This window comes from Taudactylus pleione, unplaced genomic scaffold, assembly GCF_031769625.1.
Source record: "Taudactylus pleione unplaced genomic scaffold, aTauple2 ptg000015l, whole genome shotgun sequence".
Classification (NCBI taxonomy): Eukaryota; Metazoa; Chordata; class Amphibia; order Anura; family Myobatrachidae; genus Taudactylus; species Taudactylus pleione.
The window spans coordinates 22,661,745-22,715,648 of NW_028284417.1; the positions used below are offsets into that span (position 1 = coordinate 22,661,745).

At 42.9% G+C, this 53,904-nt stretch overlaps 1 protein-coding gene and 1 pseudogene across 4 annotated transcripts; both read right to left on the reverse strand.

The window, feature by feature from the left end:
* Positions 1 to 1,005: 1,005 nt before the first annotated feature.
* Positions 1,006 to 29,199, reverse strand: LOC148542168 (uncharacterized; annotated as a pseudogene).
* A 4,199-nt stretch (positions 29,200 to 33,398) lies between these two features.
* SMIM8 (small integral membrane protein 8) lies at positions 33,399 to 51,144 on the reverse strand. 4 transcript variants are annotated; one of them, XM_088471962.1, is made up of 3 exons: positions 51,117 to 51,144; positions 39,579 to 39,781; positions 33,399 to 38,507 (listed from the first exon to the last, which is right to left on the reverse strand). In XM_088471962.1, exons 2-3 carry the CDS (start codon positions 39,717 to 39,719, stop codon positions 38,349 to 38,351), a joined length of 300 nt encoding a protein of 99 aa, XP_088328088.1. In that variant the 5' UTR covers positions 39,720 to 39,781; positions 51,117 to 51,144; the 3' UTR covers positions 33,399 to 38,348. The 4 variants fall into 4 exon arrangements, with proteins under 4 accessions (XP_088328088.1, XP_088328097.1, XP_088328075.1 ...); XM_088471971.1 differs by lacking the exon at positions 51,117 to 51,144 and adding an exon at positions 45,341 to 45,358; XM_088471949.1 differs by lacking the exon at positions 51,117 to 51,144 and adding an exon at positions 44,970 to 45,076.
* Between the last annotated feature and the right edge of the window lie 2,760 nt (positions 51,145 to 53,904).

Below are 53,904 nucleotides of genomic sequence, written 5' to 3' on the forward strand. Positions count from 1 at the left end.
AGTCCGGAAACCGTTTTGTGTATATCAAGTTAGAGTACATATACACTGCTTTAGGATTGTGGATATTGCTACTTGCGTTGCCCCTTGAACTCCGTGCTTTGATTTGGAGGTCCGGTAACAAAAATAAGGACAGATTTAGCAATGTTTTGTTTATTTGCACCTGCCTGAGACTGCAGAAATAAAATGCTATTGTTGTACAGGTGCTGTTGCTGACAGTTTATTATACTCCTACACACCTTCCATTTACACCTGACTGCATCATCAGTCATCACTGGTCCTCAATGGTATGTAAAGTAAATGAATTACTAAACATGTGGCACTTTGCTCATCACTCCCCATCTACATTCATCCAATTTCTTTTGCTATCTATACTTTATTGGGACATGTCCCCTGGACTGCCCAGCTTCTTGGACAATGAGACCTATGCCCCTCATTAAAGCATTGTTTAGAGTAGGGAAATATTGTGTATGGTTAGTCAGTAAGTGGCAAATGTGCAACTTCCTTTGTATGTGTACTTTCTATAGATTCAGACTTTGGGTCGGATATACTAAGGTTGCGGTGACCATTCCGCCAGTCACCGCAACCTTACTCATCGCATATGTACTAACATATGCGATTAGTATCGCAAAGGACAGCTCTTGCGATAAGAGCTGCCCTTTGCGAAATAGTCGACGCCGGGTGACGGGGTCTCCATAGGACCCCATCCCCTCCAAGCCCCGGGAGCTTCCTGCTGGTCACATGGAAGAAGATTAGGAGGAGGAGGTGGATGACCCAGGAGGAGTGCAGGTGAGTGGGGACCAGCGCCAGGTGATATCGGGGCGGCGGTGAACCGTCGGGAGCGGGGTGCGGGAAGAAGCCCATAGGCTTCTATAGGGTAATGCCAGATTTTTCTGGCGTTACCCTCCGTGCCGAAAAAAGGGTAGCCAGGGCTTAGTACATATGGAAATGTGGTAAAACCCCCGAAAACTGAGTTTTTACTGCATTGTTCCTTTAGTACATCCCGCCCTATGCCTCTTTAAAATGTCGACACTGGTACTCTGCAAGCAACTTTACATTTTCTTTCACCACATCTTGGCAATATTTTTTTCATCTTAATAATGTCTATCTTTTTTCTTAAATGTTTCTGCTTCTTTTCCTCCTCCCTGGCTAAGCTATTCTTCAAGTTGTCAACATGGATTCTCTCTCTCTCAAGTGAAGTCAGAAACAGAAGTTTCTCCTTGCATTGGTTAAATAGAGACTCCTGTTCTTCAATGGCCGCAGTCTGCACCAATTCGCGGAATTCCTTAATCTTCTTACTTTCTTCAAAAATACACTCTTCAATTGCATACATTTCTTCTAATTCTCTAAATAAATGAATTGAGAGAGAACATTTGTTTTCTCATTCGCAACTTTGTAAATTTTGTGTACAATAATCTGATGCAGGTGAATCCAATTTCTTGCATCTCTTTTTCTCTCTGATATCATTATTCTCATATCTCACAGAAGCATCCTAAATAAGATAAAAAAGTATGTAAATGATCATTAAAGTTATATATCAATCCCAAAATAAGCAGCAGTGCAAATGTAATACATTTCTAAATTACCAGAATGTCTCAGCATGTAGTAGAGCATGTGTACCCTAAGGGCTACATCACACAGATTCAAGGGGTGCTTCTCCCTGGTTATTTAGTTCAAAATGACAGATTAATATACTGGTAAAAAAAAGTTCTATACCAAACAAGTAAGAAGGTATTTTAAAACATTAAAAGAAATATGGAGTTTGTTTGATCAAACTTTAAGGGAGTATATTTTCCCACTGTAAGGTCAACTTTCTTTCGGTGATCTCAATTATGGAACAATTTGTGAAGATGCGGCAATAACAAAAAATTTCTATCGCCATTTAGCACAGTGATAGAAAAGCAGTTATTTTAATTTACTAAAAAAGAATATTTGCTGGCAGCAGTAAGACGCGCTTGACACTTCGCTGGACACACGCGTAGTGAACTGGAAGCTCAAACTTGGACTTCAAGTACCGATTTTGTCTATAAGAAATAAAAAAATGCATTGAAAGCATTATACTTTGGTGAATATACCCCCTTAGGAAACAGCAAGATGTTTTTTTCCTCCAAAATGTGTCTGGTAACCGAAAACCATAATTTTCACTACATAGCGCATTTAATTACAGCAGTACAGAGAGTATACAAGTGTGAATGCTATTAGTAGCTCTCTTACGGACTGCAGCTTGTAGTTTACATATCTAGAAGTCCTTGAAGAATTCCACACAAAAGTAATAAACTGGGAGTGAGTAAGTAATATGGCATAGTAAGGAGTACAGTATGTATGATATCTGTAGCATGGTTAGGTTAATGGAGTATTGCAGAATGATTAGGTGTATTTTTCAGTAATACAGGCTCTAGTTCACATTTCAAAACTATGAAGTCTGTAGAATAAAACTTAACACAGCTATATAGAAGAATATGTTATAAATAAGAACATTTACAACCAGTCTGATAGGAGCATATTCTTGTCCCTTTTCAATGTGGTCATCAGATGGCTTCTGTTCATCTTGCAGCAAGTTCACAGATGTCTGCTCTTCTCTTTGTGCATTTTCCTCCTCCTTTATAACATAAGAGCATGTTCATTGAATTTTTAACTTGTGTATTAACCCGTTCACAAACTAAAACAACTCAGAGTGCAACTCTGTAGTGCTCGGTTTTCAATTTTGCCTTGTGCTAGTGTAGGGACCTGCAGAAAAATGGAGTCCCTTGATGCTGGACTGCAGGCTTAAATGCTTTGATCAAATCATGACAAAATCCCCTTGGTTTTATTTGCTACACATATAGATTTGCAGTATATTATTGTTGGCGCCGATAGCAAAAGTTTTTCTGTTTTGTATACATTTATGGCAATAATATTGCCACGCTGCTGGTACCATGTATGATATGGGTAAAACCGAGCACGGGCATATTCACTTTATGTTTTGTTTCAAAATTTTGCCTTGTGCTATCATAGCAGCTTTCAATTAAGGCTATAAAAAGCCTAGTTAGGTGTGGCTAACAGCCAGCCCCTGTATAGATGTGTCCCTCTGTATCTAGGAGGTGAGAACATTTTAACTGCAATGTAATGGTGTGCTGGGCATATATGCTAGTATTAGGGACCTGCAGAAAAACAAGGGGTCGCTTGATGCTGGGCTGCAGGCTTAAATGCTTTGATCAAATCATGACAAAATCCCCTTGGTTTTATTCGCTACACATATAGATTTGCAGTATATTATTGTTGGCGCCGATAGCAAAAGTTTTTCTGTTTTGTATACCAGAATATTCTAAAGGAAAATGTCAGGACATCTGTCCATGAGCTGCATCTCAAGAGAACGGGGGTCATGCATCAAGACAACGACCCAAAGCACACACGACATTTGACCAAAGAATAGTTAAAGAAGTATCAATTTAAAGTTTTGGACTGGCCAAGTCAAAGTCTTGACCTTAATCCAATCGAAAAATTGTGGATGGACCTAAAGCGAGCAGTTCATGGGAGAAAACCCACCACCATAACAGAGTTGAAGCTGTTTTGTAAGGAAGAATGGTGTATAATTCCTCCAAGCCGATGTTCAGGCCTAATCAACAATAACCGGAAATGTTTAGAAGCAGTTATTGGTGCACAAGGGGTTCATACCAGATACTGAAAGCAAAGGTTCACATACTTTTGCCACTCACAGATATGTGATATTGGATCATGAGCACATCTAATTTTTTGGTCTAATTTGTTTGATTTGGTTCTCTTTTTAGAGTACTATTTCATTAGAAAAGTATGTCATTCTCTAACATTGCTTTTTTGTGGTGGTGCTAAGGGGGGGCTAATGAAGTATCAGCAATTTTTTGGAATTAATTTTTAATTATTTTAACTTGTTCCACGAACAGGAGGAAATCAGTGAAATCATTTCAGAAATGAATAAAATAAGTATCTGCACACTTTTCCAACACGTGGAAGCTACTATAAACCTTGTATCAACGTTTTTCTGAGTACTGGCACATTTTATTCAGAAAATAAGGACTGCTCCGATTATATTATTAATCATGCTGCTATAGCTTATAACAATTTACATTTTACACATTCCATTATGAAGTTTAAAAAACAAGATATCCTGTTGCAGCATCTGGTGCTCATTGCCTGGGTCCATCTTGCTGAGTTTGCATAATCTTAATGGTGGCTTGGACCCAGCTGGGTGTACTTTTCTTTACTAGATCATATTCATTTACTTTGTATTATGTGTAATAATTTTTAGCTCAGTCAGCAATATTCTGCAGTATTTACTTTAGGATAAACGTAGCTTCAATACTCAAACATAAGTGAAACAGAGACATAGGGACTGATTGTGAGTCAGACGGATATCTGTACACAGACGTTAATGGTGAGTTTGTGCATACAGCATATACACATATGAAATGACACATTTTTACATATCTCTGTCCTATTCTGAGTCATACGGAACTCAGTCAGATCGTTATTTCTGTGAAATTGGGCCTTTCAGGGTGGCAACCACGTGAAAGCACAGGTCCGCATGTCAGTGTGGGAGTGTCACGGGTGTCCATGCAATTCGCAGTTGTGCATACAGAGACCCTGATTCAGAGCCGGATGCTCTGACAGAGCGCTCACTCTGAATCAGGGCTGTCCTTCTTAATTTTTAGAGCGGCCTCCTGGCCGCTCGTATAGCTGTGAGTGACCATCGCGACCATCGGGCTTGCGATGAGACCCTTGTGGTAGGGTCTCGTTGCCGCAAGCCCTGGAGTGCTTTCGGCTCTATCAGAGCCAAGAGCACTCCCACTGACATCACTTGTGATGTCAGTGGGGCCGGCCCCAGACGGTAGGCATTCCCATGGGAACACCTGCGTCTGGGCAGCCACGCCCCTGACACGCCCACCAAAGGGGGCGTGCTATCACTCACCATCGACAGCATGCCCCCTTTGGTGCGAGACACGGAGCGATGGCTTGCCCGTCACTATCCAAGTCTCGCGCGTGCGCACGGCGGAGCCGGCTCCGTCGTGCGCATGCACACTGGGCCAACATCGACCCGCTTGCGAGCGCTCGCGAGCGGTTCTGAATCAGGCCCAGAGAACGGAAGCCTGTTGCTGACAGATCTCTTACACCTGGCATGGGGCTGGTGCAAATGCTGATACTAAATGATGATGGGTGCGGAGGCTGGTGTAAAATCAATGGGCGGTACAGGCTACTGCTTGCAGATGCACCAACCTCTGTTTTAGCCCTATGGATTCTTGCATTAGCATTAGGCAGTATATCATGGGTCCACTGCTGCTTGCATCTACAGCCACTTTGTGTGCAACTGAGAATCAGTACATCTAGTAAGTGACTTCATAAATATAGATCACAGGCATTACTAAGGTGGCAATTTAATATGCAAAGTAGTGAAGGCAATTATCATCAAGTATTGACCTAAATTAGGATTCTAGGTTACAATAGATTGATTGTTGATTTAGTTATTTAACAAGGTGGTGTCCCAATAGAACGGAATGTGGGTATTCCTTTGAAGAGAGTGATGTATGCATATAGATCAAAGAGTATACACACAGGTTATGTCACTTTGAAACATGCCATGAGAAGATGCCAGTTAATGGATAAGTTAGGTGTATAAATATTAGGTATGGTGAGTGTAGGTCAGCTCAGTCAGTCTGGAGAAAGGACAGTGCAGTCCTGAGGGAGAGAATATGGATCCGATAACATCAAGGAGGAAGGCGAAATGAATAATGATCTTTTAGGGTAACTATGTACTTGCAAGTATACAATTCATGTTATTAATTGTTTAAGTTTCTTAAATTGTTTGTTAAGTTTCATGTCTTAGGAAGCATAAATATATCTACTAAATACAAGTTGAGTCTCCCATATCCAAAATATTTGGGACCAGGGGTATTTTGGATAACGTAATTTTCCGTATTTTGGAATATTTGCATATCATAATGAAATATCTAGGGAGTGGGGACCCCAATATACACACATAATGCATTTATGTGTTATATACACCTTATACACACAGCCTGCAGGTCATTTTATACAATATTTTCAATAATTTTGTGGCTCAAGCAAAGTTTGTGTACAGAAATGAAATTAATTTATGTTTCATATACACATTATGCACACAGCCTGAAGGTAATTTTATACAATATTTTTAATAATTTGTGCCTTAGACAAAGTTTGTGTACATTGAACCATCAAAAATCAAATGTTTCATTATCTCAGTCATGCCAAAATAATTCCGTATTTCGGAATATTTGGATATGGGAGACTCAACCTGTATGTCACTACTGTGTATATCTCATTCTGTACAATTTGATTTGCCTGTAAGTAAATATCAGAAATCAGAGCTTGAATTTCACGTCTGAACTCACCGGAATCATAATTTCATAATTCATTCGTATGAGAACTGCAAATGTTTGCAAATATATATATGATAAAATGTATATTAATTGAACTTTATCTATATTTGTAATATATATAAATATAGTAAACAAATATTATTATTGGAGACTCCATCTTCAATATTTGGCATCCCAGGTATAACTATAAAATATAGAAAAGATTCCTCTACAGTTGGAACCCCAGATGAGACGTGAAGATTCCGATATCTGTTTGTCTGGTTGTAATATTTTTTAATAAGTAGCAAATGCTGTAAGCTTGCTACCAAATTTGCAGAATCACAGTGGGGATATATTTAAGCATAATAATTATAAGACTTATTATTATTGTGTTTATCTTATCTTGTATTTTGTATACCTGGAATAGATGCATTGGTGAAATAAAGCTGGTTATAAAAATATATGATTCCTTATCAATATTTGGCACCAGACATGGAAATATTCTATAGTCTGTCTAAATACAATATTTATTAGTAGCGGTGAAAGAGCTGTAAGCTTGCTGGCAAAAACAAGATCACTTTCGAATAGGTTGCAAATGACTAGGAAATAATTTAGAAAGGCCTAAGATAAAAATAAATGAATAATGATTAGCGGATATTAGAGTTTAACTCATCAGGCTAGCGAACAGATGAGGGAGGATATCACACTAATAAAAATATTGAAATTATATATTCCCAAATAAATTAATGTAGTTACCATATATTAGAGTGACCATTAAGACACCGGTAATCTTATGGGGAGGATATAGGAAGCATAAATATACCTATTATATACAGTATGTCACTACTGTGTCATTTGATTTGCCTGTAAATAAATATCAGAAATCAGAGCTTGAATTTCACGTCTGAACTCACTGGAATCATAATTTCATACGTATGAGAACTGTATATGTTTGCAAATATATATATATGATAAAACATATGTTAATTGAACTATATCTATATTTATAATACATATAAATATAGTAAACAAATATTATTATTGGAGACTCCATCTTCAATAATTGGCACCCCTGGTATAAACATAAACATATAGAAAAGATTCCTCTACACCACAGGTTCTCAAACTCGGTCCTCAGGACCCCAAAACAGTGCATGGTTTCCAGGTCTCCTCACAGAATCGCAAGTGAAATAATTAGCTCCACCTGTGGATCTTTTAAAATGTGTCAGTGAGTAATGACTACACCTGTGCATCTGCTGGGTGACCTGGAAAATGTGACCTGTGTGGGGTCCTGAGGACCGAGTTTGAGAACCTCTGCTCTACACCAATTAGAGCAGTGAGAGGCCTCCACACTCTTACTAGTGAATGGCTGGAGAAATGCACCAATCAGAGAGTAGGAGGGGGCGGTTGTCCAGTATATTATGCCCAACCACTGAAAAAAGGTCTAGCTCCACCACTGTATTATAAATAATAATAATAATAATAATAATAATAATAGTAAACTATCAACAGTATTGTGCATGCAGTTCAAAATTATGTCTGGTGCTGAACATGAGCTATGTATCTAGTATTTAAGTCATCCAATGAGTGCTTTATTAGTCCATCTATGTGCATACTGTATTATAGTTTTCCTTTTGTTTATTTAAAATACTTATTTATTAATAGATCATACGTTAGGTCACAGGTTGTTTATTATTCATTTTTAGATCATTCATCTGTTAGTGCTATTTATTAATTTTAATTTGAGTTATCCACAATGCAACTCAGAAAATATATTTCAATCCCAATCAACTACAAATTACTTTTGTCTGGTACGCGTTATATAAGATGTAGTATGGCACACTGTTTGGCAATCTGATGTGCTTAATTCTTCTTGGACAAAGTTTCAGTCCACGCAGTCATCACTCCCACCATCCCGCATAGATGCTGCCGCTGACTGTATCTAATTTAGGGATGTGCAAAAGTCCAGGAATGATGATGTTCGTCCATGCAAGATGACGTTTTGCCTCTTTCTGAGTTCCGTTTTTTTGGAGGGAAAAATCCAAACTCAATGTGCAAACTCGAACCTATCCGAGCCTGCACATCCCTAATCTAATTAGATCCAGAGCAGCAGACGCAGGCTCCTCTCATTGTGGGAGACGTGGGTGACGTCATGACATCACCCATGCGCTGCATCAGTGGGAACGCTGGCCTCTGAAGCGATCAGAGGCTTCTTTAGTCTTTTATCGCTTCAGAGACCAGCGTTGCCAGTTTTAAATAACGTAAACACTGCCTGATCGGAGCTGAGCTCTCCAATCGTGGCAGGGGTGTGGGACGCATATTATATATATTTGGGCCCACGCTGTCGGGCCGCATAAAATGTTTATTCGGGCCGCATGTTTGACATGCCTGTCCAAAGAGTGGAGAAGTCTGCCTATCATTTTATAGAATGTACTTGAAAAATGCTAGGTAGAACCTGTTGGTTGCTATGGGCAACATCTCCACTTGCCCACTCTTTAGGAGGTTTAATACAGTTACTCCAAAGCCACTAAAGACCTGCCATCAAATGTGAATTCAATATACACATTGTTTGCTGTTTTATGTTTATATTTGTTTGAATTACACAAAACTTGAATTAACTATAACTGTATATAACAGCATCTATGCCATAACGTGTATTAGGAATATCTTGTCCCAAATAATAAAATCTTGCAGAACCAGGATTATTACTGTGGTTATTTTACACTTAACATGAATGCCCTTAATCTGTCCATGCACTTCTTTCTTTTTCCATCTTAAAGCGCTAATATTTTCGCAAGCCCATGCTTGTCCCAATACATTCTGACACACATGCTCAAAAATAGGTGCTCAACTTTTTAAAAGAAAAATGACATTAGTTATATACAGGGCCACCACTAGGAGGTACTGCCGGGACTGGAGTCCCGGGCCCAGGCTCCTGGCAGAAAGGTGGGACCCGCTCCTAATCTGAGGTTTCTGGCCCTATTTTTTTTTTCTGTCTCTGTCAGATTGGATTGAGCCGGCGGGCACTAGTACCCAATGCGGCTCTAACAGTCCCGGTCCGTCCAGCTCCGGCAACACGTACAGGCGTGTCAATGCCCGGGACTCAGCAGAGGAGACAGCACAGTAGCCGGTAAGTTTAATCGTGCTGTGCTGTACGAGGCCTACTGTGCTGTGCCTGTGAAAGAGGGGGAGATGGGGGGGCCTGGCTGGACACACACAGAAGGGGGGCTGGTTGGACTCATAAGGGGGTCTGGCTGGACACACAAAGAAGGGGGGCTGATTGGATTTATAAGGGGGCCTGGCTGGACACACAAAGAAGGGGGGCTGGTTGGACACACACAGAAGGTCGCTGGTTGGACACATAAGGGGGCCTGGCTGGACACAGAAGGGGGTATGGCTGGACACAGAAGGGGGTATGGCTGGATGCACATAAGGGGGGATGGCTGACCTTTATGACCCTTATGTGCAATAAGGGGGGATGGCTGAACGCACATAAGGGGGGATGGCTGGAAGCACATAAGGGGGGCCTGGCTGAACGCACATAAGGGGGGGGCCTGGCTGGATGCACATAAGGGGGCCTGGCTAGATGCACATAAGGGGGGCGTGGCTGGATGCACATAATGGGGGCCTGGCTGGATGCACAGAAAGGGGGGCTGGCTGGATACACAAAAGGTGGGGATGGCTGAACGCACAACAGGTGGGGATGGCTGAACGCACAACAGGTGGGGCTGGCTGAACACACAAAAAGTGGGGCTGGCTGAACACACATAAGGTGGGGCTGGCTGAACGCACAAAAGGTGGGGCTGGCTGAATGCACCAAAGGTGGGGCTGGCTGAACACACAACAGGTGTGGCTGGCTGAACACACAAAAGGTGGGGCTGCATGGACGCACATAAGGTGGGGCTGGCTGGACGCACATAAGGTGGGGCTGGCTGGATGCCAGTGCCGGCTCTAGGGTTGTTCGACCTGTGCGGTCGCACAGTGGCGCCACCCATAGAGGGCACACCCCTCCCCAACATCCCGATTTCAGTACTGTCCCGCTGTTCCACCCGTGGGCTGAAGTGGCCCGCTGGTGGTCAAATCGGGAGGTTGAGGACCCCCACTGCCGCAGCTGTGTGGCGGTGCTGGACCCCGGAGACTGTGAATGGATGCTGCGCGCATACATGCAACATCCATTCAGTGACAGGAGAGGGGCTGGGGGAAGCCCAGTGAGTGAGGCTCCCCCAGCCTGACGTTATTTGGAGGTGGGCACACCTCCTAATAATGTCACGTAGGGGCATGGTCTACGGTAATTAGGCCACATCCCCATTTTTGAAGATAGGGCGCACTGGAGAGGGCCGGCACAGGGTGCTCCGAACCTTGAAGCCAGCCCTGCTGGACGCACATAAGGGGGGCTGGCTGGGACGCACAGAGAGGGGGGCTAGCTGGATGCACATAAGAGGGCAGGTTTGATATTTTTGGCCATATTTGTTTTTTTTAGGAACAAGGTAGCGGGGGAAGGAGGGATTTTGTCAGTCCTGGGCAATTACTGTACATGTTTGTAAATTACTGTTAGTGAGTGCACAGATAATAACACATAGACAGCAGGGGTTGAGAATGCCAAACCTTGAGTATGGCTTTCGTTCTTAACACATGGTCCTCAATAGTGCAGAGTATTTCCTGTTCATTCAAGTCCCAGTCAGTCTTCCTATTGCAATATAAATAATAGTAAAACATTTCTGTGCTTTAATCAGCATTAATGAGTTCCATGACCACATAAATCATTAAACACCTTATTTGTTTTTTTGTGGTCTTGGAGGCTATTAGTAAATTCCAATATTCATTTAAGTGGCATAACAAAGGTGTCTATATATATAGCTGACACATTTTCGGACGAGCACGGGCGGTGTTAAACCTCTTCTGAGAGTGCATTTGAGTAGTGTTTTTTGTATATATTCAGAAAAATTAAGTGGGGGGAATTCAATTAGCTGTGGTACTTTACCGCCGGCTAATTGATCCCCCGAAGTCGGTACTTATTGGGTACCATGGCCTAATCGTTGGAGGCGTAGCCACACCCTGCTTAATAAAGAAAAAGCTGTGATGCGCGCTGAGGAGGGGGGGGGGGGAACTGTGAGTCCCTCAGCCAGGGACAAATCTAGGGGACCCGGATCAGTGTGATTGCAACCCCAGACCCCTACAGAGGAGAGGAGAAGTCCCCCTGTTCCCACTGCAGACCAACACACATCAGTGTGTGCTGGCCTGCTGACAGGAAGCTGGTACTTATCGGGCATTTTTTTTCACCTGCCTGAAAAAATAAGCCAGATAACCAGCCCCGTAATCACGGCTTGGGACGCAAAAACACATAGGATCTGCGTTAACACACAAACCTATGTGTTTTAGCCACCCAAAAAATATTTTTTCTGGTGGAAAAAAGGAAACAACTGAATTGGGCGTTAAAAAAACCTGCAAAGAATACCCGTTTTTTGCACCCAACAATTGTAAGTGGTTCCTGACCCACTGGAATTGTAGCAAACCACTTCTTATGTTTCTATATTGCAACATTAGTTGCCTGCATCCACGTATATCTCTATATTCTGACACAATGCTGCTTGAGAGAGAGAAAATCACTGTTCATTCAACGAGTCATATTCAACGAGTCAACAGTGTAGCGGTGAATGATGGAATGAAGTCCTGGTCGACTTCACACTACATGAACTGAGAATCATACGTCTCTTTAAAGTAATAATATACAGCGGTACATGTTGGAAACGCTTATGCGCATTTCGCCTGGGGGCTGCTTTGTCAAGGCAGATCAACCAGAGCACTCGTATCAGTCTTCATTTATCCCCTCAGCCTTATCCTCATTGGTCCATTCAATTACTCTAAATGACCATCGCTCTTTCAATTGGTCCTGTTGACAAATTAGTTATCATACACATTTACATATGTACCTATGAGGGTTACTAGGCGATTGATCACTTAATTTCATATTATTAGAAACATGTGTATGAAATATTATGTCAGTATAGATATCTTTATACTCACAAGTATAGATTTAAGCAAAGTGTACATAATAACCTCTTTAATCATATCAATCATGCTAATAATACTATATTTGTCTAATAACCCCAAAATATATTTAATATCACATAAATTCCAGTTTTATTTTCATATATTTTTACCGTTCCATCCCTATTTTATATATATATATATATATATATATATATATATATATATATATACATACATACATACATACATACAGTCAGGTGCATAAATATTGGGACATTGACAGAATTTTCATATTTTGTCCTCTATTCACCACCACAATGGCTTTGAAATGAAACAAACAAGATGTGCTTTAACTGCAGACTTTCAGATTTAATTTGAGGGTAATTACATCCAAATCAGGTGAACGGCGTAGGAATTACAACGGTTTCTAAATGTGCCTCCCACTTGTTAAGGGGCCAAAAGTAATGGGACAAACTAAACAATCCTAAATCTAACTTTCACTTTTTAATACTTTGTTGCAAATCCTTTGCAGGCAATTACAGCCTGAAGTCTGGAATACATAGACATCACCAGACGCTGGGTTTCATCCCTGGTGATGCTCTGCCAGGCCTCTTCTGCAAATGTCTTCAGTTCCTGCTTGTTCTTGGGGCATTTTTCCTTCAGTTTTGTCTTTATCAAGTGAAATGCATGTTCAATCGGATTCAGGTCAGGGGATTGACTTGGCCATTGCATAACATTCCACTTTTTAGCCTTAAAAAACTCTTTGGTTGCTTTTTCAGTATGCTTCGGGTCATTGTCCATCTACACTGTGAAGCACCGTCCAATGAGTTCTGAAGCATTTGACTGAATATGAGCATATAATATTGCCCGAAACACTTCAGGATGCATTCTGCTGCTTTTGTCAGCAGTCACATCATCAATAAATACAAGGGAACCAGTTCCATTGGCAGCCATACATGCCCACGCCATGACACTACCACCACCATGCTTCACTGATGAGGTGGTATGTTTTGGATCATGAGCAGTTCCTTTCCTTCTCCATACTCTTCTCTTCCCATCACTCTGGTACAAGTTGATATTTGTCTCATCTGTCCATAGGATGTTGTTCCAGAACTGTAATGGTTTTTTTAGATGTTGTTTGGCAAACTCTAATCTGGTCTTCCTGTTTTTGAGGCTCACCAATGGTTTACATCTTGTGGTGAACCCTCTATATTCACTCTTGTGAAGTCTTCTCTTGATTGTTGACTTTGACACATATACACCTACCTCCTGGAGAGTGTTCTTGATTTGGCCAACTGTTGTGAAGGGGTTTTTCTTCACCAGGGAAATAATTCTTCTGTCATCCACCACAGTTGTTTTCCGTGGTCTTCAGGGTCTTTTGGTGTTGCTGAGCTCTCCGATGCGTTCTTTCTTTTTAAGAATGTTCCAAACAGTTGATTTGGCCACACCTAATGTTTTTGCTATCTTTCTGATGGGTTTGTTTAGATTTTTCAGCCTAATGATGGCTTGCTTCACTCATAGTGACAGCTCTGGATCTCATATTAAGAGTCAACAGCAACTGATTCCAAATGCAAATGTCACACCTAGAATCAACTCCAGACCTTTTACCTGCTTAATTGATAATGAAATAATGAGGGAATAGCCCACACCTGTCCATGAAATAGCTTTTGAGTTGATAGTCCCATTACTTTTGGCCCCTTAAAAAGTGGGAGGCACATATAGAAACTGTTGTAATTCCTACACCGTTCACCTGATTTTTTATATAATTACCCTCAAATTAAATCTGAAAGTCTGCAGTTAAAGCACATCTTGTTTGTTTAATTTCAAAGCCATTGTGGTGGTGAATAGAGGCCAAAATATGAAAATTCTGTCAATGTCCCAATATTTATGCACCCGACTGTGTGTATATATATATATATATATATATATATATATATACACATATATAGAGAGAGATTAATAAATGTAATTAATTAATAGCCCTGAAGGAGATAGAGTGTTGGGAGGACATAGAGATCACACCCTCTGATAAAGGAGGGAATATTGTCCTTTGGAAAAAAGAAGACTATACTCAAGAGGTATTAAGATAACTCCAGAGCACAGAGTGTTATAAACGATTAATATTCAATCCCACTGCTAATTTTTTTGGAGAATATAAAAAGATTTCAATTATAGATATATATATATATACATACTAAAGGCTACAGTACCTGCCTGTCAACTCTCTGCACCACTGAGCTGCACCACGAGGGAAGCCTGCGGACCTGAGTCTACTCTATGTTGCAGCCTTGGTTCTGACTGTTACTGCGGCCACTGAGGAGCTTCCTATAGTCAGAGTCTCGTGAGATTATGTCAAATCTCGCAAGACTCTGACTGTAGGAAGCTCCTCAGCGGCTGCTGTTAGGGAATAGCTGAGCCGCCGACAAGAACCATAGTGGCACTGGAGACAGCTAAATGCTGCAGTTTTAGGTTGGTAGAAGCGGCGAGTCTGGGGACAGTGTGTGGGGGCCCTGGGACGACCGCCCCTGTCATCCTGCCTATAATCTGGCCCTGGACACAGGTCATACACCATGGCAAGACGACACAAGGTAGTTAGTTATACCGCACCAGCAAGGTCTCTCCCAGGCAAAGATTTCAAAGCAGACTGGGGTTTCAGGAAGCTCTTTTGAAGAAGCACAAAGAAACGGGCAACGTGCCTAAACCTTTTGCACAGTATTGTATATCCCAAATGTGTATCTACTGCACATTTTACTATTTTTTTTAAAATGCCTGTTAAACCTTAGTTTTTTACATTATAATTTGTAACCCTTAATAAATAGAGAAATATTATTTTTATTAGTTGTTTACTATTATATATAGTATTAATAAACAAATAATAGAGTACAAAGGAGGAAAGTAATGATAAGAAGATTGTTATATATTGGAATCTGGCTCTGCCAGATGCAGTACCATGTCTCACCTCTGTGTTATATCACTGTATTGGTTTACAGGTCCTGCAAAATGTGTTGCTTTATGTTTTGTCCTCAGTAAAGGTGTTGAAAGCATTCTGACCACAGCTCCTGATCTCCATGTATGTTTGTATGAATGAACACATACACAGACACTACAATTGGCGATGAGTGGCTTTTGGACCCAGGCCACATCTCCCAGTCCAGAAGGGAAGTGGAGTGGGAGCACTCTGTTCAGCTGCAAGTTCTGGTAAGGACCAGCTGTCATGGCTATGCACATAGGCAAATTAAATGAGTTTGACATAGAAAAGGATGACTTTGGAACTCTCTCCCTCTCCCCATCAGACTCTCCACCCCTCTACAATCATTCTAATGTCATTAAAGCCGTTTAGCTCTCATCCTAACTTGCTGTTACATGTTCCTTCCTCCCAGTCTACCCCATCTGTGTCACACCTGTTTGTCTGCCCCTCCCTTTTAGACTGTAAGCTCTTACAAGCAGGGCCCTCTACACTCTTGTGCTTCTCCTTACTTTCATCTACTTCTTACTCCCCACTAGGGGACCTAACACTTGGTTGCTTATGCTGTGATACTTATGTGGTGTTATGGTCGCTAATATATCAATGTATATTATCCATGTCATTGTCCTGTAAGTCACTGCTCACTTATTTGTTTATATACTTTGTAAGGCAATGCGGAACACTTGTGGCATCATAAGAATAAATGATAATAACTATAATAATAATGACTGGCTCCTGTATACAGAAAGACTGGAACTGTATTTTGTGGCAAATCATGTTTCTGGGGAGAAACAAGTACCAGTTCTATTAAGTGCTGTGGGAGGAAAAGTCTATGGTCTACTCCGCAGTTTAACAACCCCTGATAAACCTGCTGCAAAGTCTTTTACAGATCTTGTTATTAGATTACAAGAGCATCTGTCCCCTAAGCCTCTCCTTATAGCACAGGGGTGGGGAACCTTTTTTTCTGCCGAGGGCCATTTTGATATATAACATTATTTGTGAGCCCGGTGCAGACCACGCCCCCTGTGTGTGACATCTCACGAGAGCGGGGTCACAATCGCCAGTGATTACTGCAATGCCCAGAGGATCCTGAGGATGCTCCAGGGAGCTGTAAGGGCAGCGGTGTGACCGTCTGAAGCATCCTAAGGACACTCCAGGCAGCACTGCTGCATAGATTCTGTCTGCAGGGTACCATTCTATGCACCCTGCTAGCCAGATGAGACTAGCAGAAAAAAGTTCGGAGGGCCAGACCAAATAATTCTGTGGGCCTTATAAGGCCCCTGGGCCTGCAGTTCCCTATGATAGCATAATGTTTCAGATTCCATAAACGGAACCAGGAGGAGGGGGCGTCAGTGGCTGCATATTTGGCAGAACTAAAAAGACTGTCGGCGCACTGTCAGTTTGGAAATGGCCTGAACGATGCCTTGAGAGATCGTCTGGTCTGTGGGACTTCTAGTGAGAGTGTACAAAAGTACGTAATACATATGCTTTGGAAGCCTACAAGGTGGACTCAGACAGTGACAATGATCTGGGCAGTTTGGAAGTGTTTGCAGTAAAAGGTGGTGACAAACGAGCAATTTGGGTCACTCCATGAGGAAATGGCCAACCTATTAAATTGGTACTGGACACAGGATCAGCAGTCTCTGTAATGTCACAGCAAGAGTAATAACGTCACTTTAAATATATCAAATTAAACAAAACTGATGCTGCTTACAACATATACTGGGGAGAAAGTCATTCCATGCGGGGTGCTGCCTGTATACTCATACAATATAATGGCCAGCTGGAGACTCTGGACTTATACATCGTACACAAGGGCGGCCCAGCACTGTGGGGCCGGGAATGGCTGTGAAAAATTCAGTTAGATTGATCAGCTATCAAAATCCTGAGAGTCACACATGCTCCACCTTTGTCCCTTAAGACAGTACTTAACCAAGCTACAGTTGTTTTTCAATCATGCATTGGAACTCTGCAACACATAAAAGGGAAGCTAGTGCTAACAGATGGAGCTGTTCCCTGGTTCCATAAGGCTCGTCCGGTACCTTACGCTATTCGGTGGAAGGTGGAGCTGGAGTTGGACAGGCCGGAAAGTGAGAAAATCTTATCAAAGGTGGACTAGAGCCATTTGGCAACTCCTGTCATCCCAATAGTAAAGACAAATAGCATGGCACGGCTATGCGGGGATTTTAAGGTCACCATAAATCCAGTACTGTAGACAGATCACTACCTGTTACTAAGAATTGAAGATATCTTTGCAAATCTGGCAGGAGGGCAAAGGTTTAGTAAGATTGATCTAGCTGATGCATACCTACAAATGGAGATAGAGGATGATTCAAAGGTGTTTCTCACCATTAACACACATAAAGGACTTTACAGGTACAATCGTTTGGTGTTCAGCATCGCTTCTGCCCCTGCCCTTTGGCAACGAGTCATGTACCAAGGGTTACAAAGGGCTCCTGGTACCCAATGCTATCTAGATGACATTATCAGGACAGGCTCATCTGACACAGAACACTTTCAAAACCTGAAGCTGGTGTTGCAGCTGCTTGAACAATATGAGCTCAGAGCTAGAAGAGATAAGTGTGAGTTTTTCATTGCCTCTGTTACATTCTGTGGGCACACTATTAATGCCAATGGACTGCACAAATGTCAGTAAAAAGTGGAAGCTTCGCTCCTTCTTGGGGTTCATTAACTATTACCGCAGATTCTTGCCTAACTTAGCAACAGTTCTGCATCCATTACATCAGTTGCTCCAGCAGGTTAAAAAATGCGTATGTTCAAGAGACAGTGAATGTGCTTTTACACAGGCAAAGGACTTGATTACGACAGGCACAGTATAAACCCACTACGACCCCTCACTTCCTGTTTGAGTGGCCTTTGATGCCTCAGCTTATGGCATTGGAGCTATCATGTCACATACTATGGCGGATGGCAAGGAGCACCCAATTGCCTTCGTATCTCGGGGATTATCCAAGGCTGAACAAAACTATGCACAGGTTGACAGGGAAGCCTTAATCCTGGTTTGGAAATGTAGAACGGTTCAATCAGTATTTATATGGCAAGAAATTCAAACTTATATTTGACCACCAACTGCTTTTGTCCATCTTTAAACCTCGGAAGGGTATTCCTGTCACTTCAGCTGTTCTTAGGTGGACATTACTATACTATAGAATTTAAGCGGATTGCACAACATGCTAATGTAGATGGTTTGTCACGATTACCTTTAAAGACCGCCCCATTGACACAGCAAACTGATTAGTCTTGTGATGTTTTCACAATGACGCAAGTGGAATATCTTCCCATAACTGCCAATTTGATCAGACGTGAGACTGCTTGAGACCCCATCCTCGCTCAGGCACACACAGAGACATGAAAGTGGTGGGATACGCCACTGCGCCGATAGCTGGCCCCTTACTTTCATCGGACGCGTGAGTTGACAGTTGATTGTGGCTGCCTCCTCTGGGGGTTGCGGATCATTGTGCCTGTGTTACTGCGAACAAGTCTTGGAGGAACTTAGGTGTAGACAAAATGAAGGCACTGGCCAGGAGTTTTGTATGGTGGACAGGGTTGGATCAGCAATTGGAGAATCTGGCCAGAGAGTGTTCCGGGTGCCAATTTGTCCAAAATATGCCCACATCAGCACCGTTGCAAACTTGGGAGTAGCCATCCACCCCGTGGCAGCGGATTCACGCAGACTTTGCGGGACCATTTCTGGGATCCATGTTTCTGGTGGTAGTGGATCGCAGTACATGTTGGTAACTGCTCAATCACTTCAGCAACATCACTTAGGTGCATGAAATGGAGGGGTTATTCTATACAAGAAACAGCAAAAGGTATCCCCTAGCACTCAGAATGAAATCAGCAATAAAATGTGAAAAACTACATGGTGGTAGATAATTCAGAGATCTCAGTTGCATATATTTGCAAAAATATGGCTAAGCCTCCAGGCCACTTCACGGCGTCTCTGTATTTGGGAAGTCCCTAATACTTAGTCAAAGTCTGGGGCGCGGAACCCCAAAAAAAGGCAAAGGCCAGCCACCCCAGGGCAGCACACTTAGGAGTGAGAGGCTTAGGTGTTAGTGAGTGTTAATAAGAATAAAGCAAAAATGAATACCTTAGCCTCTCACTGGTGTGCTGCCTTCACTGGCTTTTTGGGGTTCCGCGCCCCAAACTTTGACTAAGTATTAGGGACCTCCCATATACAGAGACGCCGTGGAGTGCGCTGGAGGCTTAGCCATATTTTTGCAAATATAGGCAACTGAGATCTCTGAATTATCTACCACCATGTCGTCGTTTTTCAAATCTTATTGCTGATTTCATTCCGAGTGCTGGGGAATACCTTTTGCTGTTTCTTGATGGTGGTGGATGCCTGTTCCAAATGGCTCAAAGGTTTTACAGTCACGTCTACTACAGCTGCACACACAATGGAAGTGTTGAGGAGTCTTTTTGCCAGAACAGGTCTACCTGAGCAGTTGTTCAGTGATAACGGACCTGTTTACCGCTGAAGGGTTTTGAACCTTCATGAAGAAAAATGGAATTCAGCACATTACCTCCGCCCCGTATCACCCGCCTATGAATGAATTGGCTTAACGTTTCATACAAACTTTAAAGCAAGCTTGCTGCACCATGCGCACAGACAAGGTAACATTACAGCACACGCTTTCCAATTTCTTGTTTGCATACAGGAATGCCACAACCAACCAAACCACAGCTATGTTGTTCCTGGGTAGTCAAAAGGAGTGGAGGAACCAGGGAGCAAATTATGTGGCACTAAAAGACTCCTGACCATACTTGCCAACTCTCCTATAATCTCCAGGAGACCCAAACTTGGTGGGGGGGCTCTCCCAGTGCTGCTCACTTCCTGACTGCACTGAATTATCTACCCAGGATGTTGGATGACGTGATTGCCCCCACTGTTATATATTGTATGACCTGGACAACGGGCAGGGAGCAGGACCAAAATGATGAGAATTACACCCACGTCCCTGCCTATTGGATCTTTTTTTTGGAAAGTCAGCAAGTATGCCCCTGACCCCCTCCAGAAGAGCATGCCAATATATGGAGCCAGGCCAAAGCTCAACAGTAGGAATTTTTTTGTAAATGAAATAAAATAAAGCATCATTTGTAAATTGTGTAAAATACCCAGAAAAATACGTAGATGATAACTGGACACCTTTATTCTTTATATTATTTGTAAAAAGACTAGAGAGTCGAGCAAGCTCCATCCACTCTACAGGGTCCTGTGGAGGCATCTGCAACAACAGAAAACACTGTCTTCTCCATAATGTATACCATACCGCTTGTGTTCATTTCCCTGATAGGCAGCTGATCCCACACTGTATCTTCAAATGAAAGCTGATCCAGAACCTCATTGTGCCAATGAGAAGCCTGGAATGGCAAATAATTACAGTTACACCATGACATCATTTGCTATAGGCAAACTTTTAAACCTGAAGATATAGTTCCATAGAAGAAATCTCCATCTGAGAAATTCAGTCTTTCTATTCCAAAGGCAAAAGTTATATAATAAAAATCTGTATTTTCATATGTTCAAATGCAGAATTCCAGCTGTTCCCCAATGTCAAATCACTCAGAAAATAGAGAGGGGCAAATATAGTGTAGTATATTGAGAAAAACATTTATTCCAATAAAATACCTGGCTCTAATCAAAGCCACTACCAACTTAATATTTCAAGTGTTAAAAGCTTATTAATCCATTATTCTTGAGATATGGTTGGAATTGAACCGTACCGTGTGAGGCACCTGGCTCGATGCTTATCGTGAGTGTTATGGGGAGGTTTCTGGATTCCTACCCTCCTCCCTTCAAGCACCTCTGGCTAGTCCTCCACACGTGGCAATGGTTCCAGTAAATGTAGGTATGTCCTTTAAAAAGCCACCAACACAGTTCAGATAAATTTACTCTTCCTCAGGGCTGTATGATACAGCCCTAAGGAAGAGTACATTAACTTGAAATGCTTTGCAAGGTGAGCAAAGGCAAATTCCACAAAGGCCTTTATGGGAAGCAAACCCTGGACCTCAGTACTGTAAGGCAGTAATGCTAACCACTACACCAACCATGCTGCCCAGATAAACTAATGAAAAACTTAAAAAAAATCATTTAAATAGACAGTTAAATTTAACCACTTAACTATAAACACAGAAGAAATATCAGGGCGCTAGTCTAACCGGTGGCAATAATTACTAATCAAATTGCAGCTTTCTATAGGGTATTGCTCCCTTTCAATTAGTACAAATTATTTTTATGAAACTTCATAAAGGAAAGCGCTATTCATTTAATAGGAATAAAAAATATTAATTTTATTAAAAATGAATAAATAATAACACTTCACACATAAAAACAATAATAATTAGCATTTATAGGATTAGTATCTAGATTAAATTCATATATTATCCATAAATCCAGTACTTTCAATGAACATATTCAGGACCTTTCTATAAATTGATAGATCAGTAAGCTTTGTTCCAAAAAGAAGAATTTTTTTATGTAGGCAATAACTTTATAATAGTCATTAAAACAACCTGCAGTTTCCTTTTCACAACTTGTTCATTTCTGGATATTAGTATTTGTAGTAGGCAAACAGTTTAAACAGCATGCTTATTAATAAACAATGGAATGTTGAAAAGGCCTTTTTCCACTTGTACACAGTCACTTAGCAACCATGGGCTAATAGTATCCTTTTCCCAACTAGTTATGTGAATATATTGTTATTTTGTAAACTCTGCACTCCTACAGATACCAAGCCATCTCTGGTAGGCTCCTTATGGTAGCTGCATATAACCGCAGTCCAGATCCCCAGTGAACAAGTTAATTACTTATACCTCCTGCTGCTGGTTGTTATACTGATCATACAGCCAATCTGGAGAGAGTTGTAAACAGTGTATGCTTCTCTTCTGGGTCCAGTCATCTGCTGTCAGCCCAACGGTGCAGCCTCCTGAGAGCAAATGGGGATAAATTATAACGCGTTTCTTCACCTACATTAAGCATCAGCGGCTTCTTCAGATATCTGAGGAAGCCGCCGATGCTACTAATTTAACCACTTGACTAATTTTTTTTCATCAAAACTGCACAGAAATTATCAGTTTTTTTCATTTAAGTTTAGAAAGTATTTTTTAAAATATATTTAAATATTTTATTTAAAAAATATACCTAGGGGATGTTTTGCACCCTCCGAAAACCCCCATGTCTATAAGCCCCTACTATAATTTCACTTCCCACCTCCCATCAAAAAGTGCCCCCCAGTGTAAAAAGTTCCCCAACAATACCAACCCACACCCCCTTAGTGGTAATAGGTTTCCATGGCAGAACCCCACCTTCACGCCCAGGAACAATGGGTCCCCAGTTTAGTCCCCCCTCCCTCCCCACGTGTCACTATATATGTGCGGGGAGCGGGTGTAAGATTAGCGGAGTGTGTGCGGGGAGCAGGTGCAGTGTTAGTGGTGGTAGTGTAGTGTAGGTAGTGTGGGCGGAGAATGGGAGGTAGTGTGTGCAAGTAGGTGGTGCAAGCTTAGGGGTAGTGCCTATTCTGTGCCCAGGCTGGTCCATGGAAGCTGTCAGCACTGCAGAAGGCGAGGAGGCAGTGCAGGATTAGTGGCGGTAGTGTAGTGTAGGTAGTGTGAGTGGAGAACGGGAGCAGGGGTAGGGGTAGTGTAGGAGTGTGTACAGTTAGGTGATGCAGGCATAGGGGTAGTACCTATCCTGTGCCCAGGCCGGTCCATGGAAGCTGTCAGCACTGCAGAAGGCAATTAAGGACTATTTCAGCTAATTGGAAACTTAAAATTGCTTAATTTGTTATTAGGGGATGGGGATTCCAGAGATAGTGGTGAGAAGATTTCCATAAAATATAGATTTTATGAAAAACTGGACATACTCTGGAGGCGCTTAAAAAAAGTTTGAATGCTCAAAAACAAATAAAAAACTTGCACCCTGAATACCAAAAATCTCGCACATGCCTTAAAAACCCTGCAGGTACAAGATTTTTGGTAATCTCGAACCAAATTGTATATGCCCCTATATGAGCAAATAAATAAAAGGGAAAGAAATGCTGAACTTAAATGTATGCACATATTGATGTAGTTTCAGCATAAGAGTTCAGCTTGGATCGAACATTTGATTTGTGTACATTTGACAGAAAGATTGAATTCCAGTAGTTAAAGGATTCCAGATAGACAGTTTTTCTGCATAAGTTATGTAACAATATTCTGAAAAATTACTTTTTTTAATGGAAGAGAGTGTTATGACCTAGGGATCATAGTAACACTTTTAGATGTTGGTAGTCTATTTACTGATCTATTTTGTTGATAAAAGTGATATGTCCAATTCATGTCAGATGAACCAATCGCCTCTTCAATTACAACTAACTGGCCCCTACTTGCTAAATGATGATACAATAGATTCAGGATATTGAGCAATGAAAAGACCTTATGATTTTAGGTTTATCCTACTAAAAGCCAATGAGTTAATAGCTGGGTTGATTTCATTAGCAAACTTATAATAATATATTTCATTGTCATCATATATTTCTTAGGGCGGAATTCAATTACAAGTTATCACCGGTAAAAAAGGGAGGTAGCCTTGGGCCGCTATTTAATCAGTTAACGGCCGTTAACACCCAAAATCCGTGAAAACTTCATGCATTTGGGCGCTAAGTGGCTGTTATCGCCCGATAACAGCACACTTATCAGGGATTTCTTTTTGGGTCTCAGGAGACCCAACAAAAAATCCCTGATAAGCAGGGCTAATTGAATAGGATCTGGGGTTCAATTAGCACCTGTTAACCTAGGGGTCTAATTGAATTTGCCCCATAGTCTTTGCAAGGGACAGGTCACTAACAATGCTGCTGCCTGTGGTAACAACACGTGGTGCCCTTCTCATATCATATATAAAGTAAAATAAACATTTCTGTTCCTGTGAAATAAACTACAGCAGACAGTATAATCATTTCTGCCATTATTAGATCTACAAACCAAATTAAAAAACACTAATTTTGAATTTTGTAGTCAATTAGCATTTTTTAAAACAAATTCCAACAGTTTCACTTGATCAATTTGCCTCATGAAACTGTCCGTATTTAGGATTACCTCTATTTCATTTTTACAGATTATTCAACAGCATATTTCTTATGGTGATCTTCTATTAGAATTCTATGTATCTGCCTTTAATAAACTAGACATAATATGTGCCTTTTCTATTCCTTTAGCAGATAATTAGTGTTGTTAATTTATTTATGTTACTCTGCTTAATTCCTTTCCTATATCGCTGTATGGAGTGTTTTAGTACAGTGTGCCTGATTCATTACGGATCGCAGCTGCGATTTCACACGCAGTCCCACTGAGAAAATATACTAATATTTGCCATCGCAATGCCGTAGCAGCCTAACAGAATGACGCCCACTTCCCCTTACCCAGATCCATAATACTTAGCAAAACCATCAGTAACATCGAGTTCCATCGGAGCCTCACGCACAATTGCACAAGATCAGACCTTTCTCAGAAATTGCTAACCTCATCGCACGTAGTAGAAGCTCAGGCTGTGTATATCATCGCAGTGGCTAATTTATGCACACCCCTGTAACGGTGTTCAAATGCACTGACATGCCTACGTTTCACCGACCAACCACCCCGCCACCACCCCCAAACGGTCACTTCCTGCCAATCACTCTGCGATGGGTCTGCCTAGTGTCAGCGATCGCAGTGAGACGTTTGCGCACGCGTACTACAATGGATACACATGCGGAGAACGCAACAATCGGCAGTCTGCGTGCATAATCGCAGTTGCGATAGGTAATGAACCAGGCCCAGTGATCAATCTCTTTGGGTTATATGCACTAAAGGGCTGTTTTCCTTCGGCACTCCATACCGCTGATTTACTACAGCCAAACCCGCAGAAGCCCCCCCATATAGCAACACTTTAGAACAGATTAGAATATTCAGTGACCATCAATGTTATAGAAACCCAATATTTAGTAAACGGCTGCTTTAGAAACTGACGAAAAACTGCAGACGAACCCACCAAAATAAAGGACTATTCACTTATAGGCGAGGATGGCATATTCAAACACATTCAATTGGTCAGGGCTTAATCATGATGTCAATAAAAAGCGGCGGAACAAGCATGTACAATATTATGGCTGTATGCAATATGCAGGGTCGGTTCTACCCATACGCATGGTATGCAACTGAGTAAGGTGCCACATAATGGAGGGCGCCTCAGCTGTGACCACGCAGGCCGCGTGCAGACTGTGTCTCTGTGACACAGCTGCACCACACGTACAGCGCTGACTGGACGGAGTTCGGTCAGCACTACACAGTGACAAACACACAGCCGCCGGCAGCTGTGTGTTTGTTTTAATTAGCAGCCAATGAGAGTCAGACAGACTCTCATTGGCTGCTGCACCCATTGCCGGAGCCAGGCTGGAGCTCACTCATGAGCTCCATCTTCTGGCTCCCGCAGTGGTAATGGGAGAGACGTCATTACGTCTCCCATAATGCATTTTTTTTATTAATACATGTGTGTCTACTCGGGGGGAGGGTTAAAGGGGGGACTGCTACTAGGGGCACTACAAGGGGGTGACTACTACTGGGGGCACTGCATAGGGAGGGGGGAACCTCCACTGGGGGCACAAGGGGGGAACTACTACAAGTGGGGACTACTACTAGGAGCACTACAAGGGTGGGGACCACTACAGGGGGGGGGGGACTACCACTGGGGCACTGCATTGGGGGACCACTACTGGGGGCACTATCTAAAGGGCAATACTGGGGGTACTGCATAGGAGGGGGAACTACAACTGGGGCCACTGTTTAAAGAGCACTGCATAAGGGGTACCACTATTGGGGGCACTGCATCGGTATGACTACCACTGGGGGCATTGCATTGTAGGACCACTAAATGGGGGCACTATATAAAGGGCAATACTGGGGGTACTGCATAGGAGGGGGACCTACAACTGGGGCCACTGTTTAAAGGGCACTGCATAAGGGGTACCACTATTGGGGGCACTGCATGGGGGGACTAATACTGGGGGCACTATATAGGGAGTACCACTACTGGGGGAACTGCACAGGGGGGAGTACTACTGGGGGCACTATATAAGGGGCTTACCACTGGGGGCACAAGGAGCACTGGACAGGGAGGACCACTACTGTGGGCACTATATAAGGGGCACTGCATAGGGGGTACCACTACTGGGGGCACTGCATAGGGGGACTACTACTGCGGGCACTGCATAGGGGGGCACCAAAAAATATACTTACCAAAAAATTTGGGCTAGTGCCGGCCCTGGCAATATGGCATAGGCAGGATTCTCTATGTGCACCACTTACTGCGGTTGTGCAGCACTCCACCACCTGACTGTAAGGAGGAAGAACATGAAGAGCACCAGTAGCTGCTTGAGGTACTGTGTAACCTACTCAGACCTAGGTTATTTTTGGGAGGTGGATAAATCTCAGTGCTGTATGTGGTGGTGAGGTCACACAAATGTTCCTGGTCAATCGTACCAACTTGAAGAACCTGTATGACCTTGCCAATGAACATCTTGCACAAGACCCAGCAAAATCTATATCACTGTTAGACCTGCACAAACTTCTGTATGCTCTTTGTCACTGGTTCTTACAGTCAGTAACATCTAGAGTGGAGGGCTTAAGTCAGCCAACATTTTCCTATTGTAATCATTGACATACTACCAGTTACACCTGCTGAGTGAGAAGTGAGAGCAGTCTTTATGATCAGGAAACAGGCGGAAAAGTAACACAAATGTGTGACAAGCACGCTTACTTTATTAAATAGGTAGTAAAAATCAGATTGATTGAAGATGCTGAAATATCATTGCACTTGTTAATCTGTACTTTCAGTAATGCAAGAAAAATATAAAGCGTTTTTAGTCTTTCTTGAGAGATACAAATGATACAGTATATGAATTTTTTTTTAATATATATATTTTCCAGCATTAATTTATTATCTTATAGTGTTTTAGCGCTGCAGTGATTTCTGTATGTTAAACTCAGCATCAGTCACACACACTGCAATGACTTTATTACTATGCATAACATTATTGTTGTACAGTATATTACATTTATAATATAGGTACTTACATAAAAAAAACCATACAATTACCAATAGGAAAGGGAAAGAAAAGGAGCAATTTAGAAAAAAATAATAATAAAAACAATATAAATAAAAATTGGTATCTTTAAACTAAATAAATGCTCTGGATCCACAAGAGTAAAATCACATATTATGTAAACAAATCTTACTGCAAACACTGACACAAAACTGCAACAAAGAGAGGACGAATCCAAAAAAATATTACTATTTGTCCTTGTTTTCCATAGATGAAAAGTTGGTATGTGTGTGGGCACCTTAAGGACTGTATTCAATGAGCCTGTTGGAAAAGAAGTATCGCCGTATTCAATTCCATTAGCTTATAGCGTACGCGAAATTGCAATGCAATGTAATAGACGTAAAAATTTTCGCCTCTGAATAGGTGGAGAAAAAAAGTGCAAAATAGCTATTTTGGGGTGCAAAGGTGGGGAAACCACTCAGCACCCTTTGGACAACCCCCCAAAGGATAACTGCGTCCAAAACCCTAAAAAAAAATGAGGAACACCCCAAAAAATGACTTTGAAAAGGGGGCAAAAAAGTGCAAAGTGGGGGTACAAACTTAAAAACTAGCGATAGACTTTTGGGGGTATGCATGTAGGGGTGAGGTGTATTTTTGATTGCAGGTGCTTGCTTCAGGTGCGTTTTTTAGCGACTTTAAACCATGCTTGCCCCCATTTTCAAGTACCCCAAATTTGACAGGACTACTTATTTTCTCCAAAAAAAACTGCTTAATGCTATTCACCACTTGTGCAAAGACGCTAATTAGAAGAAATTGACACACCTTAAGTACCCCAAATAGCTTTATTAGGGCTATTCGGGGGCATGTACATTGATCCCCAATGTTAGTGTATCTTTTAGGGGGTGTCAAGCTGATTTTGACAGCACTTTTACCAACGGGCTCCCGGCTCCTTCCCTGCAGCGCCGCGTTAGCCGGAGGCTGGAGTTCCCTTCTGAACTCCAGCTTCCACCTCTCTCCCATAGTTCCGAGGAGAAGCTGGGCGGACAGGACGGCGGCAGATGTAGGAGCGGGGATTAAGGTGTTTTTTTTCTGTACAAGCGGCACAGCAGGGACATTATATGGGGGCACTACTACAGGGGTATTATATGGGGGCACTACTATATAATTTCCTACCTTTCAAATCAAGGGGGTAACGTCAGCATATCTAATTATATTTTGGGGTAAAAGGTAAAAATGTTCCCTGACCCCTGGCTTAATGAGTTACTTTGTGCAAGGTGACTGCAGCCAGTTCAGATGTCAAACGATAAGCTTCTAGTCCGCCAGTTACCAGCTGGAGGATGCTGGATGATACCAAGAGGAATGTTCCTTAGGTGTAGTGTGGCAGAAAACACCAGCCAGCAGGGGGAGACAAGCAGTAGACAGGAGGCGATTTGTCGGTTACCAGCTAGCTGAATGGTACCGGCAGATGTGTGTTATAGTTGCAGTGTAGCAGAGAGCAAAACCCAGCGGGATGGGGCCGGCAGCAGGCAGGAGTACGGCTGCACACAGGAGGCAGTTCAATGAGGCAAGGAGGTCTAGAACTGTGCGATGCATCTATGGCACACATCTGCAGCTACCATCCAGTGTCTTCTAGCTGGTAACTGGCAAATTTACTCCTGTATACATATATAGGCACTAGTGACCCACCCCGGCTTCATAAGAAAAAATAAATACATTTAAGGAGATAATCTTTCTTAACCGAGGTCTTCTAAGATTGCCTTGTGGCCCTGTAACGTTGCCCATGAGAAAAACAGTCTCCACTTAGGTCAACTCCAGCCATGTTGTGTGCTTTATTTGTCATGCCAAAGCAGACTTATACCGGGAATTGGACACTTTTGAAATTAAAGAATCGTTTTCACATACATGAAATAAGGGTAAAAAATTCTGTATCAGTAAACAGGGCTTACATCAATTTTTATGAAGAAAGATAAGAAGATAAGACGTATTCATCTCTATATGGTATAAAATAAAGTCCATTGTTGTGATATATCTTTAACAGTTTAGGCAGCGTAAGCTAATAAAGTGCTTGAACATCCGTTTTTTCATTGACTTGCTTCACTAAAATCGTCACAGCTCAGCTCCCTTTTGTCATACATTAATGTTTCATACACCTATACTTCCTTGACAAATGCTCTATAGAAAATGAAAACTGCATCAAAACCCTTCCAGTGGTTCTTGAGATTTGCCCAAACAAACAGACAGACACCTGAAAGGCACTTTATTTTATACTATGTATAGACAAGCAGATAAGTTTTATACTCCGCTCTTAATCAGTTGTATTAATTCAGCAGCCCCATTTGTTTAGGAGTTAGACAACCAGATCGAGACATCAGTAGATGGGGCACCATCAATCAGCATGGTCACAAGTGAGTCAATAACATGTGTTGCATGAATTTGACCTTTATCCCCTTGAAATTAGGGGAGATGTCTCCCCAGAATACATACGTTAATACTTTACCCCAGCATGGGACAGTATTTCCTCAATTATGTATAATACATATTAACTCAATAGGTTTACCTACGTGAAATGTCAAGGTCAACGGCCAGTGTTTAATATTATGATTTTGTTAAGCTCAATAACAAGTCATCTGTGCAAGTCACTACATGAGCTGCACAGATTTGAACATCTTAGAGCAAAATATGTTGCTTTAACTACAAGGCCACACACAAAATTTGAACAACAGATGTATGTGGGACAAGGGTCACACTACAGTAACCATACTGGTTACACTGTATATAACTCTTTGGCCACATTTTATTTCAAAGTCAATTCATTGCCACAGTTCAAAGAATGAGAGCACGTGGTCAAGTAATGATTTATGATACACAGGAAATGACATGAAAATACTCTTGTAAAATGTTTTCTTCTATTGGGTGAGCAGTGATTTAATCAATTATATTTTGGGAGTAGTGATGTCACTTGTGTAAAATATAGCATTATATACATGATTTATTCGGTGTCCTACTATGAATGTGTAACTTTCAGTGAACACACAGCATAACACACATGCACAAGTAGAGCACCTGGTAAAAGCACATTCATATTGTATGTGTACAAAAAAATAATGTTCTAAGTCGCCTTGGAGCTCTATGCACTGTATAAAAGTAGTGACTAGCAGCCTCACACATATACATGATAGCGGAACACCTTGGTTTGATATCCTTATCTTTTTCAGTATGTAAAACTTTCTCATGATAATGTAGGTTAATATTAGCTTGTGTGTCCTTCTTTCAGTGGGTTTATATACCTTATTGGACCATATTCAATTTGGAGCGAAAAGTCCGAGGCCGGACTTTTCGCCGTCATCGGAGGTTTTGCCTGTGAAAAAGTATCGCAAGCGTCCCTGCGTATCCCCGTATTCAATTCCAAATCGGAGAAAGCGGGACCCGGCGAAAATGAAATGAGCAGAAAATTTTTTTGGGGAAACCAGCCTGACACCCCCCAAAAGATGCTCTGACAAGGTATTTGGGTTTTTTAAATGGTCTCAATAGTAGCAATTTAGCGTCTTTGGTTAAGTGGTGAAGAATAGTATTTAGCAACTTTTTTGGGGGAAAATAAGTAGTCCCATCTAATTTGGGGTACAAGAAAATGGGTGCAAGCATATTTAAAAATGGCTAAAGTCAGGCATTAAATAGCCCCAAAAAACGCATCTTCAGCAAGAACCTGCAATCAAAAATACACCTCCCCCATACTTGCAGATCCCCCCAAAGGCTACTTCACTACTGAATTTGTACCCCTATTTTGAATTTTTTTGAAGTGCTTTTTTGGGGTGTCCTTTGTGGGTTTTTTGGCGTTTTTTATACAATTTGTGTCAAGGGGGGTGTACAAAGGGTACAGGGTGGTTGCTGCACCTCTGCAGCCCAAAACCCCAATTCTGCACTTTTTTCCGCCGGATATTCATAGGCGAAACTTTTTCGCCTATTACATTGCATTGTGTTTTCGCACCGGCGAAAAGACGCTGAAATTGAATACGGGGATAAATGAAATTGGCGAAACTGACGTCATTAGCGAAAAAGTTTAGCCGAAAGCGGCTTTTCGCTCCAAATTGAATACGGCCCATTGTCTGAAATTAAACTATACTAGACATATTGTATGGATATACAGTCAGGTGCATAAATATTGGGACATTGACAGAATTTTCATATTTTGGCCTCTATTCACCACCACAATGGCTTTGAAATGAAACAAACAAGATGTGCTTTAACTGCAGACTTTCAGATTTAATTTGAGAGTAATTACATCCAAATCAGGTGAACGGTGTAGGAATTACGGTTTCTATATGTGCTTCCCACTTTTTAAGGGGCAAAAGTAATGGGACAAACTAAACAATCCTAAATCTAACTTTCACTTTTTAATACTTTGTTGCAAATCCTTTGCAGGCAATTACAGCCTGAAGTCTGGAACGCATAGACATCACCAGACGCTGGGTTTCATCCCTGGTGATGCTCTGCCAGGCCTCTACTGCAAATGTCTTCAGTTCCTGCTTGTTCTTGGGGCATTTTCCCTTCAGTTTTGTCTTCATCAAGTGAAATGCATGCTCAATCGGATTCAGGTCAGGGGATTGACTTGGCCATTGCATAACATTCCACTTTTTAGCCTTAAAAAACTCTTTGGTTGTGTTTGCAGTATGCTTCGGGTCATTGTCCATCTGCAGTGTGAAGCGCCGTCCAATGAGTTCTGAAGCATTTGACTGAATATGAGCATATAATATTGCCCGAAACACTTCAGAATTCATTCTGCTGCTTTTGTCAGCAGTCACATCATCAATAAATACAAGGGAACCAGTTCCATTGGCAGCCATACATGCCCACGCCATGACACTACCACCACCATGCTTCACTGATGAGGTGGTATGTTTTGGAACATGAGCAGTTCCTTTCCTTCTCCATACTCTTCTCTTCCCATCACTCTGGTACAAATTGATCTTTGTCTCATCTGTCCATAGGATGTTGTTCCAGAACTGTAATGGCTTTTTTTAGATGTTGTTTGGCAAACTCTAATCTGGTCTTCCTGTTTTTGAGGCTCACCAATGGTTTACATCTTGTGGTGAACCCTCTATATTCACTCTTGTGAAGTCTTCTCTTGATTGTTGACTTTGACACATATACATCTACCTCCTGGAGAGTGTTCTTGATTTGCCCAACTGTTGTGAAGGGGTTTTTCTTCACCAGGGATATGATTCTTCTGTCATCCACCACAGTTGTTTTCCGTGGTCTTCAGGGTCTTTTGGTGTTGCTGAGCTCTCCGATGCGTTCTTTCTTTTTAAGAATGTTCCAAACAGTTGATTTGGCCACACCTAATGTTTTTGCTATCTCTCTGATGGGTTTGTTTTGATTTTTCAGTCTAATGATGGCTTGCTTCACTGATAGTGACAGCTCTTTGGATCTCATATTGAGAGTCGACAGCAACTGATTCCAAATGCATTGTCACACCTAGAATTAACTCCAGACCTTTTACCTGCTTAATTGATAATGAAATAACGAGGGAATAGCCCAAACCTGTCCATGAAATAGCTTTTGAGTTGATAGTCCCATTAATTTTGGCCCCTTAAAAAGTGGGAGGCACATATAGAAACCGTTGTAATTCCTACACCATTCACATGATTTGGATGTAAATACCCTCAAATTAAATCTGAAAGTCTGCAGTTAAAGCACATCTTGTTTGTTTAATTTCAAAGCCATTGTGGTGGTGAATAGAGGCCAAAATATGAAAATTCTGTCAATGTCCCAATATTTATGCACCTGACTGTAGATCTAATCCAGATTTCTTATCTTTTTTACCCAGTATTATTGTATTTCTTATAAATGATTCTACCCCTGTATCTCTCCAATACCTGTCTATCTTATGCACCACTGTGTTATTATAAGTGTGGTCTTTTCCATCAATAAATGTAAGAAATATCTGTTCTGAATTTGTTGTGGACCCGGGGTGGTGATAGAAGCAGACACAGGAGCAGACTTAAATTAAAAAGTGGGGTTTTTAATAAGGGACTGAGAAGACATGGGAGTGGCAAACAAAAGTCCAAGTATAGCACTAAAGTGCACTTGATAACTGTTGTGAGGGTTAATGAACAAATGTCCAGGTAGTGACAGGCAGAACAGTCCAGTATAGGTATGGTGAGCTAAAACAGAATGCAGGCTTGATGAGCTGTAAGTGAATGCAGATTTGGTGAGCTGTAGCTGATGCAGACAGAGGTAGTGAAGTCCAGCTGGGAATGAAATGAAATAAGGTGCAGGGAAACAGCAGGTACAGGTACTCAGGCAGGTAGAAAGGTATATGGAGGAGGTAGGGGAATCCAGCAGGGTTTGGAGCAGGTTAGGAAAAGCAGGCTGAGGCAATGAATCCAATAGACAGGTTTAAGCACAGGAACACTCTCTCTCAGCTCTCGCAGAGAAACACGTTGCACTGGCAATGCAAGGGAGCTCTGAACTCCCTTAAATCCCCAGTGCTCAGCCGTGACTGGACAGAGAGGAGCATGTGACACACCAGGATAGGGCAACTAGGTCACATGTCCGGAGGCAAGATGGCGGCGCCCATGCCAGAACGGAACGGAAGCACCACCAAGCCCAACCAGACCAGAGTGACAGTATGCCCCCACAGAACCACGCACAGCCAATGCTCTTCGCCAAGCACCACCGCCACTGCCAGACGCCATTCGCCATAGCGTCCTCACAGGTATTACCCTTCGACTACCATGCCGAGAGACCCTGGTCGTGACAATATCATTACGTTCCTATACTTCAGTATTGGGACAGGAGAACAGTGGCTGTTGTATAATACACATAATAGAGCCACAGATTAGCCTTACCATTCATACTCTTTCAGATGCATGTTCTAGATATGGTAATGGTCTTTTCCATTGTTGCTCCACTCAATGCTTTCACTCCTATGTAAGATATAGTACAGTTCCAGGAGAAGCCAAGAGAAGGTCCACAGAAATACAAAGTACCCACATCAGATTCATCGTGTCCCTCAATCTTTATTTGGACATGAATGAAAAAACACTTGTTTCTGCTTGATGTCCCTAGTACACCTCTTATGAACCATAAAATAACAAAGTGCTTATCCACTGACAACCTTGTTTCCGTAGTAACGCTATTTGCTTGGATACAGCCATTATAAGAAAAGCAAAAAAGCATATTAATAGGGTAATGATAAATAGGATTCTGCTGGAACAAAACTCTTTTCATTCTGTATACATCACAGCTGAGATTCATTATAGAGCTCCAGGAACAGAAAAACCCATGCTATAGCACTGCTTAATATTGATTTGCTTAAGCATTTTAATAAACATTTTAAGAGCTTTAATTAAAAAAACGAAGATCTATAGTATCTATTTAATATTTATCATACATGCCTATATTATACTCTCGATTAATTATGAGAAAATTAGAAATCAAATTAGAAATCAATAGACAGCTCAAGGTTTTGCATGGTTACAGCACGTGATGTCTAATGTCTTTCTTATTTTATAACTACCCAGGGATTTTAGTTAGCAGACAGCACAGAACAACATTTAGTTATGTGATATCATTGTTTACTAAATAAACGGATATATTTTACTACTCTCCAAATATAAGTGATTACCTCACTACTCATCAAATACAACTAGGATATCATAAATCCCAGTGGCTGGAGCCCACACAAGTAACTGTGGGCCTGATTTACTAAGGATCGCAATTCTGCTTATACGCACGCAGTGCAGTTGCTAATATCAGTGGTGCTATTTAACTGTTTGCATTCACATTGCAATCACATTCTGACATAAGGACGGCCACTTCTCCTTACTCACATCCATATACTAGGGGAACATAGTGAAACAATCGGTAACATCGGACCCATATACACACTTGCACAAGCCCTGACCTTACTCAGAAATTATGTTTTCAATTAAAGGTAAGATCTGATGGCGCACAAAAATGGGTTACATGAAAATTATATTCATATGTAAGGAACAACACCTTTTATTGAAAACATAATTACTTTGAGGATTTGTGACCCTTGGTTCGGTCTGGGCTGCCTGAAATAGGTGTATTGCACATGTACATAGGTTTTCCTTTTATTTATCTTAGGTACTCAGAAATTGCTAACAGCCACGCACGCTATCAGTGCTTATGGTCACGCAGTGGATAATTTATGTACGCCCCTGCATCGGCGATGAAACGCACCGGCACGCCAGCGTTCGCCCGCCTCCCCGTCACCACCCACAAACGTCACTTCCTGTCAATCACTTTGCTCTGGGTCTGCATAGCCTCTGCATTTGCAGTTCTGATTGCTATTGCTATTTCGCACACTGCGATGCATATGCATGCGCAGAATGCAACAATCGGCCGGGTGCATGCGGTTTTGCAGTTGCGATCCTTGCGGAATCAGGCCCTGTGATCAGAGTAAATGTCCAGGCTTTGGTACACATGAAACCCAGAGAGTTATTATCATGCACAGTTGGGATTAATGCTAGGGATTTGGTATGCTGTAACAATATGATTTTCTCAGGGAAATCCAACCATCCCCACCGGTACTCAAGACCCATGCAAACCGGTTAAAAGAGGTGGTAAACACCATATTATCATCTCAATTATGTATCACAGTGTATACTATTAATGAATTACAGTATACAGGTTGAGTCTCCCATATCCAAAATGCTTGGGACCAGGGGTATTTTGGATATTGGAATATTCCGTATTTTGGAATAATTGAATATTATAATGAAATGTCTTGGAAATGTGACCCAAATATACACACAGAATGCATTTATGTGTTATATACACCTTATACACACAGCCTGCAGGTCATTTTAGACAATATTTTTTATAATTTTGTGCATCAAAAAAGGTTTGTGTACATACATGAAATTCATTTATTTTTCATATACACCTTATACACACAGCCTGAAGGTTATTTTATACAATCTTTTTAATAATTTGTGCCTTAGACAAAGTTTATGTACATTAAACCATCAAAAATCAAAGGTTTCATTATCTCAGTCATGCTGAAAATATTCCGTATTTCGGAATATTTGGATATGGGAGACTCAACCTGTAGTACCTTTACATAATTATGGGAAAAATGGTGCTGTCCACCTAGACAAGTTTAATGTATTTACAGAATAAAGTAAAGAAAAGGGGAACCAGATTTGAAGACGCACTGAGAAAGTGCCAAAATGATGTACTAAGTTATTATGTTGCTGGCAATTAGGACCATGGTTAAATAGAGCCCTAAGTTACCTGCAGAGAAACCAATAACTTGAGCATCTAACTCCTAACTTCAATAAATCATGTCAATGTAGAAGCACATCTAAGACAGCAAAGAACAGCAAAATGTTCATATAACTATTGCAATTATCATTTCAGTTCTAAAAGCCATGTATCTATACATGAAAACACCACAAGGGGGTGTAAAATGTATATAATTACATTTCAGAAGCAGACCCAGCCTATTGGCTTGTGCACAGAACTGATTTCTGAAGTATTCAGGCTGCAGTCAGCGGGTAAGGATGAAATGTCTGAGGGAACGGTGTGTCTGTTTAGGAATTAAACACAACTTTATACAAAGACGTTATATAACATTGCAGCTCTTAGGCTGCTCAACCACCCTATAGTTTTCAATCTGCCTTACAATGTACTCCTACCTGATTATCAGGGTGTGCCCCATATCTAAAAATAGGTATCATCTTAATTATTATTTTTAGACTACATATGTCTTTTCTCTCTGCACTTAAATATAAGTGAATATAGATGAAGCGCTTATAACTGAAATCTATGATCTAACGTTCCAACTAACTATATAATGGGTGTGGCGTGTTATACAAATTATTCTATTAATTCAAGGAAAATAAATTAACACTTACAAGTGTTATATATTGTGATACGGTGGTACATTGGTTGGCACAGGATTGCTGCCCTACATCACTAGATTCAGTTACAACCAGGGAGCAATCTCCATAGAGCTTGAATTTCCTTGTGTTGTTTGCTCCAGTTTCCTTGTATACTACAAAAAGGTAGTTCAATGGGCTTCATGGACTGCATTGAATATATTTATGTGATTGCATAATACCTTTTAGAATGTAAGATCTCGTTGGGAGAGTCCTCTCTCCTAATGATTCTTCCCTTCCCATACGTCCACTATCACTGCCACTTGATATGTATCACATTTGTTATATGTCAGTATTATTCCCATATTTGTAACTATTTGGTTGTATTTGTATTTATTTAATGTGTTTCTTTACAATGCTCATATTTGCTATTATGTATATTTGTTATCCTGTTACTCAGTTTACCTGGTTTTGTATTTTTGTTCTGTACGGCGCTGTGGAAATGAGTGGTGCCTTATAAATAAATGCTAATAATATCGCTATTTTAATTAAGAATTATCATAGTGAAGCATAAAGCAGACAGACTCGGAAGGGTAAGGCTTCAGAGCGGATGGGCACACATCCCCCATCCCGAGCAGCCATGGCTGTAATTACACTCCTGCTCAAGGGTAATTTATCATTAGCGAGACCCCTTCCTAGCTGCTATAATTCTATAGATACCTTTCCAGACATTGGGATAACAGACTCTGAAATACTACTTGCTGCATTTGCTCAACATATGGCTAACAATCACTACCAAGTCCTGCCCAATATCATTAACCCCTCAGTATGAATAGTTCCCTGATCTGATAAGAACTCACTATTGATGCAGATATTATTTACAGAAGGTAATACATTTATTAACATCAGGTATGTATTACTGAATTGCAAGCTGGGTTCTTTTTAATTAAAGTGTTTTTTTTCAACTGGATATTGAACCACATGTATAGCACCATCCAAAAAAGACTTGACTATCCTGTAATAGCTCTGTAATATGCAACGTGTTTATATTCACTTATTTCTTATGTAATCACTTGCCCAGGGTTCATTCAATAGCCAGAGGGGTAATCTTTACAACTCAATCCCATTTAGAGGTTTTTCTTCTTGTGTATCTGTTTCCTTCACTGTCAATTGCTTCATATAAGTCTTTTTTATTTTCCTCGGTTGCGTGTAAATAAGCAATATAGGCAACACAGATAGTAATTGACAAAAGTCCAAATGCCATGACTGGTTTATTCTGCAAAACAAGACAAAATAAAAATGATCTGATTAGGTGCATACACACACAACGATTTTTTGAACGATTATCGTTAAACGATATCGTTTAACGATAATCGTTTGAAAAAATCGTTCACTTTCTGAGTCAAACGATGAACGATTATTGTTCATGCGCGTTCACGTTTGTAGTTTGTAGTTCAGTCAGACTTGTCAACTCAACGATTTTCATTAAGTTAATATGCAAAAATCGTTTGTAGTTCATAAAAATTGTTCATTACATTTTAATGAACATAGTAAATGAACAACTTTAGTAAACGATTTTAGTTCATTTTTTCAAGGTAGAAAATAGTTTAGTAAAATCGTTCATTAACTCAATCGTTGTGTGTGTATGCAGCTTTACTTGTCCTGCTAAACAAAATGGGAATCAGTCCTGCTAAACAAAATGGGAATTTCAACTAAATGATACATATAGCAAAAGAGAATCTAAAAGTGGCCGCTCTAGAGTCAGTGTTATTTGTATGGTGAAAATCGGTATGTTTTACCGCCGGGGAATCCCGACAGCGCCTGCCCGACATGGATGAAAATCCTGATCGTCCCTAAGGTAAGTATAGACTAACATAATTCCCTCCCCTAACCCTAACACTCCCTTAGGGGTGCCTAACCTTCCCCCCAGTGCCTAATCCTAACCACCCCTTCCCCGGCGCCTAAACCTAAATCCCCCGGGGGGGGGGCCTAACCATAAGCCCCCCCCGGGGGTGCCTAACCCTAACCCTACCTCCCCCTAGCCTAACCCTAACCTCCCGGGGGGGTGCCTAAACCTAAGTCCCCTCCGGGAGCCCTAAACATAACGCTCCCCCCCGCGGCTGTCCGCGCCAGGCATCCCTTCGATCGGGATGCCGGGCGCCGGTAAAATGACAGGCGTCTAGATTTAGATGCCTGTCATTTAACCCTCGCCGGGATTAAGCAGTCGGGAAGCCGGCTGTCGGGATTAGGTCCGCCGGCTTCCCGACTGCATACCGTATGGTGCTATTATACATCTAGTCTAGAACAGATAACTGCAGATCATATAATACTTTAGGTTATTACTTACAGGTTTGATAAAGAGCTCAGGATTGACGGCTCGGAACAAACTGGTTGTCTTCACCCCTCTGAATCCAGGTGTCCGGTAATCCTTCTCTTTAGGTGCATCGCTCTTACTACCCGAAGGCTCAGAAGGTGATGACGACGACATCGCTAGTGATAGGAATAGGGACTGCCACTGACTACTTCAATGATTTGGATTCAGATTATAATCTAATAACGTAAACAAACATAACAAGGAAAAATGAATCATGAAGATGAATTAGTGTAAAATGAAGCTAAAATCTTCTAAAGACCTGCAATTTAGGTGGTAATAAAATATAAAATAGATCGAAAACAATTTTAGAGGTCTAATGAAAATCTTTCCTTCAACGTACTGATGCCAGTTACTGGGCTTACATACAGAGCAGTGGTTATCCACCATGCTGACACTAGGTACTCCTTGGCAACATCCATAATATAAGATAACAAGGACCACTTTAAAGGGTTTCTCTCCTTTACTGGCATCAAGCTTGACAGTGCTACAGAACATCTGATAACTCCTTCACACTTGGTTTCTTCATAATGGTTTCTTTATGTTAAATAAATATTGACAAAATAAAATCTGATTTGTTATCTGTAAAATAAGATTACATTAACAGCAGATTTTATGGGTAGATTAACTAATGCTTTTAAAACAGACAAGTGGACGTGTTGCCCATAGAGCAATCAATCAGATTCTGGGCCTGATTCAGAGCCGGACGCTCTGACCAGAGCGCTCGCTCTGAATCAGAGCCCTCCTACATGAAAATGGAGCAGCCTTATGGACGCTCGCATAGCTGTGGGTTACCACCCACAGCATATACGAGCGTCCATGATGATGGTCGTGATGGTCAAAATATCGCGACCATCGGGCTTGCGACGGAGACCCTGCGGTAGGGTCTCGCTGCCGCAAGCCCTGGAGTGATTTTGGCTCTATCAGAGCCAGAATCACTCCCACTGACATCACTAGTGATGTCAGTGGGGCCGGCTTCAGACGGTAGGCGTTCCCACGGGAACGCCTCATTCTGGCAGCCACGCCCCCGGCACGCCCACCAAAGGGGGCGTGCTGTCAATCAACATCGACAGCACGCCCCCTTTGGTGTGAGACCCAGAGCGATGGAGAGCCCGTCGCTAGCCGGGTCGCTCGCATGCGCACGACGGAGCTATCTCCGTCGTGCGCATGCGCAGTGGGGCAACATCGACCCGCTTGCGAGCGTCCTGCGCTCGCGAGCGGGTCTGAATGACCCCCTCTGTCTTTATTTTCTAGGATGCAATAGAGAAATGATAGCTAAAACGTGATAGAAAGAGCTAAAAAGAGTCTATAGTCAAGAGTTGGGTTTTAAGAGCATGCATGAAAAACTGAAGGGTACGGAAGACAGGGAATTCCATAATTGGGGAATAGCAAGGGAAAAATCTTGGTGGCAGGAATGTAAAGTGGTTATCAGGGAAGAGGGAGGCACAGTGCGGCAGATCGCAGTATCTAATAGAGAAATATATCTAATGATGAGATCAGTGAAGTATGATAAATAGGAGCTGGTGAGGGCTTTGAAGGTGCAGTTGAGAGGTTTGAATTGAGGGCCTGATTCAGAGCCGGATGCTCTGACAGAGCGCTCGCTCTGAATCAGGGCCGGCCCTCTGGTTTTGCCCACAGCTATAGCGAGCGGCCATGATGATGGTCGCGATGGTCAAGACCATCGTGACCATCGGGCTTGCGACGAGACCCTTGTGGTAGGGTCTCGTTGCCGCAAGCCCAAGAGTGCTTTCGGCTCAAACAGAGCCAAAAGCACTCCCACTGACATCACTTGTGATGTCAGTGGGGCCGTCCCCAGACGGTAGGCGTTCCCATGTGAACGCCTCCGTCTGGGCAGCCACGGCCCGCCCACCAAAGGGGGCGTGCTGTCACTCAACATCGACAGCACGCCCCCTTTGGTACGAGACCCGGAGCAACGGTTTGCCCGTCGCTATCCGGGTCTCGAGCATGCGCACTGGGCCACCATCGACCCGCTTGCGAGCGCATCACGCTCGCGAGCAGGTCTGAATCAGGCCCTGAGAGCCAGCACCAGGATTTGTGGAGAAGTGAGAGAGGAAAATTAGTCTCACTGTGGCCACAGCAACCTCTTCAAAAACTTTTTGACTCATGGGCAGTATCAAAGCCTACCAAAAAGATGCATCCAGGCCAAGAACTGTACTAAGGGCCTAATTCTGACCCGCTCGCGAGCGCTCGCAAGCAGGTCGATGGTGCCCAAGAGGCGGCTCCATCGTGCGCATGCGCGAGACCGGATTAACGACAGCCAAGCCGTCGTTAAGGGTCTCGCACCAAAGGGGGCGTGCTGTCGATGGTGATTGACAGCACGCCCCCTTTAGTTGGACGTGCCTGCCCAGACGGAGGCGTTCCCATGGGAAGGCCTACCGTCTGGGTCCGGCCCCACTGACATCACTAGTGATGTCAGTGGGAGTGCTTTTGGCTCTGATAGAGCCAAAAGCACTCCTGGGCTTGCGGCAGCGAGACCCTACCGCAGGGTCTCGTCGCAAGCCCAATGGTCGCGATGGTCTTGACCATCGCGACCATCATTTTGGCCGCTCGCTATAGCTGTGGGTGGTCACCCACAGCTATGCGAGTGGCCAGGAGGCCGCTCCAAAAAGGAGCAGGGACGGCTCTGTCAGAGCGTCCGGCTCTGAATCAGGGCCTAAGGGCCTGATTCAGAGCCGGACGCTATTTGCGGTCGTTCGTCCAGAAAATAGAGGTGGCTATTCAAATGAACCGTTCGCTCTTTGCGGTCTGTTCACGCCTCTATGTCTGAACGAGCGAACAAAACTTGCGGTCGTTTTTTGAAAAAATACGCCCCCTGGCCGCTCGCATCCTACGTTATGTCCGCTATTTATTAGATTTATCGAGTACATCGATATGAACTATGAAGCGTATGAACTGCTTGCTATTCTTGTGGTTGGTTTTTGCTACCACAATCTTGCGAGCAGTTTTGGCTATAAAATAACCCAGTGACGTGGTCAATGACACTGCTGTATTAATTATGCACACCCTTAAAACGCCCGTTTTGACCTTTAAGCACGCCTGCGTTCGGATCTCCACTCCCCGTTTTCAAGCACCTTCCCCTGTTACAACCCACATACGCCTCATTCTGTCACTCAAAATAGCAGGCATTCGCTATTTAGCGAACAAACGATTTTTCGGCCGCACTGACTGGTTCGCGCATGCGTATTACGATCCGTATGCATGCGCAGTTGGGCAAACATTGCTCGGAGCGAACGAGCGGCCGCTTACGAGCGGCTCTGAATCAGGCCCTAAGTTCATTTTCACAGTGTCTTTCTCCTGTGTTTTTCTGATCACATTTGTTAGGCTGTGAAAAGTATTATGAATTGTGTGCACGATACTGAGACAGCTATGGGCCTGATTCAGAGTTGGATGCTATTCTCAACACTGCTGCATCTTTAGACACAGCAACAATGATAAAATATTGTAATGCTGCAGGAAGCACCTGAGGACAAAAGACGCCCCCTGACAGAATCATAGATCCTTGTGCTGCATCAGAAGATGCAGCATCGGATCACCATCGCAACCATCGGTCGCAGCATTCAGCCACCTGAGTAAGCCTAAGCTTACTCAGAATAACCGCCGTCACTGCTCAGCTGGGGTCAGGAAATCTGCATCAGAAAACCCTGGCCTCGCCACTTCTAGAAAATGAGGACGACACCACAGTTTTCGTGACTGCTGCCTGTGTGCAACTGCGGGTGCAGGGGTGTATTTATAATGGGTGCAGGGTGTGCGGTGCACAAGGGCCCCTGGGTACAGTAGGGGCCCGTACCGCACACCTTGCATCCATATTATACTTACCTCTCTGGAGTCCCACGTCAATGCCGGTTTCAGCGCTGTAAAAACGTCTGGAAAATGGCCATCGCAGCCATTTTCCCGACGTTTTGTGTATGCGCAGTACAGGAAGAATGGCTGCCGCGCTCATTTTCCACGATGACCTGCGCATTTGTTATAGGCGGGACACACTCTAGTGCCCAGAGTCTATCGGTGTAATCCTGGACTATAAGGACGCCATGAGGACTGAGGGGGAGATGTATTAAGCGCCATTAGCGCACGTTATGTGCGCTGATACAGCTTCTCCCCGATGTATGATTGGGGGGATGGGCAGTAAATGACAGCGCTGTCTCTGTTGTGGGGGCTGCCGGCTCCAGGGCTGCACGCGGGATCTTGCGATACTTGCGAGATCCCGCACATGCTCAGTGGAGCCGGCCGGGACTGATATACAGCACATGCGCTGTGTACTCAGGCAGGGATCATTGGAGGGGGGAGTTATCACTCCCCTGCTCCGTCCGATGAGATATTAATACATCTCATCGTTAGTGCTTCCTGCTTCGCCACGGCAAAGAGGCGAAGCAGGAAGCGATAAAGGGGCACTTACATCTCCCCCTGAGTTTGGGAACCGCTACCATAAGCTGCATACACACACAACGATTTTGTTACCAACGATTTTTGAAACGATTTTCTGTCAGATTATCTTTCAGATTTTTTAAAGTGTAATGAATGATTTTTTTGATCTACAAATGATTTTTGCATATTCCCTTAATGAAAATCGTTCAGTTGACTAGTCTGACTGAACTACAAACGTGAACGCGCATGAACGATAATCGTTCATCGTTTGACTCAGAAAGTAAACGATTTTTTCAAATGATTATCATTAAACGATATCGTTTAACGATAATCGTTCAAAAAATCGTTGTGTGTGTATGCAGCTATAGACATAGGCCAAAAGTGGTCATCTGCTGTAAGATTCCTTCATTTCAATAAACTCATTATCACAGATCTGTTTGAGTTACAAAACGTGTATTATTGGTTCAATAGGCAGATGCCAACTGCAAAAATGTAGCTCTCTCTATATTTTATCTTATATGCCATCTTGTCCTGTGCTGCTTCATTATACTGTAACTACTCTCTATACTGTATTCATGTTAACTTTGTATAACGCAAGATAGCCAGAGGTGCTATATACTGCTATGTAGAGACCAGGTAAATGAGAATTTGGGATGCTGAATGTATTTTTCCCGGTGTTAGTGCAGCTCTAAGTGACAGTGTTTATTATTGTGCCTTACGTCATCATTATGCCACCCACAAGCCAGCTATGTGCTTAGCAACAGCAGAAATGACACAGTACCATCTCCCGTACAGTACACACAGTACAAGGGTCCAGCCTGGGCTAGAGATCGCCATGTCAGCATTAGAACCTATGTGACAGTAGCAGTACGATCTTCTTCCTGCCGATAACCGCTGAAAAACTTTATGCAGAAAGACAAACGTGCACTTGGTGCCTGCGCCCGTTACAGATGTCATACATAAAGCACGCCGGCCGGTACATACAGTGAGAGATATACAGGCAGGACTCCCCCAGGTCATGTTCTCCTCTTCCGACACGGAAGCCTTGCAGCCAATTGTAACATTGACCTCTCTCTGCCTTCTCATTAGTTGTGCAGCGACACCTGGTGCTCGGAGTGTGAATAGCGGGCACACAGCCATTGTAGCTGCACATACTGTACTTGATACGCGTCTTCTTCAAATTTGAATACAATTAAATTTGCTACATGGAATAATTAAATCTTTGTTGGCGATACGAAAGACAGAACAATACAGGGAAAATTAAGGGTCATATTTATCAAGCCTGTTCTTCATAAAATTATGCAGAAGCTGTATTTCAGGTATGTACTGATAACCAAATGCAAAAGGCTAATTACCACTGCAGACCGCAGAGATGCACACAGTGTTGATGCCGCATGCAAGTGCCAATGTTTTCAGATTGCACTTGCATTTGAATCGCATTGCACATGCGTTCCAATGTTACCATCGGGAGCCACAGAACAAATTTGGATGCAGAGAGAGGCAATTTCAGTGGGTGTTTCTGGGTGGTAACAGCATACCTCCCAACATGACCCTCTCCAGGAGAGACACAATGCTCTGGTCCTGGACTTCCCTGGTAAGAGGTGGGGTTGCAGCACAGTTCAAAATTCAAATAGGGGCGCCTCACCAACTGTCATTTCACACACTGCCAAACATCACTGGCTGGGACTCACTGGCAGTTGGTGTGACTCCCCTATTTGAATATTGGACTATACTGCAGCCCCACATCTGGAGCCGCCACCAATCATAAAATTCCAGGGAAGTCCAGGACCAGAGCTTTGTGTCCCTCCTGGAGAGGGTAATGTTGGGAGGTATTTAACAAGGGGGTGGATAGCCAGAGCGGGCATGTTGCGGTCAGTAACTGTGGGGTAGATGTATGAAGCAGTAAAAAGTGTGGAGAAGTGTGCCAGTGGAGAAGTTGCCCATGGCAACCAATCAGCTCCTACCTATTATTTTACAGAATATACATGATAAATGCAACCTCAAAGTTGATTGGTTGCCATGGGTAACTTCTCCACTGGCACATTTCTCCACTCTTTTCACTGCTTCATACATTCACCCCTTTGTCTTAAGATGCATGGATAATCTGCCAATCTATAGGGCTGGTGCAGTGTTCGATGATGTGACTAATGCGTCTTAACATGCACAATGGCGGATTAGTGCCACAGCCCAGGGGTGCTGAGAGGGGGGAGCGGGTACTATTTACCCCGTACTGTTGAAGGGTCCCGGCGGGGGCCTGGGTCCTGCAGCCTGCCATCCACCCCATCCCATCCCAATCTCCGCTGTTGCCGTCAAGTTCGGGCAACAGGAAGAGAGGACTGACTGCTGCAGCAGCCTCTCTCCCCAGCCCACACGCTGCTATCACACTGTGTGCCGGGCTAGGGAGAGAAGCTTCTGCAGCAGCAGTCAGACCGCTCTCCCTGCATTGTATGCGGAAGGGGGGAGCGATTGCACCCCCACCCCCTGCGCTCCCTATGCGGTGCACGCGGCCGCGAACATAGTAATTCATTATTTTTTTCAGAAGGAGGGGGTCTTGCCACACCTCACCAGTTGCCCACTCCCCCTCCCTGTACCTGGACCCGGCAGAGCTGTCGGCAGTCCTGCCGCAGCCAATGAGTGTTTCAGTATGAATAACATCGGCTGTGGCATTAGCATAAAGACATAGTCGCACTGCGGCAAAAGACGCAGTTGTGGCTGCAATAGCGTGCATCTCTGAATCAGCCCCAGACAGTATTTTCAACCATCTATTTAGGAAGGCATTGACTCGAGAAATTCTGACATCCTCAAAATGTCGATATTAGGGTTAGGCTGCGTAACGGAAAGATTAGGGTTACGTACTAGGGGGAAGTTTGGAATAGGCTACGGGTGGGGAAGGTTAGGGTTACGTACTATGGAGAGGTTAGGGTTAGGCTACAGGACGGGAAGGTTAGGGTTACGTGCTAGGGGGAGGTTAGTGATAGGCTACGGGATGGAGGGGCGTTTCTAGAGAGGAGGGGGCCCGTGTGCAGTCTCTGACTCTCTGTCCGGTGGCCGGCAGCACACTGAGCTGTGCGCGGCAAGTGCCGGAGTTATAGACTCTGGGCACTAGAGTGCGCCCAGAGTCTATAGAGTATGCGCAGGTCACCGGGAAAATGGCCGCGGTGGCCATTTTCCAGTAGTTTTACAGCGCCGGACCCCCGCGCCGACGTGGGACTCCGAAGAGGTAAGTAATACCTTGGATCCAGGGGTCCTTGTGCCCCGCACACCCTGCACCCATTATAGATACACCCCTGATGGGACGGGAAGGTTAGGGTTACGTATTAGGGTAGGTTAGGGATAGGCTACGGGAGGGGAAGGTTAGGGTTACGTACTAGGGGTAGGTTAGGGATAGGCTACGGGAGGGGAAGGTTAGGGTTACGTATTAGGGGGAGGTTAGGGATAGGCTACAGGACAGGAAGGTTAGGGTTACGTACTAGGGGAGGTTAGGGATAGGCTACGGGACGGGAAGGTTAGGGTTAAGTACTAGGGGGAGATTAGGGTTAGGCTACGAGACGGGAAGGTTAGGGTTAAGTACTAAGCCAGCGCTTTTCAACCACTGTGCCTTGGCACACTAGTGTGCAGCAAGCGGTTGTCAAGTGTGCCGCGGTGGTGAACTCAGCGCATTTGTACTGTAGTGTGTTTTATTCCTGAGAAGGCCAATGTAGTGTATTTTATTCCTGTGGAGGCCAATGTAGTGTGTTTTATTCCTGAGGAGGCCAATGTAGTATGTTTTATTCCTGAGGAGGCCAATGTAGTGTATTTTATTCCTGTGGAGGCCAATGTAGTGTGTTTTATTCCTGAGGAGGCCAATGTAGTGTGCTTTATTCCCGTGGAGGTCAATGTAGTGTGCTTTATTCCTGAGGGGGCCAATGTAGTATGTTTTATTCCTGAGGAGGCCAATGTAGTGTATTTTATTCCTGTGGAGGCCAATGTAGTGTTTTATTCCTGTGGAGGCCAATATGTGTGTATATTTTTATGTGGGAGCCAATGTTTCTGTTTTTTCATTGGTCATGCACACCGCATAGCCGGTTAGTGTGCCTTGGCAATTTTAAAATGTTGTGTAGTGTGGCTTGATTTGAAAAGGTTGAAAATCACTGTACTAGGGGGAGGTTAGGGTTAGGCTACGGGAGGAAGGCGGTTAGGGTTAGGCACTAAGGGGAGGATTATGCGTAGGGTTTACGGAGGGGGGTACAATACTCAGAGGAACTCCACTCCCTCAGATATCTGTGCCAGAAGTGATAGTCACATGACTGCCAGGACTCGAAAAACACAGTTGGAGCTGCCGCAGCGGAAATTACTGCTGGGCCACTAGGGACAATGTCAACATTCCATCATGTCGACATTTTGTAAGTGTCAACATGAATGTTGACATGTTAAGCATGTCGTCATTATGACCATGTTGACATTCTCATGTCGAAAATTGCGAATGTTAAAATATCATACCACACCCACAATGTTCTATTAGTAACTTTTAGGACTGTCCATTACAACTTTTGAACAAAGATATATTTAGATATGCCACACCGCCAAGCTCATATTCATTTGTGCTACATATGGCTGGGAAATAAATATTTGCATATGCTTTGGGTTTACATTTTACATTTATACAAAGCTCCACTGTGACTGAATATATTTTATTCTTCAGCTACAAACCATTCCATTTTCAGATGTAATTATATTTTAAGTTAGCAGCATTGCATTGGTTATGCATGTTGGAAATGTATTCATCTGCTATGTATACACACTGACACGTCAAAAAATAAACCATTGAAAATGATTTCACCACATGGTAATTGTGCAGTGTGCCATGGGTTTGCTCATATGACCAAAGAAGGGATACTTTTCAGTTTAGCTGTGTAAGTTTTATGGTTTTTGCTTTATATGCTATGAATTCTGTATATCAGGACTAGTTTAATTCACATCCAATGCTTTGCAACAGTACTGTTACATTTACCCTGTGAAGAGACCAGGCCTGTAAACCTTTTAGAAGGTCTATCTCTCCAGAGGTACTCTCTGTCTAACTATTCTTTTTGTATTAAACTGAAGTAATTTTATTTATTTTTTGCTGGGAAAGTTTTTGTTCTGATTACGAGTGTCTGATAGTTACATCAGTGTATTTTCACCCCGTTTGTGTGTGCCGCAATTCTTCTATTCTCTATTTCTTATTCTCATATAATTTTTGTTTTATCCAAAACGAGGCTACTCCTATGTCATATGAATATGTATTAGATACTGTAGGTTATGCCCTGTCACCTATCTTCCTAGCAGCATGAGTATGGAGATTTATTTCAAGACACATCCACAATTCACGTCACACAAGAAGGGCTTACATGCCCACAACCAACATGGCCACTACATTCTCCCTGACGAAGACCCAGACGGGCTGATACGCGTAGGAGCAGCATACCAACAACACTCTTTTACCATTTACACAGAACTTTCTGGGTTAACCTGATGAGTCCGTTTGAAGGCTCCATTCTCTAACTCCTGACATTGGATTGCAGAATCTCAAATCGATGGCCAGCTATAAATGTGGCCGTAATTTAAAGGATTATTAAAACAAAACAGATATTACCAAATTTAAAGATTAGGAGAAGGGTAATTTTCTTACAGGTAAAAAAGGTTGTATCAGATGTTCATGCACTACTTGTAGTTTTATGATCCCAGGTGACACATTCTGTCATCCTCACTCCAGTAAAACATTTTCTATTTGTCACAACTCTCAGGTGGATAGTAGATGCAACCCGTATTTAGGGATTGGCGTGACCTATTTCTCAGGCGCAGAGTCTAATGTGCTGGCGGTATTCACCAGGGACCCTTGCAAGAAGGTATGGACTTGGCTGCAGCCCCCACACAGGTTGCGGCCCTCAGAATAGGTTCCCTTAAACAGGTGCTGGTATACTTTGGATGGAGCTGAGAAGATACAAGTATAGTCGACAGGCCGGGTCGGAAACAAACGAGCAAGACAGTACCAAGGAGCAGATGTATGCAGGTCATGGAGGATAGCCAAGGTCAGAACCAGATATCAAAAGCAGTACCAAGGGAGCAGATGGAATCGGAGTCATGAACAAAAGCCAAGGTCAGGGGTCAGAAGCCAAGTAACACAGGAAAAATGGAATAAGGTAATGGAGCTTCTGCTCTGGCACCTGTGTGCTGCCAGAGACTCCCTCTTATAGGGAGGAGATGAAATCCCGCGCCAAACGTGACTTCATATTTGGCGCGCCTGCCCCTTTAAATTAAACACAGGTCAGCGTGCACACTCCTAGGAGAGCCGCGGCCACTTGTCACAGCCGCCGGAGAGAGCCGGAAGCATCGTCAGCAGGCGCCGAGGACTCCCCATCCGCTGCCTGTCAGTCCAGTGTCGTCGGACCCGGTAAGTACACCCCGGTGTCCGGCGCACTGTGACACTATTAATCATAGACTCACTTGTAACTCTAAATATATTGTTTATCAAATTTTATGTCCCTGTGGGTTTTCATATATAGGGAAGACGGAGTGTACTTCTACAGAACGCATGACGGCCCATAGGTCTGCCATTAGAGCAGCAGTTTTAATTGGCAAATGTGATCATCCGGTGGCCTGGCATTTTTGTAATGCCCCACATCCTCTCTCTTCCCTACGCTATAGGATGATCAATCACATCCCCCCATCTGTACGTGGTGGCAATCGGGGTCTTAAACTACTGCAAGCAGAAAGTAGATGGATATACAGGTTAGGGACTCTTGTCCCCAAGGGACTTAACTACCATTTAGGTTTAAATTACTTTTTAAAGAAAGAGCTGTTATATACCATATATGAATATCTTCTATAATAATATTTTTTATATTTCTGCTTTTATAGCATAGAGCAGAGGTTCCCAAACGCAGATGCGGCCAGCATGGGGATCCGGCTCCCTCATCATCTGCAGAAATCAAACACTGGACCGGACCCGCAGCACACCTCTGTCCAACCGGACCCCGCAGTGCCTGTCCACCTTAAGTTTCATGGCATACCAGTGTCAGTGTCTAACGCAGATCTTTAATTTAATTTAAAATAGAATTTGTAATGGACCTGTCACGACCCTGTCTAGTTGTCACCTTTTGCCTTGGGACTTACCCCTGTCAGCTTCCCCATGGATCTGTGTGTGTAATTTGCCTGGAGGATTTGCTCTGATTATTGCACCTGGCCTCTCCTCTGTCTGTGAGCACTGCTAGCCCTGATTGGAATCGCAGGTGTGGTTCTGATTCTCAGAGCTGCAGTGATGAATACTCCCTCTGCATGTTGTGCCTTCCACCACTCAGAATGCTACTACCAGACCACCTGTCCGTATCCACCAATTGCTGCCAGACCCATGGTGTATATATATCCTCTCCTGATAGCATTCTGGGCCTGAACATCTCGTCTTCCCGTGGTGTATGGTTCATGCTGTTTCTGTGTTCTAGTATATCCCTGAAACCTGCTACAGCAATCCCTGGCGCTATCCAGAAAACCTGTTTTCAGCTGTACCTGGCAATCCAGTAAATCTGCTGGCAGCAACCCCGGTGCTTCCAGAAAACCTGTTACAGCCAAACCTGGCAATCCAGTAAGCCTGCTGACAGCAACCTCTGGTGCATCCCAAAAACCTGCTACAGTAATACCTGGCATCCAGACGTCCTGTTACAGCAATACCTGGCCTGTGCTCTGCTGTTAGCCCTACTCCTGGTTGGTCCCTGGCACTCTGTAAACCTTCATCGTGTACCCTGCCTTGCTTCCTGCTGTGGATCAACTCCTGCCCCTGTTACCTACCTATTCCCTCCCTGAACCTAAAATTCCCAAACCTACCCATTCCTTCCTGAAACCTGTTATTTCCAATTATCCTGTCCAGCCTGCAAATTCCCAAACCTACCCATTCCTTCCTGAAACCTGTTATTTCCAATTATCCTGTCCAGCCTGCAAAATCCCAAACCTACCCAATCCTTCCTGAAACCTGTTATTTCCAATTATCCTGTCCAGCCTGCAAAATCCCAAACCTACCCAATCCTTCCTGAAACCTGTTATTTCCAATTATCCTATCCAGCCTGCACCTGAGTTCTAGCCTTTGTCATAGTAATTCCAGATTACCCTGTTTAGCCCTCGTCTCAGCATTACCTGACTTCCCTTCAGCCATTGTCCACGTTGTTCCAGTCCAGAGTCAAGTTCTTAGTTCATCAGTTCAGTCCACGTTGTTCCAGTCCAGAGTCAAGTTCTTAGTTCATCAGTTCAATTCAACAAGTCTTCCTGCCGGTCCCAGTCCGGTCCCTCCAGTTCCTGTCATTTATCATCAAAGGCAGTTTTCACTGCTACCCAAGTCTTGTAAATAGAGCTATTTACATTATCTGTGATTCCAGTCATGCCGGCCTCCGTTGAAACCCGATCACCACCTGAGACAGGTAACTCGCAGACACCAATCATGACAGGACCTTTCTATGAAACTACTCCCCACGACCCCAATCACTGACTTTCTACTGGATCGCATTTATCATCTTCCAAAGGCACGAAATGCCCTGGTGGGCAACTCTAGAGACACTCTAATGCATCTCCATTATTTTCATGTCAAAGAATCAATTCTCTGAGCAACAAGACCTTCGGAATCCTTTGCTACGCTAGCCCTCCATAGATCTTTTTACCCGGTTACAAAAGCCCTTCGAATAACTGGCATTCCCTACCGATGGAGTTTCCCTACAAGGCTAATAATTAGACGAATAGCTCAACATCTGTGATCTTCACTCCAGCTGACGGTATTCAACTCCTAGTATCCTGGAGGATATTTAGTTGAAGGTACAGTACTAAGCAGTCCACGGATTGCTTTGGATTGGTCTGCAGTAGGCATCTCTCGTTGATATCCTTTTGCTGGGTCTTCAAAACTCTTTTCATGGTTTTATTGCATTTATTTGCACTATGTTGTTTTTCTGCAATGTTAGTCAGTTTTGTCAAAGTTGTTGCCATAAGCTGAGTTTTCGGCCCATCTTACTATGTATTTACTAAGTTACAGTTAGTTAAATCATCCTGGGTCATTGCTTCTCATCGTCTGTGCACTTGTCTGTGTTGCCTATTATTGTAATTTTATCTTTTTCTGCAATCATAGTGGCACTACTAGTTTTTCCATATCTCCAGATTGCTTCTGGCTAATGTTATTTAGGTAACTTGTACAGTTATCCTGATTTTCACCGGAGTGATGGAGGTCACTTGTTGTGCCTCCACACACCCCAATGTGCCGCCTTCGGTGCTCATATATTCAGCGCATACGATGTGGTTCATATAACATGCTGATTAAACTGCTGATGCCATTATCAGATACTCTGTGATGTGTAAAGGAGCATTTGTTTCATTTGTTTATTTGGTGGTATGTTTACATAATTAATATATGTTGATGCATATACATTGAGGCTTTGAAAATAAATTGTATTGTTGCTAATTAGGGATGATGATGGATTCAGAATCACTGATGACATTGATGCATTATGATAAATGTTAAGTGTTAGAAAACCTTTAGAAATAATGATATGGAGGAACATTTCCTATAAATGTGATATATAGAAAGCTATCAATTTATTGATTCATTCTTTTTCAACTCCTTCGTTGTTTGATACATTGTGAAATTATTTTTAGGTAATATTATTTTTGACCCAGAATTATCACCTACATCAGTGTTGGCTAACCTTGACACTCCAGCTGTTATGGAACTATATAACCCAGCATGCACTGCTACAGTTTTGCTATTAGGGCATGCTAAAACTGTGGCAGGGCATGCTGGGATATATAGTTCCACAACAGCTGGAGTGTCAAGGTTAGCCAACACTGACCTACATTGTTAGTTAACATTTCTCATTGAGAGTAATATGTGAATATGTTTTAAATCCAGGGGAGACTCACCATCTTCATTTTT

Coding starts and splice junctions, on each gene's coding strand:
- SMIM8 (XM_088471962.1), bottom strand. CDS start 39,719: ATGTCGTCGTCATCACCTTCTGAGCCTTCGGGTAGTAAGAGCGATGCA. Junction 38,508..39,578: donor CTGAGCTCTTTATCAAACCT/GTAAGTAATAAC, acceptor CTTGTTTTGCAG/AATAAACCAGTCATGGCATT.